Source organism: Paralichthys olivaceus, chromosome 3 (assembly GCF_024713975.1).
Source record: "Paralichthys olivaceus isolate ysfri-2021 chromosome 3, ASM2471397v2, whole genome shotgun sequence".
Classification (NCBI taxonomy): domain Eukaryota; kingdom Metazoa; phylum Chordata; class Actinopteri; order Pleuronectiformes; family Paralichthyidae; genus Paralichthys; species Paralichthys olivaceus.
Window position 1 is genome coordinate 20958461 of NC_091095.1, and position 59811 is coordinate 21018271.

Genomic DNA, 59811 nt, shown 5'->3' on the forward strand with positions numbered 1-59811 from the left:
TGCGACCGCCATCAAGATTACAACCACCTGGCTGTGTGTCCTGCTCAACCCCCACCCAAAACATTTTAATCATGGATGAAATTCATTTATATGTTGCGATAATTGTGCCTAATTGTTTCTTTGAAGGGGAGAGGCCAGCAGCATCTGGCCTCCACATGGCTCGGTCCATGTGAGGCTGACTTTGTGCCCAGCAGGAAACTGAGGGCCAGATCAGCTCTCTATCGCCCATTTAGCTTGTTCCAGAGTGGCTCAGTCCCACTTGTGCTTCTAAGGTAATGAGGCCGAGCCGGTGACTGAGTCGGACAAGGTACCGAAAAACTCATGTGCCCTCTTGCACATGTATTTCATCTGTGTGTCACAGACGGCGTTGGCCGGACATGTTCTTCTCTTTAGGAATTCAGCTGCTGGGCTTCCACTCTCTGGCTGTACAGTAGATTCCATATGGCTCACAGACGCACTGATAGAATGCATAAACGCACATACCGCACTTTAGTGTGTCTGAGCAGACCAAACACACACTCTTATTTCCCTGCATTACCTTTAATATAAAACCATTTTGCTTCTCATGATTACATACAGTGTTGGTAAACTAAGCGGTGAGCCCTTCATGTGGAAAGTGAGGGTGTGGAGGTAAAGATGGTGGATGTGTAAGTACCATGCCCACACTGTAAAACCTAACAGTACATCTTAATAAATGAAGTAAGTTACAGTAACTTAATTTACAAAAAAAGTTGAGGCCACTGTTTATCAATAATTTAACATAACTCAAAAGTAAATAATTGAAGTAATAACTTAGTTACTTTGAGTGCGATTACATTTTTAGATCATTTTAAGTACTGGTGACATAATTCAATTTGTTTCATTGACTAGTCTTCTTTAAGTTGATTTTATACTATTAAAAAAAATGCAATTCCCATGTGCTGCTATTTTCCTATATCTTTGGATTTTAAATTGTATTTTTGTTCTTGTTTATAAATCATCATATTGTGCATAAGTATGCATCCAGATCATCTTTAATAATCCTCCAAAGTGGAACCTTAGTATGGTTGTTTGTTACATTACGTACAAGCAGGTATTTTTGCAACTTGATTGACAGAAAATGAATTGCCAACTAATATGATACATGATTCATTGTGTAGCATATGTACATTTGAAAGTATAAATGACAATTGTTTCATATATTCAGCTTCTATGAGAATATATTGTTTTATTGTTCCTTGTCTTATAAATCTTTTAATATTTTTGAGTGTTGAAGGATGGGGCAACTACATCACTGTGGGCTGAACTTCTGTTCATGATTTCCAAACGATTTTCCAGCCCAAATCATTGTCATATTTTATAGTCCGGACCATATTTCCTGCGTGTCACGGCTGCCTGGTTCCTAGTATTTCCTCGAATAAAAGCAGGGCTCTATACGCAAGTAAACGTCAAGACTCCACGTTATTACTCCGTGCATCTTCCGCTCCTGCAACAATAAAACCTTGTTAATGTAAATTAATCGATTCAGTCAACAGAAACGCGAGGGTGCTTTTACTCTGAAACGGGCACAGGAAGAATTGATTGCTTTAACCGGAAGACACGGCGCTGAGGTGAAGCGGTTCTCCGGCCAATCCACACCAGTAACATAGACAGCGAGGCCCGGGAGTAAACTGTGTCATATATTTAGAAAAGCTATTTCAGCGTTTACAGGCTCATTCAACTTTATACGCCAACGTCACGTAAGTCTGCTCACAACCGGTAACCTGCCGTTCACCTGCTGTCGCACACGGTACCGAGGGAGGCGTAGGGCGGGACCAGCTCAAACCGGTCAGCACCAAGTTTGCACTCGGACCGGAGTGATGAAAAAGATCGGCGCGAAGAGTTTTTTGCTGGACAAACTTCCCTACTGACCGAGAACCCCGCGACGATACGTCTTCCACGCAAGGTAACGTTGTCTTTTATTGCTGCTTTTCATGCTTTGGTTTTTGAAATATACAAGAAAAATGTCTGACCGCTGAAACTTGCTAAGGAGTTCGGTTAAACGGCGCTAGCTTGAAGCGCGCCCAATCCCGCTTCTGAAAAACATTCAAAAGTTAACGGTCCAACGTCGTGTAGTTTAAATTGGCCGGTGTTGGATTAACATTAGTTTGTGAAAGTGTTCGGTCAAGCTCCAGTTATAGTTCGGGTTCGGTAACGTTAAGGTAATAACTGTTCAACTATTTTAAAAGCACAGAATGAAAGAGAGAATGGTGGTGGAAACATGTTAGCTTGGCATGGTGCTTTCAGGCCCCACCCTGTTAACGGTCATTGTGGAAAAGTGGCAGGTGTGTGAAGACTCAAACCAAACTCAAAGTTTCTGCCGAGACTTTGAGTTCTACTTTCTAAAGTCAGTTGTTTTAAGGAGAGCAAACCATGTGGAAATGTAAATTGTGTGATTTTTCTACTGCCCTACAAATACAGTTATTGAGACATTACAGACTGTATCATGGCCAGTATTCCACAATTTCCCCTTTACCATGCCTGTTTAACAACTGTTTGTGTATACAAAGTTAAATGGAAGAGCAGCAGAAAAGTGTGCAGCCAATTTACAGATCATTGTGGTTGCTCTATTCAGCTAGTAAAAAACAAGGAGCCTTCACCTGAATTAACTATTTGTGTTTTGTGTTGCAGGTCTTCCTAATACAGAGTAAATGGATCCGAATGCTGTCCTCAAAGTAAGGGTCATCCTAGATGATGTCAACGCTGAAAGGCTTATTTTGCCCTCTCGTCCTGAGACTGTAAATGCCCTTATATTGGAGGTGAAAAACAAGTTGAACTTGGCCTATGACTTTCGCCTTCAGTTCCAAGACCCAGAGTTTGACAATGCTCTCTGTAATTTAGTTAACGTAGAGGACCTTCCGTCCAAGGCCACCATTAAGATAGTTAGATTTGTTGATTTAGATCTTAGTTCAACCAGCACAGATGACACAGTGCTCCTGTCTGATAACACAGATTCACCAGAGCGTCTTTGTCGATGGCCAGAGATATTTGTTGTTCCAACATTCTCATATGAGGTGGAGTATGCTCTAAGAGAGGGCAACCTTGCATATGTTCAGGAGGAAAAAACTATCAGGTTGATCAGGGATCAAAAACACAACATATTAGATGTAATGGCTGCTGAAATATATAAACATAAAGCATATCCTAGTACCAAAGAGATAGTCAAAGCTGCTGAGGCTCTGGTGAGCAAACACCCCTGTCTGACAGAAAAGGGTTCCAAAACGGGGTACGAGGGTTGGAAGAACAGTTTGCGCTTCAAAATGGGCAACTACAGGACAAAACTGAGCAAGGCTGGCATAAAGGATGTGGCCGTGAATGCAGGAAAGCGCAGCAGGACCAATCCAGAGGGTGCAGCATCCAGGGAAAACATCAAAAGACCCAAAAGAGGGGAAGTCAACTTCCTTCCTAATTATCCACTGGGAGAAACTAAGGACACATTGGAGACCATGAGGCTTGAGATGGTGGAGCAGTTCAAGAGGACATCAATTGAAAGAGACGCGGTTCTAATCCACCAACTCATGCAGCGTACCTTTGCACTAAGGCGCGAAGAAATTGTGAATTCAGGTCCTCCCATTGCTGAACTAAAAGACAGATGGCCTGCACTCTTTTCTGAACCCCAAGTGAGTAAACAATTCATTGACAAAACACTACTTGACCTGGAAAAATTTGCTTGAATTGTTTAATATAATGTCTATTTGTCTGTCCTATGCTGTTGTTTCCCATGCAGCTCTACACTGAATTCCACAGGATCACCAATCAAAATCTGCCACATTCCTTCTATGCTGCCCTTGACAAGTACACACCACTGCTGCTAAAGCTCTACAGAAAGAAGAAGGCTGGAAGTGTTGCCAAGAAGATGGAAGAGGTTATAATGGCATATAATGATCAGGTAAAATATTTTTTGTGTATTACATAATGTTAAATGTGAACAGGATGCCCCAACATCCATCTATGCATAACCTGTGTATGTTGGTTCAACAGGACAAGAACAACATCACTGCAGCTCGAACGGCAGCCCTGGCCGGCCTACCACTCTACTTAAAGGAGGATTCATCAGAGGTCTTCAAAACTTGCAAGGTATGTTTGCATTCTTTTCCATCTCCACAGCTTTTTCACCAAAACCTCATTATCTACTCACCACTATGCCGATGGAGTGATGGGTGAAGTGTTGGAGTCCAGAAAACACTAGGAGTTTCAGGGGCAAACAGCGTTGCAGCTAAATCCAACACAATTGAAGTAAATAGTGATCAATTCTTCAAATGTAAAAAAAAAAAACTGCAAAAAACCTTAACATACCTCCATACTGTGCGTGTGGTGTCATCCAAGTGTCCATAAGCCTGTACATTCAAATTTGATTTGAAATGGCGTCATTTAATCCATGTTGTTATTCTAAATCTCCACGATATCGTCTTCTGGAACCGTGTTCATGTTTGCACGCACACAAGCTAACAGCCAAAGGGTACACGCAGGGTGCGCTTTAGCATCGCTACTTCCGGAAGCAAACATTTAGGCTACAAAACAAGGTATAAGTGACACCGTCTCGACTTCAATTGAAATGTCCGGGCTTCCGAACACTTGGATGACCCCACAGGAGCATTATGGAGGCATTTTCAGTTTTTGTTCTGTTTGAGTTACTTCAATTGTATTGGATTTGGCTGCAACGCTGTTTACCCCTAAAACTCAAGGTTTTTGTTGGACTCAACTCTTCACCCACCCTGCCATCAGCATAGTGGTGAGTAGATAATGAGTGAAGTTTAACTTAACAATATTATAATATCTATTTCCCAATTTTTCTTTTTCTTTGTTAAGTCATGAAATATATTATGCCAGCCAGTGTATGCAGGAGGAAGGGTCCAGGTAACAGAAATCGTTAAAAATTTGCTTAAAAATCTGATGTCATCAAGTACAGACTAATTTAACAGATTATCTGCTCCCAAGTTTGGGATACAAATTTATAAAATAAGATTTGGCTCCTTACTCATCCCTTCTCATCTCTGTGGATGGTGTATTTTTGTGCTTCTCTAATTCACAAATGTCAAAGTGGTTACATCTTGAAAATGTATCTGTAACTAATGACTTAATCAGCTATTTTGAGCAAAATATAAGCGACAAATGTATACCCAATCCAGAACTCTGCCCTCACTATATGAAGAACTCAAAGGTAATGATCCACCTAAAAAATCTTGCACTCATGGAAGGTATTGGTGCACCACATAGAAGAACTAATGAATTAACCTTTTTCACAGCAATCATGTTATGGTTTGTAAAAGTACACCCAACCACAATGTAAATGTATTCCTTTTTCAGGATGAGTTGGAGGCAACCCAGGAGGGAGCAGTGGCTCTGGTGGCAGTGGTGGATGAAGCGGAGGTGCCTGCAGGAGTTCCCTTTGAAACTCACCATGTGTCGATCGTCCTTGAAGATCAGGTTGTAATGTCTCACAGATCTTGGACTGATTCACTCGTCATTTTGTTTGGACTGATCTATGCTCTACATTTGAGCTATCCTGAGAAGCTGAGTGGCTTCTTTGAGTTCATCCAGGTTGTCCTGTTAAATCTTGATGATGGGAGAAAGCAGCTCAAGCCTAAGTTACAGTCCTTGAGAAATGAGCTGGAGTAGGTTGTCAGTAGCTTTTACTGTTGAATGTCAGCATCGTTTTTTGCTTGCATGCCAAATACTGGTAGCTAATGACATGTATATACAGTAAACTACGGCACCTCTGATTTGTGTGTTAAAATAGGTGCTATTCTTGGTTCGCTTCTGTGGTGTTCTCATTTCTCTTCTTTACCACATGGCAATATGTTTAATTTTTATTTATATGCTTTTTGTATGAGCCTGATTTTCATTGTTATGTCCAGCATATGAATGTAAATGTATACGACATTTAATTCAACAGCTTTATTGTAAAACAATATTGGCACCGAAACCAAGGGTATCCAAATGTTTTCTTTTGTCAGCCACTGACACTTTGGGTGAACTATACCTTTAAACTGTTAACTTGAAATATGCCCTGCTTTATGTTATACAGTTGATCGTTAGTGCATAAGAAAGTGCTAAGTCTGCTTTAGCCTTTAAGGTTGCATATGTGAAAAATCTTCGAATTTCAGCAGCTGGTTGCACTGAGATGTGAACAAAAAATAAATTGCTGAAGCTGAGTCATGTGGGTGTTTTCTTTTTGAGTTAATAGAGCTGAACGGTTTAAGGCAATCAGTTTCATCAAATGAACTGAGTAGCCATAATAAAGTTTTAAGTTATCACAACTACAATGTAATAATTGTCTTAAATGGAAGACAACTAAGTAAATTTAACTTAAGTGGTAACATTTGTAAAAAGGAGGTTAATTTAAGTTAGTTTTACTTAATTCGCTAACATTCTGTCAACACATTGTAAATAATTTTGGGTAAATACTGCATATGAGTATCAAATACTGAATAGAATTAAGTTCAGGTAAGTTATAGGGATTGGCAATATTAACTTTATTTACCCAAGTTGCCTCATCAATAACTATTTGAGTTACTTTTGCTTAAATCAAATCATTGGTAAACCTTAAATTGTTTGAGTTAATCAACTTAAATGGTTCAAGGCAATCGGTTTCAGCAAACGGATTGAGTTGACCTAACTTGTCAGGTTTTACAGTGCAGCTTTAAGGCAGGAGACTGGAATTTACCCATCAATTAAAGTTATTATCCTCAAGATTTCAGTCCTGTTTGTCAGAAATAGAACTGAATAATCAAACAAATGTGTTGTTTTGATAAAAAAAGTCAATCAGAAATAACTTCAACTGTGACCTGACTTCATCCTGCACATGGTGAAAATAGTTTTCCGACAACAGCAGGTCACAATAAGAAGTAGGAGGATGAGGGTCACTGCCGCTCCTTCCTTTTCCATTACCTCATGTAACATTCAAAACACCGCTAATGGGAAATGTCAAAATTACTCTTGTCTTGTTTAGTACACAGATATGTGCTATATCATCCAGCCAATCACTGCTTCACAATAAAAGCCTCCTGGTGTTTCACTAGTTGTGTTTAATGTGAGGTAGAAGCAGGAGAACAAACTGGGTTTGCATCAGCAGCAACTTAATCCAGCTCTGACACATCTGGAGAAAAGGGAACAGTGAGATAAGATTACAGACAGAACAGTGGATTACACTCATGAATAGTTTCCTGTGAGTCTGCTGTGCATCTGACGGCCATTACCAAAAGCAGGAAGAGGAGATTCTGTGACAAAGGAGGGAATCACATCATCAATGACACTGACTAATATCAGTGAACTAGATGTAGCTGAATGCTTGATGACAAGGTGAATTGTTGCAGGAAGAGATGGTGAACTATAGGTTAGTACTAGTCAGCTCTCAGAGTCGCTCTCTAATTTCTGTTGACCTGACTCTCCAGCCCCTCGAAGGTCGGTGCTGTCGCCACACTTTGCCATCGGTCAAAAGTATAAATTAGCATGTCAGCGTTCACCAAGGTTGAATTCTCTGATCGTAAACGTGCCCATTAGAATTAAATGATTTCAGCATGAAATGTTGCTGTTTAAGATCCTGGTTTCGATCAGGTCTTTAAAATGAAAACTATTATATATTATAGTAAACTAACTATATTGTTTATGTAGTTTGAGAAAGGAATTTACATGGAATTTCCTTTGCTGATAATTAATAATGTATCAATAATAAGCAGTTAATATTGAGCAAGGTCACCAACTGCAGCAGAGAACTGTATGGTTGTAACAAGTTTATGCTGAGTCCTGCCTGCTGAAGAGTGGTCACCAACCACTGGTGTAGGAAATCCTTCCTGTTGCTGCTGATGGTCAATTTGACTTGACAGTGTGTTTCTGTAGTAGAGAGAGGGAAAGAGTGTTGTCGTCAGGTTCTTTGCTGTGCCATTTGGTTTCAACCTTTAATAATAAGCAGTGGATGATATGATTTAGTTAGCTGCATTAACTACACATACAGCAATTGTCTGATTGCACACGCAGCCCACTTTCATATGGGATGGGCAGGATGGCTGAGCTGAGATGGCAGGTTATGACGGGGATGTTTTTTGGGTAGTTTTGATGTACAGGAAATGGCATTCTGGACTGTTAATGTTTCGATTTTTGATGAACCATAATCACATTATTTCTCTAACATGACTCACTCTTCCTCTACTCTTCCTAATCATGCCATGATGTTATAGCCATATACTGTATATTCCCTGACCTCAACCATACACAGTCCTCATTGGACACTGGCTCCCAGCACAGTCCTGGGTTTTGTGGATGTTCTTCTCCGGCTCTCAACTTGCAGAGACAAGCTCAGAAATGTGCAGCTCTCCTGTGATTAAAGGATGCAGATATATGACCGAGCGTGTGTCTCTCCCTTTCTCATACACACACACCCCAATGTCGGCCACAAAGCATATGTTGTCAGTGAAACATGCACATGAACCTGAGAGCAATCACTCACGTGTAAACACAACCTTCTCTAAAAGAGTCTAAAGATACAAACACAGGTTGCCGTTGAAGAGATGCTTATTTTTCCCTCTCTCACTCTTTGAGTGATATTCTCATTCACGCTGAGAGCCTGTCAGTCAGTCAACCCCACATCCCCACCCCGTCACTGAGTGTCGTTGATGCTGACATGTCACATCTGGAACCTCTTCTCTACATGTGCTGCATAGACATTTCTCTGCTCGCTTTCCTTTTCCCAAGAGGCCTTGCTTGTGAAGCTCCTGTAATGATGTGAAAAGCAAGACTGAGATTTCCACAACAACAGCTCTGGTCTAACGAATGCATTCTGAAAGCTTCCGTCGCTCCTGATGTTACAGGATAAGTGTGGATAATACAGCAAGATCAAGTTGGTCACAATCTTCCGTCATAAAAGTGTTTCATCCAAATCTCCCAGAAAAAGATGCTTTGTGGCATTTTTGATTAGCATGCGCACTTCTTCTGTAAGCAAATCAAAGTTTGTTGGACAACCACAGTTGTTGGGTTAGCACGCGGCAGCAGAGCCACCTCCAGCCGCTGTTTCCTGTGGAAAATCTATGCTAAGTGCTGCTGTGCTCTTTTACAGGCCAGGGTGTTTCCTTGGCAGGAAGAGAGAATGAAATAATCATTAATATGTCTGAAGGGTAAATGATGTCATGCTCGTTGAATATATGTTGCTGTCAGACCATGTGAGACGTTTGCAGAGAAAAGTGACACTTTGTGCTATAGTGTTTCATGAGCAAATATATGTAACGCATAGTGTAACGTACACTGCACAAAGCAGAGGTGTCCATACACACACACACACACACACACACTCTCACACACTCACAAACACACACGTAGCACAGTCCATTGATGAGGGGTAGGATGATCTGCTTCCAGTTAGGTTACGCGCTGTTCCTGTTCGCCGGGTGTACAAAGAGATGGATCCGATTTCAGGACATGCTTTTAATGAAACTCAAACTGAAACACGTTTCTGATTGGAGAACAAAGACAGAGAATCAAAAGCTGTTGCAGAGGTGACCTGAGCTGAAGCGTGCTCGCAGCTCTAAACACCAGCTCTACCAACTCCAAACAAGGCCCCTCCGAAGCATCTTGTTCCCGAAACAGCACCTGACCAACGTGGCCAGACTTTGTTCTTTTGTTATCTAGAGTTACTATTTGTTTTGAAAGCTATGACATACGGGTAAACTACAACTACAGTTAGTTATGACTTCCAGAGCAGTAAAGAGTGAAAGCTGGGTCTACTGAAAGCATGGGAAGCTTTGAAGATGAGAGACTTTTTAAAAATCTCAAACACATCGTGAAACACTGTGTATACAACTGAAATACTTTCATAGGAAATTGCTGAAATTCAAATTTGAGCACTTTTATTGACCATTCCATAAGTTATGAAGAGGATCATTCTTGTTTTAACTGGATACATACTTTAACAGAATGTCAACTGAGTTTGTCTTTCACACATGAACCGTCACCTGAGCGTTCAGGTGAGAGATGGTGCAGCAGGTCATAGTTTTTGTTTCAAATCCGATGCAGGCCCTTGAAATCTTTGCTGGTGTCTTCTACATGTATAGAAGAAACATAATTGTGTGCACACTTGCTGGCTGTGAATTCTGCAAAACGATCTCCTGCTGTTTTTTCACATGGCTCATTCAGACGTTCTCTGGAGTTTTTAACGGGGCTGGCAGGAGAAACTCTGGAGAAAGAGCCTCTCACAGACGCTCTCATTTGCGTTCTCCCATACAACAATTCTGCTGGATAGTTCAATGCAGGTCTGACAGCAGCTTGTACTAAATCTATGGCTTTAGTCAGCAGGCAGTTAGCTGAGCTAAGAATGGCAAAAGGAGTGGAAACAACAGGAAAATTGCTTCATCCTTTGCACATTAACTCGGCACACTAGACTACTTTGAGAGCACAAATCTCACTCTAATGGTCCGCATCCAGCGGGACCAGGTGGAAGGTCCATTACTCTCCCCACAGAGATTGCTGTGTTTGGTGGTCCGCTGCCCAGAGGTCTCTGAGCTCAACCTGCACCTGTGGCCGCTCGTGTCCAGAGCTGAAAGAAAGAAAACAAATACAGTAAATAACGGCCCCTCTGCTTAATGGTGCTTAAGAGCGGCCTCGCTCATTTGCCACAAAGAAAAGAGGGCTTGGAACGACTTCAAGCAACAATGGCTCCCAGATAGCGCTCAGTGGTGGTGAGCCACCTCCAGCTTGGGTGTGCATGAGTAACCTTGTGATGGTATCAGTTTGAATTGTGTGAGGAGTAGATGAGAGAGCACTGTGGTTCGGTGCAGAGGTTAAATATAAGGGTTGCCCACATTTGCCAGGAGAAACGAGCGGAAAGTCCTACACAAACACCATTGTGCGCTACTGAAGCACAAAGACTGAGGTTAGTGCATCAAAGACTCACTCCAGGACATGGAGGCAAACTGTAAGACCCAACGCAAGCTGAAACCTGAGAATACAGATATGTTCTTTTTACATTCATGATATCATTTTTTTTTATTTCGACAAAAGAAAATCATTTATTATCTTTTCAATGCAGACATTTCTGTAGTTAGCACTATTTTTCTGTATCTGCAGATAAAAACAATATTCTCTGTGCTGCTTTTCTGGATTTTCATTGAAGTGAACAGAAGCCAGATTTCACCACCTCTTCTCCCTGTTTGGCTCTGTGGACAAGGTTTTATTTATAACAAGGGTGTAATTTATAAGAATCTGGAGGCCCTGACTACTCCATAACCCGGGTCAGACTCAGTCATTCTTCAGCGTGACAGGGCTGGGCTCCTGGAGTTATGGGATCAAGGCTGATGTCTCACAGAGCACCGCTCGGGGGAACAGGTATCTGCACTTCCTTATTTTATCATCTCTCCAACAAGTGAGCACGGACACGCTGCCCTATAAATCATTTGCTTCTGATGACAGCCCAGAGCTAGGGAGGCAGAGCATTGTCTGATGTTGCACATATGTGTCTTTTCTTTTTTTTTACTTCTAAGAAATGTAGCATTACAGGCTTCACGTCCTCTGTGAGTGAACTATACCTGCAGTGTGATGACTAATTGGATAATCACTTCCTATTTTCTTACAGACCTGAGATCTGCTACACGTGAGGTCCACCATTACTCTGTATTGTACATTGGGCCACATTTCATCTACAACCAGCTCACATATGACATACGATGTTCTGTTTTTCTAATAAACTAGTGCAGTGCCTATTCTAAACCAGTCTGTTTACAATGTTCTGTTCTCTTGTCCTGTGTTGATGCTCCAGAGCTTGTTCAGAATTAGTCCTTGTCATTAGTGAGTCCTCCAACAGTTCTACGATATACTGTCACATTTAATTTGTGTGCTGGATGTTGTGTGCAGAGCTTTTTCTAAACAGTCTATGATGCAGAGTGAATTCGGAAAACTAAGTGTTCATCCTACCTGGTTTATTTCATAGTTTGGATCTGCTTTATTACTGTTCACTTGTGTGGTTTATATGTAAGTTAGAATGATGTACTGAGCTGGTGAGCTTATTTTTTCATCCATTGCATGCCGGCTATTTCAGAGGTCTGTTAAACAATCGATTTACGTTGTTCTTTCATGCTTAAGCCAACTTGCAACTGCACCCGTCACACCTTTGAATGTCTGTGTCAGTCTGATGTGGTGAAATAAAAATAATCAAATCAAAACTGACTGCTACAGAGCACTGGTCACCTGTTTATTAAATTGTCATTAATATTAATATTTAATTTATCACATGATCAGATTGCACAGAACTGGGCATTGCACTTTCTCGGGCCATTTACAATAGATCAGTGTGGAGTCGATTAGATGAATGGTTTGTGAGGTATTCCACACACACAGACAGATGTTTGTGCAAGTACTAGGTAGATGCAATGTGTGCATATTGCATGTGTTTATAAAAGCTACTGAATGCTTTTATTGCACACAGCAGTGAAACCAAATGTGTGTGGGAGTGAACCAGCCTTCCTTTATACAACAGATCCATGACCTTGGGTCTCCATCCTACCTCCGTGAGCGAGAGTGAGTGAACACACAAACACCTATTTTTTTAAGTGTATGTATATATTGTGTGGGCTGTGTGTGTGTGTATGTGTGTGTGTGTGTGTGTGTGTGTGTGAGGGGGAGACAGATATGGTCACGGTCAACAAGACATGAACAACAGATTCATTACATTTGTTTGACCAATAACTTCCTGTGGAAGATAGATGTGTTTTGGTGTGGGCAGCTGTTCACTCTGACAACAGTCACTCCACTCACATGATGCTCCTGTATGGTGGGAGGAAATTATCATTCAGTGCACGAGTGTGTGTGTGTGTGTGTGTGTGTGTTTGTGTGTGTGTGTGTGTGTGTGTGTGAGTGTGTGTGTGTGTGTGTGTGTGTCTGTGTGTGTGGTCTGGGTTAACAAGTTCAGCGTGGCTAATTCACAGGACCCAGACAGGAATCCTGGTCCCACCTCACACTTTTCAGAAGGAACTACAGACACTGGAGGCCTTTCTCTGTGAAGTTAACGTCCTTGTGTGTGTTTGACTCTCCATGTGTGTGTGCGTGCGTGCGTTTGCTGTGAGACTGTTCATTGGACCGAAACCTAAATCAGCACATGAAAGGTGTGTATCTCAGTGTTGCTTCTCCGGCGGCTCTGACAGGAAACAGACCCTCGCTGTGGTATTTGGTTTCTCCAAACTCACCCAGGACTCAATTTCAAACATGGTGCAAAATTCAAAACAGAAATGTAGCATGAGTGGGGACAATGAGACCAATGTTATGTCACTGGTTAGATTTAATTCCACAGATTGCTCACTTCTGTTCCACATATAACAATTTTGTGCAATTAAATATGAAAATATTTCTAATGTGTTGGAATGAGCTTTTTCTCCAAACCAGCTCTGTTTAACAGTTTTGCTTCCCTCTGCTTGAGTCTCTTGAATGTACTTCACCCTGTTTCTCCAGCACGGCAGGAGTGTGTAGTTATTTGTGTTGTGCGTAACACAGGTCTCCCAGAACGAAGTAGATAAGGGGGGGGCTGAGACAATAACAGCACCCGGAGGGGGAGGATGAACAACGGTCTGACTGGAGACAAAAGAGAGGAATTATGGCGCATCTTTCGTCACATTTGTACAAATGTTTTGGCTAGAGCGGTAGAGTCTTCTCTGTCATCACTAATCACCTAACAATAAATCTCTGAGCAGGGGTGAGAGAGAAGCAGACAGTCGAGCGTGGCTGCAGGAGAGGCAGCCTCTTACACACTGTCCTCAAACATTCAATAAAGAGAATGGCATGAATTTGGTTTCTGGCAGCTCATCACAGACATTCTCTCTGTTGCGGGTCACATTGAACCGTGGCAAAGGTTGTAATCTTATTGGATTTTCTGTTGTATGTTTTCTGCCAAGTTGAATTTCTGCTTCCACGGCTGAACCCGAGCACGGCGTCAGCATCGTTTCTTTTGACCCTGCGGTTCATTTTGTTAGATTGCACGTTGTAAAAGGCCGACCTCATCTGACTTGTTATTTGCTCTTCATCTACAATGCAGAGCCACATGAAGACACATCTAAACACTGTATAAGGTGAGGACAGCAATGTAGTTCCTAATGAGACTGAGGAGTGATAGCGCACAGAAACAATGTGCTGACAGAACTGACCAACACCACAGCTCCTGAGGTGGACGACACACTGACTGATGTCTTTAACGCTCTCAGAGTGAGACTCTATGTCCTGTAACTTGCTGCAGGGCTTTTCATCTCCTGTCTTTCTTCACAGTTGGAAAAAACATTCTTGTTTATTGGAATTAGCAGATACACTTGGCGCAGGCTGAGCCACTCTTACAGGATACAACCTCCCAAAGAGGACAAAACTGGGAAAAGGAGACAATTCTCCATCATTCTTCTGTAGCGTTTCCTGGCCTGTTCTTAGCCTCTGTACATTGTCGAGCTTTCATCCTTCTCATGAGTCTGTGTCCGAGGGACCATTGTGCTCTGGTGCCTCAAATGTGGTTCTGTTTCCTGAAGACAGTTTAAATCAATATACACCGATCAGCCACAACAGAAAAACAATGACAGGTAAAGAAAATAACATGGATGATCTCTTTACATCGGCACCTGTCAGCTGGTGGGATATATTAGGCAACAAGTCAGCAGTCGCTTTTTGTAGTTGTGGGTGCCTGAGCGTTGTTTATGTGGAGGAAGACCAAGGTGCATTATGGGAAGAATGCGAGCTGAGGCAGGCAGTGTGATGCTTTTGGCAACGTTCTGCTGGGAAACAATGAGTCCTGGCATGTGGATGTTACTTAAGTTGTTTTCAGTTATTTTCAGGAGAATTCCTGAAATGCAAATTTTCACTCCAATATATAACAGAAAATAATTGAGCTGTAAAGCAACAATGAGCTCAAGCCCCCAGTAACAACCTGCCTCTGTCCAAGTTCCATAAACTATAGCTGCTTTCAAACGTGCTCTGAACTGCGAATAATCTCCCAAAATGATCTAGTGAGGCGCTATGTGAGAATGCATAGACGCTGGTATTATGTGCTATAAACAAAAAGACGAGATCCCCACAACAGAAGTTATTCACTATGTCCTCCCTCCTTCTACTCAGGCACCACCACTACACTCGACACTACAGAGACTTCCCTGTTGTTGTGAACGCATTTGACCCGGACAATCTCCTGCTGTGTTCCTCATGTGAAAAGTAAACATGCAGCCAGACCAAATAGTCCAAACTCTCTCTAGAGTTGATTTCTGAACTTTTGACACACGCCAACATATCTAAACATTGTTGCAGAGCAAGTACCCTTTCATGGCTGTGGTACTGCCTGATAGCACTGGCCTCTTGATGCACCCTGTCTCACAGCAGGCACGGTTCCATGGTTTAAGGAACATGACAAATCAAGGAGTTGACTTGGTCCTTAAATGCCACAGATCTCAGTCTGATCGAGCATCAGTGGGATGTGCTTGAAAAAAAGAAAAACAACTCTTGCAGGACAGGAATGGATCTGATGCTAAAATCTCGGTGCCTGATATCACAGGTCTTCTTCAGATGTCATGTGGAGTCTCAACAGCTGAGAGCTGCTTTGGCGGCAGCAGGGGGAAGATATCAAGTATATGGTTTTAATGTTGTGGTTGATGGTTGATTCTACTGTGATTTTACAGGCTCTCTTCACATGGGAAAGACAATTAAATTTAGAAAGACAAGGGTTCAGAATGCTAAAAGGTGAATTCTAAGTTTGAGTTGTGATGTAATTATTCAAATTAGAATTGACTGAACATCACAAAGACAAATATAATATATATACATATATATATATATGACATATAAAGTTCAATAGTAACTGTGTTAACTCTTTTTGGTCTTCACCAACTCTTGTTGGAATATTCAGGCTTGATGTTCACTCAGTCACTTACTGTTTGTCTGCTGTTTGATGCTGTGGAGGTTTCGCACAGTTACAACACTGATGAGAAAAGTAAGACTGAACCAAAACAGTCAATTTGTTGGATAGTAAAATCGAAACAATGAGCTTAAAGACACTAAACTGCTCCGTACAACTGAAGGAATCTGTGAAGTTGTGTGATCATTGCCCATGGGTTTCCTCATTGTATGAGAAACTGTTTCCACATACCGTACTCAATACACAGATTCTAAGCATCTAAGATTTTTTTTCATCAACATCTATTTATTATTCTCTGGGGAAATTGGTATTTAAACATTCGACATGTCCATTCCTTCCACCAAATTCTGTGGAAATCAGTTCCATAGTTTTTGTGTAATCCTGCTGGCAACCAAACCTACAGGTACAAAAACGTAACTGCCTCGGTGGAGGTAATACATTCTAAAATTGTGCATATCATGATTAAGTCAAAAGAAATTCAATGAAGCCAATACCAGAGTTTTCTTGCTTAAATTTAAAACAAAGCTGTTGATGGTGAGGCAAAAGAGGAAAGTCAAAGGGCAAAAGAATGATTAAACCCAACCAGGCTGAGGAAAACTGAAGAGTTGGGTGATAACTCGGTGTGAATTCATCAATCTGAGCGAACACGTGACACATTTATTAATTCTTTTATCATTAAAATTCAGATAATAGCACAAAGACAAATCCAAATCCGATTTTTTTAATCGTATGACTGATGGAAACTGTATCTGTGTATAAATAAAGGTGCTGTGTGGGGGATGGGATGTGCTGTGTGCAGTATAATGATAGTTCCTCTCCTAATTTCCTCCTAATGAACTAATTCCTGTCCACCTGACCTGATACATCACTCTCTTGCCTGGAGTGATGTCTGATGATTAAATTAGAACCATCTTGTCAGTCAGAAATAGCAGACAGGAATGATGTGAGAATGGTGTGTGTGTGTGTGTGTGTTTCTTGAGACCAGCCAGTTTGTGGTTTAAGCCCTGTGGCTCAAGCATTTGACCTTTCGTTGGTTTTCAGTGTCAAGGATCTTTAGGTACTCAAGTTCCACAGTCTGTTTCCATGGAAATGTGGCTTTGAGGGAATGTCCATCACTGACCCAGAATACCCAAACACACCCTGCCTGCTCGTATTAAATTATTCTGGATGGCACTGCTCCCTGCCTGCACGCATTCCTCATTACTGTGCACAAGGGAAGTGGACGGAAAGGCTACCTGTTGCCACAGCAACGTTCCCCAAACACAGAGGTCAGACAAGTGTGCCTGTGTCATTCCTAACGTGACAGCGGTTTGCCATAAATCCGGGCAGGGGTGGTAATGATACTCCTGTAAAGTGGGCGTGGCTGGCGTTCGGCTCTGTGGACGCTCGCCGGGGCCCAGTTTGGCCACAATCACAATCGGGGAGGCAACACAGGAAACTGGGGCTTCCAGTAAAAACATGTAATTAGAAACACATTGACTGGGAGCTTTGGCATGATACACCCAGTAGGAATTAAGGGAGAGATGCATGCAGGCAGGGATACACATGGGAAAAAATTGATTGAAGTGGAGAATACAAGATCCTTGGGTCACTGGGAAAATCATATGAGAAAATCAAATGTTGTGAGATGAAAACGGAAAAGCAGAGATATGGATGGTGAGAGAAGGGACACTTTGTCACAGACTCATGAGAGTAGAGCGACAATGAAAAGCAGGGACATCTCCGCACCCAGGCTGACCTGTCAGCTGGTTTAGGACAGACAAGACATGTGGTTGACAATTATTTTCCACTGCTGGAAATCCCTACAACTACTACTGTTTACATGATGCAATATAAATGCCCCTGTATCTGAGAGTGCGTCAGTATGGCTCAGAGGCCTCACCACTAAAGAGCAGGCGGCGGGAGGCACAAGCTCAGAGGGCAGTGTGGGCCTCAGCAGGGCCTGGTGGCCGGTGCCACGCCCTGCACGGCCACGCAGTGAACCCGACGCCAGAGGGAGAGCGGGATAACCCGGTCACTGCTAACCATGCATCTTGGGACGCCTGACATCAGCTGACAGGAGCGCGGAGACATCGTGCAGTTGTTGATTTCTACGCCTAGAGCGATGAAGCCAAAACGTAATCCAACATGAATCCCAGAAATTAGTTAATTGTTTAAAAAAACAGCACAAGCTCAAAGACGTGAAGAAAGACATACTGTAGTAGTTATGTGTTTTCAGGAAGCCAAAGCCACACATGGCAAGATTTATCGGGTTCGAAAAGCAGCCTGTTTGACAAACGTCTCAGAACGACGCTGAGAACGACTTGCAGCTCTCCCACTTCTCTCCACCGCTAGTGAAACTCTCACAGAACAGAATCCTGACATGCCAGAGTCTCTGCAGGGGATGGACGTGAGAAAGCGTCGCCGCATCCACAGAGAGAAACCATCAGAGGCGCTCTTTAGTGTGCGGCTTCACAGATCAGAGATCAGGCAAATGGTGGCTGTGGCCTCAAGAAGTAAAAAAAAGGCTTAATTAGCCTTCACTCCCAGAACTCCGCCAACGTCAACAGTTCACAAACACATAATTAGAACAAGAGGAGGAAATGAATGCTTGGTAGGTGATGAGGTTTTATACATTTCAAAATACAAACGTGTGAAGTGACAATTCACAGTCTACAGATGCAGAAGCGGGGATTCATCAAATGGGCAGTGAATGAAGAAGCAAATGAAGGTGGAGGGGACAGAACAGGACAGAAGTAAACCCTCTGTGGAAAGAACTGAAAAATCATTCATAAAAAATAATGTAAACACACACTGTAAGGCCTGATGTCCCCAGAACATTCAAACAGAAACACTCCACAATTCACCACAAACATCAACAAACAGTACTTTGGATTTTCTTTTTGTTCCTGCGATACATCTCTGCACTTCAGGCACCACAGGTCTGGGAGTAGCTGAGCTTAGTCTTCAGATAATGATTTACTGTGTGTTCAACAGTTTTCCACAGAATCATAAGTAAAGCGACTAAGCAGGTCCGATACACAAAACCTTCACCTCCCATCCTCTATCACGTGACAAACATGAAGCCCTCGGTATTTATTTGGAAAGAAGCATGACCAGTATACTCGTACTTTCTAGCTTCCATGTACATAAAAATTTATTTCTGAGCTGTTTCAGATTTTGATGCAACATCAAAACGTTGATATTTGAGATCATAAATGGAGCAACATGTCTTAACAGTACGCTCCGGGGGCTAACAGGATGTCAACAGTAAACATGTTTGAACAAAACAGAACAGTTGTAAAATGTAAGAGATGTAAACGTGTATAAAGTGAACACATGAACTGAAAAAAGTGCACTGAAATACCTATGGTTGATTGTTTTATAGCTCTTAACTTGGCAACTGGCCACAGATTTACAGTAAGGTCTTCAGTAAATGCTACAGTGAGGGAGGTCAGGGTGCAGCCGTACCAACAGTAACACTGGTTAGAAATCGGAAAAAACTGGGAGTGAAATGTCAGACGTTTCATTTCCCCTGTGAGCAGACACAGCGATTTGGAGGCAGATCAAACATATCTGGAATTTTGTTTGTCCAAAAACAGTACGACAAAAGAAAAAAATTACAAATATACAGTCTTTGTTTCAATGTCAGAATACTCCCCCTAATGTTTTCCATATCCTACATGTATGTATGTTTAATAACAGCGTTCCTGCTATCTTTCCATCTGTGTATACAGCATGTAAAGGCCAAACCATGAAGCATGAGACTTTATCTCCGGAATCAAATATCTTTAGCTTTCAGCCAGTGTTTCAATAATTGCCTCTAGCTCTCTGTTTCCCCGTGGACATTCTCCATGTGTACTTTGAGGTAGTCGTTCCTGGTGAACTTCTTATGGCACAGCTGGCACTCTGCCATGGGCCGGTTAGGGTTGTGCGTCAGCTTATGTCTGCTGAGCATCTTCTTCAAGCTGAATGACAGGTCACACACCTACAAAATAAAATAAAAATAAAAAATACAGGATTTTAGTAGATAGAATTAAACTTTATTTATTGAACACCTGAACTTGTTTATTTATTTTTACTGCTCAGTGTAGTGTTTAACACCTCCGGAGAGGAGGAGAATAATTTGTAAATCACTGTGCTCGGCGACAGAAATCCCTTCTTTTTCCACCAGTCGAGGGGGGCGGGGGTGCACGCAACTTAACATCCATCATAAATGAGCCATTTCACACTGTACAAATGACTCCATCGTCCTCTATCAATCATAATAATCCACCACTGGCTGGCGTTCAGCTGCAGTTTAACATACTGCTTCAGGAATCACAGCATGTGTCCTCCTCGCTCCATCTGTGAAGAACTTCAGGGCTATGAATTACATTCAGAAAATCTCACAGACAGTTTACATCTGCGGGCAGAAATGCTGTAGCTATGAATGAAAGCAGCCAAAGCCCCAACATAGCACCGTGTCAAAGGTTTATCAGGTAACATGGACACTCGTATTGATGTGGGATCATGTTCTAGCTTTGCTATTCAAGTGGAATTAAACGTAGCTCAACAATTTACAAATCTGATCAAGTGTCAGTGAAATATTTTGGATTTTATGAAGTGAAACAGTGGGAAGGGGCTGATGAAAGTGGGGCATCCGTGTCTCTTTGTAGCCCAGATGTTCCTGGATGCTTCTACAACATTTTTAATACTGTTATGACAGACGCTGCTTACAGAGCCCCTCTAGCTTGTCTACGAATCCTTCCTGGAACAGTGCGATCCTTTAGTCTGACGTAGAATCCACCCCAAAATACAATCCACATGTTATTTCTATTATCTTTAATAGTTTAGCGTGGAATTATTTACATGAACACGTCTCCTCCAAATCTCGGGGAGAAAAAGAATCCAGATGAATGTTGGATGTCGCTGGGAGACACTTTCTGGGGATGCTTCGCTGACAGTGAATGGGATACTGATCCTGTGGTCTTACACAACAACTACGGATGATTCTCAGCGGATATGGGAGCATGTTCTGGTTAAGAACTGGAGGGGATGCCACAGATTAAGACTAATTGGAGTGTTCTCAAATTAAAATCTGAGAGTTAGGTGAGGGAATAATCAAATTAGGAATATTTGTTTTCTAGGTTTACGTTCATGACCCAACAGATATTTTCAAAATCTTAGACTGCCTCCACTATCACTGGATGACTTTGATAGACGAAACCTAACAAAGAACCTTCATGGTCATTTATTCACAGTGGACAACAAAACTACTGATATCCACTACAGGGCTCAAGTTACGATAAATATAAAATATGTCTATTATGTCTCTTCGTTAAAATTGACTGGGATATGATTCTGAGAAAGAGGAGTACTTTAAGTACCTCTACTGCCCAGAGTCCTTTGCAGTAGCTCGTGGGAACTGATCTTCGGGCTTTAAACGAATCTATAACATCAAAAGTTTTTGAGGGTGGAATAGAATTTCATAGCATTTTAAATTTTAAGATTTTTCTAAGATGTGGCCCATTTTAAGAAGAAAAACACAACAGAAAATATTGAATAAACTGCCCCATGTTTCCAATTTTCACAAATGGCCTCGAAACACAGTAATGAGTTTGTTCAGAACATCTTCTGTCTGTTCCCTCCACTGTCTCTGAGAATAATTATTACTCCTACAGTATTATAAACAGAGGGCAATTTCTCCCTGTGATCCTCTCAATGTGTTTATGTGAGATCAGCCCACTCGGCCCCTCCAGAGAAACAAGATCAGTATCTGCCTCTAACTGAGCAGCTCCCCCAACTCTTTTCCACATCTGGCCTGGTGCCAGGGTGCAATCACACGTGTGTGCGCGCACACACACACACACACACAGATATATAAGCAGGAATCAGGGGACAGCAGATTGGTTCCGAGGTGCAGTGGAGGCAGGTAGATACTTACATCACACTGGAAAGGTTTCTCTCCTGTGTGTGTCCTCATGTGTTCATCAAGTCCTCTTTTCTGGCTGAAAGCTTTGTTACACTCGCTGCATTTATATGGCTTCTCCTGCAGTGATACACAGACATAACACATTTTAAAGAGGGCACCTCATCTATCAATGCAGCGGAACAATACATAACAATACTTTCTCAGTTCAGCCACATATGGACAAAACCTGGAGGAAGAAAGTGTAATGATCTACACACACTATGTGCACACACACCAAAAACCAACAGACACACACAGCACAGTGAAAAACACAAGATGTGGAAATATGCCTGTAACATACACACACAGGTTCATTTTCACACACTGATACCTTCTTGCCTCACACCCTGGTGTTCTCTCCCTGTGAGTTTCTGAAGATGTGAAATGAAAGATTGCACAGCCCCTGCAGTAGAGAGGAAATGACCGGCGTAGGGCCCATCAAAAACACATGGATTCCTCAAAAGAGCAAGGAAAACACGGCACAGAAAATCCCTTTGAACGTGTATCAGAGCGCTGGCACTCTGGGGCTGTAGAATATCACTCCTCTGTCTCCACACCTCATCAGTTTACCAGAGAACATTTCCTCCATGCGTTTCAGAGGCCTGCCTCACTGTCAGTCAAAGTAGATATCTCACTGTGGGTGAGTTTTTTCACAAAAATCTCCAAATATGTGTGTGTACATGAGTGGGGGGTGGGTGTGTCTGAGTCAGAGGGGAAACGGTGGTAACACCTAAAAGACTTGTGGAGAAATAAGAAGCGTGAAGATAGCGGCGAGCTGCTGATTCCCAGTGTTACTCTTTGTGGAGCTGTTTTTGACAAGTCTGGCTGATAGCGAACGCTCTACCCATTTAAAGCTTAGTTGTCATGGGAACGGGGTGAATGCAGGAAGTAAGGGTCCTGGGAAAGGCGCTATCATGTGGGCGGGGCAAGGAGTGCCCAGTGACACAGGATACAAAAGGAGGTAAAGATCAGGTTCACTGCATGTGCGCATGTGAGCGGGTACATGTGTGTGAGCGACTTTAAGTATGCAACTGTTTGTGTGTGTCTAAAAGGGAACAATGGAGCAGAGGCTATGTGTGTGTGTGTGTGTGTGTGTGATGGTCTGTGGAGTACAAATGTCCACTTAAATCTCCTGCTTTGCTGAGGATCACTTCTTCGGTTCTTGTATGACGAAAACAAAACCCAGAAAACTACGAGGGATCAGAGTTTACAGGTCAGGAAACACATGGATGGACTTAGGTGATGTAGTGGGCCCAGAATGCATCACTGTGACCCTGGTAACATTGAACATCTGTACCTGGTGACCTCACTCTTGAGCAGCTGCTAACCCTCTGACCTTTGACCTGAACGTTCCTCTGAATCTGACCACTCTCTGCAAAGAGCACATCTATAAATGCGAAAACTGAATTTGTTTGTTTACTTTGAAGGAGCCTGTCGTTTCATGTGTCATGTAGTCACAGTGACTTATTAGGCTTCAGGATCACTGAGCAACTCATAGTGGGTGAGAGAAGTTTTTAGCCATGCTAACAACCACTTGGATCCAGATTGAAATGATCTCATAAACCATTCTATATATATTGCAATAAAACTTACCTCTGACATTCATGGTCCCCAGAGGATGAATCTTAAAGACTTTGATGACAAAGACACTTTGGTTTTCATTAAGAGGCCGTGGTCTTTTTTCTCTCTTTACTGAAACGTCTCTACTGAACAGGGGTGGGGAAGCTTTTTTTTTTACATCAAAGACCAATTAGATTGTTTAATATCCTTCGAGGGGCCATAGCTAATTAGTGAGAACATATTTCACCTTAATCTCTTTAATCCAATGACAGATTCTGGCAAGGTGTCTGTCAGATGGTAGTGATGACAACTCACAGCTGATTTTCCAGGCTTTGTCAGTCATGAGTCAGTTTTGAAAATAACTGCTCACAGGAGTAGTTTGTTTCAAACAGAGATGCAAACTTCACCATATGTCTCAGGATGAACATTCAGTATACAGAACTCGGGCAGAGGCAGGTGGTTACTGAAGCTTTGCACCCTTTACTATTATAGGTAATAGGGCACATCAGCTGGTTCGGCATTAATGGCTGAACAAATATTTACCTTTCATGTCCTGAAACTTCTCATTAAATGCCTTTAGGAGACTCCCCAGGTGTCATAGCAGGCTTCTGCTCTTGCAAAGTAGGAAAATGTGTTACAAGATTTAACATTCTTAACCAAGCCAAATTGAAATTTCCGTGTGTAGGTGCTGCAGTCTGAGCATTGTACTTGACATGAGGATGTTGATAAACTCAACAACACACTGATCTATTTTAAGTCATGTTGACCTTGTTCTTGTTGCTAACTATAGGCCTTGTTTGATAGTTAGATATGTTTGATGCCAAAAAATGGAAATAATTGTGAACAATAGCAAGGCTGTTGGCTGCCTTTTGAAAATGCAAACATAGTACAGTAGCATTACCTCTAAATGCTACTGTGCTACTCTTGGTTTAGCATTAAATCTTAGTCACCTGTTGGCTTCTTGCCTGATACTTTCAGAGCCAGCGTAATGTTTGCATGGTACAACATCAATTCTACAAAGTGAAGTCATACAGGAGTTGAGTTTGAATTAAGTCCAACAAATTATATTTCATTTCTATTTGACGTTTTAACTTTCAAAGCATCCCAGTCCAAAGGTTGCATCCATTACTTTAGAGATCAAAACAATAATAAAGTATAACTGTGTAATATCCAAAGTATCAACCATTCATATTGCCTTCCAACGAGTTCCATTTTATTTGCCAGTGATGTGGTTTGTGATATAAACATACAAACGCATCCATCTCAAATTGTCTGTACATTAACAGTGAGCTGCAGCCAAAGGACATTTGTTTTTTCAAGAGTGACATCATCTGGCTCTGCTGTTTGTAACTGTTCAGTCCATATTTCAGAGTGTTGTGAGTGAAGGCAGGTCTGGGAACATTAGGAACCAAACATCAGTCAGTTTAATCTGCAGGTCACTAGGAAATTATACCTGTCTGTTTCCACTGAGAGACGTCAACCTGGGCAGGAAACCTTTGTTATCAACACACTGTAACAGCAGAGCGCTGTGCTCTGGACAACATTAAGAGAGGACAAATCTTTGAAATTAACAGTGCTGTCAGACCCGACTGTCAAAGTCAGAGCTGCAGGAATTGATGATGGAAATCTATGATGAAACATATATTAAGTCTCATTTATCAAAAGTGACAGCAACATGCACGTCCAGATGCTCAAAGAGAGCTCATGGAAAGTGTTGCTTTAGTGGAGAACATCAATGGGTCCAGAAGTGACGTAGGAAAATGAGCGGCGTCCCAACACAGGATATGACCTCATTAGAAACGTACTTTTCTTTTCTCCACCCTGAAGGCTGACTCACTCTTCACAGTTCCAGGCCACATTTGCAATACCATACAGTCAGCAGTTGACTATGGAGTCAGCTGCGCTCTGTTTATAAAGAAATCAAACTGGGAAGGTGAGAAGCCAGCGCAGTTTGAGTGAAGTTAATCTAATTTCGCTTCAGTCTGTATCTACACGATGTCTGCGTTTTGTGTCAGTAGGTTTTTACAAGATAGATGAAGAATGAATCTCCACGTGAGGGAATGATGGGCAGGGAGTGTCACAAATGTTAGACCCAGAGGAGACAAGATTATTTTGTGGTGACATGTGAGTATGCTTTATGTGTCCTCTGCAATTCAGACAAACACTGACCTGAAAACCTGAAGCCTTGTGATAAAGTCAGTGGGACACCAGAGACTCTTTCTCTGTCGTATCTGTTACACTGATCTGTCGGTATATAGTGTGAACGTTTAACTTTTGTTTTTTTATTTCTTTATTTGATTGTTTTTATTATTGTATTGCTTTTAACTGGGCCTGTTTGTCCTATTGCTTTATTTTATCAATTGTCTTTCCTTAAGATGTTTAAATTTGTAATTGTATTTTCTGTTTTTATGTCTGTTAGCTATAAAGAATAATCAGGCAGCGCTTATTTAGTATTGTGGAATATGATAAAACAGTAAGAGCAGTGTAATTAGTTGTTATTCACAGCAGACACTCTGACTTGTCACAGGTTTAACTGATCACATTATGGACAATGGAGAGCCTGCATGTTGAACAACAGGACACTGAAACTAAAGCAGCTACATGGAATTCAGCCATGATTAATTTTTATATTTTTAATAGACAAGTGTTTTTCCTTCTGTGACGTGTGGAATACCTGCTGTGATATAAAAATCCCATGGTGCATTTGAAATTATGGCTGTATGCAGTGTGCTGTAAATAAATGGCTGTGATTGGTCCAACAGTTGACCAACGATGATTTGATGCCCTAGATCAAATAGTTGATATGCCCATCAGCCATCAATATGCATTTTATAAGGTTTATCTAATAAACATTAAATTATACATATGACAGAGCAAACTTTAATATGAAAAACAACATTAAGACAAACTAAGACATTATTAACAATTGCATAGAAATGATTAAGACTTACACGAGTGTGTGTGCGGATGTGCATCTTCAGACCATCATTCTTGCTGAATGCTTTGTCACAGTAAGGGCACTGGTACGGACGCTCACCTGGGGATCAATAAACATGAGCACACATGAGACCATGCAACTGACATGTAAATGGGACAATACAGGTTGAAACATAGACTTTTCCTTTCACACATGAACTATGCAGCAAGTAAATATCTGCTCAGATCAAATCCTAAGAGTGTTCAGGTGAGGGGTAGAGCAGCAGGCAGAGGCAGGACGTAATGAACTAATTCCAGTACTAAAAGCATGTCTGGTTTTTTTAGATAAAGATCCAGACATTATTTCCTGAGAAATTGGCAAAACTATGCAATCTTAAAAAAAAGTAATACAAGATGAATTGATCCACACCAAATTTAATGAGTAAAACCATCACCACCCTGATAGTAAGAAGTAAATATGGACAATGTTGCTGAAACGTCTTGCTCTTCCGCACAGATGTATTAGGTGGATGTTCTGGAACCTGTGTCCTGTCCCTTTCTGTCAAATGCTCTTCTATGATGTGGATGTGACCTGACTACTGTTAGACCTGGTATCATTCACTCAGGGCCCGTCATCTCCGATGCACACTGACTTTCCACTTCAGATGCTACAATTCACTGCCCGATATCTGAGCTACAACTGGCCGACAGTTTAGGAGCACATCAGAGGCGAAGCGGCTTATCCAAGTTGGATCAAAAGCAGTCCAGCAAAACTCCTACAGATCCTATCTGAGGACACATCGCTGATGACAAAGAGGAAGTGACAGGCTGTCAGTCAACCAGTCCACTGACACATGGATCTGTTTACCGTGGCCTGATCCACGGGCCAGATAGGAGGACCACAGTTGATTACTTATCTATAGAAGAGATATGAGGTAACCTATATAACGGCACTGAAATCATAGCTTCAGACGGGAAAATAGGGAAAGAAAAAAAAACCTGGCTTCAATGATGACTGCAATTCATTTCAAAGCTGTGCCATTAATCAGGAATCTAATGCAAACTAAGTATGTTTCCTGTGTCTGGATGAGTAAAAATATAGCAGGAAATCAAATGATATTAGGTATTAGTCTCCTATGAATTTATAAATACGGTATGCCTGCAAGTGCACATAGTAAAATTTAATGAAACGCTGCCAAAAATGGATACCTACAGCTAGACATTTGTGTCTATCCCTTCAGTGCAACAATCTACTTTTGCATCTGCGTCTTGGTAACATAATCTCTCTTTAGCGGCTAATTGCTGAACAGGCAAGTGAGTCATTTTATTGATAGGGGAGATGTTTTGCCCCTTTAAGTAATAAGGTTAATTAGCTGTGTTTCCCTGGGATTCAAAATGCAAAGATGCTTATTAAATCAGAAAATCCATCCAGGGAATATGTGAGAAGAGTAATATCATCGCACGGCTATAAACACGACTGTGCTGGAGGAACATTTCTCGAATGATTGAACAGCGAAGATGTGAAGGCGCGATTGAGGTTTTAAGTTAACACTCAGAAGCCATTTTTACATATATGATTAAAAGTTATGTAGTGAAAACTGATGTTCATTGACATTCAGACATTTATCTTGGCTTTTCATGGTAATGTGTGAATATTTTGGGATATTTAAATACTGGTTACTGTTTTTATTCCTGCCTAGAAACTCATGATTGTACCCACTTGTGAGATCATATCTTATTCTAATTTCTTTACACTTGACCCGTACCTCCTTTTTTTGTGATCATATCCCTTAAAGCCTGTGTCTCTAAACAGATAAGCTCTGTGATGTTGCAGACACCAAAATAGCGGTTTACACCCACCATACAACATAGAGAGTAATAAAATGTGAAACCTCACGTTGCCGTAAAAAGGGTTAACGTGACATATGTGCACTGATTACACATACTGAAACATGCATGAGGCCAGCTCTGTCCCAAAATCCCCTTCTGTGCAGCTTCAGCCCCTGGGAGGCCTTTTGTTGACAAACAGTAGAATCTGAATCCCAGATGTGTTTTGAAACGGAGAAGAGCAAGGCCTGTGTCTTATGTAGCATGTGTGGTATCAGGTTAAGGCCCAACGTTAGCCTTGGGGAGTCCTGGAGAAGGCATTAGTGGGCTAATAGCACCAGAGCAAAGTGTGCCAACGTACTTCTGTGGCTTGGATCACATCCCTCCCAGGAGCTGGCTATTGTCAGTGGATACACAGCGCAGACAACCACACCCTGCTAACAAAAGAGGCAGCGTAATAAGTGCAAGATAATTCACCTACTTAACCTATACACTCTCTGGTTCTGGACATGTGTACCTCATCTGGAAAATGCAAACAGAGAAAATGATGGTATTCGATATTTTAAAAGAGGTCATTTTTAAATACGAGGATTAATAGTTCCTACTCCGAACTGCATTTCCACTGTTTCAACCTGCTCGGAAGAAAACAAGAGCAACTCAATCCCTCAGCAAATCAGGAAATAAACAAATGCTACTTAGAAACCTAAGTAGTAACAGTCCTGCAACACTGCTCTGTGTTACTGGCGCTAGAGACTTGGTGTCTGTTCTGCTGAGTGTTACTGTAACTAGAAACCCTCCACTTATTCTCCAGATTGAGCCAGATTGTTTGGGGATTATGAGGGGTGGCTGCAGCACTGAGCCAGGGCTTTATGTGTGTGGAGATGGTAACTGATTTAGCATGTGCTGAAACAGTACACCATCTCTTTGACCCCGGGTTTCTCCCCCGCCCCCCCGCTGTGGCCCTCACACTTCTTGTCTGCTAATCGATCCGTTTGGCACCCCTTGTGTGTTGTATGTGTGCGCACGGCCGTGTGTCTGGTCAGCAGATGGTCGGCTTCGTCGTTTTTCGCCTGCCGCGCGGCATTTGTGTTATGGAGAATGCTTTGTAGCTTTGGGGCTCCGGTCTGAAAGACATTAGTGTGGTCCATCAGAAATTAATTCCTGGCCTCCTCCAGTGCAGCCAGACAGTGGCCCTCCACTCTCTGCCCTGTGCCACATGCCGACAGGGGCCACAGAGGTAATGTGATAGCAGCGTGTTGGAGATGATAGGAGATTGTCTTTGATGAGCTGTAGGAACGCCCAACAACTTTTACACTTGACCTTTCCGTTATGGCCAGGGTCTCACTCGATTTCTCCACTTCCTCAAACAATTCTCCGAAACTCGCCTGCATCAGACAAGTCCGTGCCCGAGCCCTACCACACATACAGCAGATCTGAACCTGACATGTCTCAAAGCACAATCCTCAGTTCAAGTGAAGCATCTGCACCGCACCCAAAAAAAGAGAGTTTAAGCTACGACAGCGAGGCACTATTCATCACAGACAGACAATAATTCAGTACGCAGTGATTCCACTTTACGAGATTGTAACCATGACCACAGTCGAGACAAACAAAATCTTCTGAACCTAAACAGGTTCAGTGATTCCAGAGTTCTGCCAGATGTCCATTTGAGGACAGTTGTTTTGTTGCTAAAGAAGCTTTGTAAAACATCAAAAATAAGACTGTAGAATTATTTTAACAAATGACACCATGATCTTTCAAGTATGTTGTTCTTGAAAAGTAGTGATTATTATGAACCGATTATCAATAATCGTCTCATTGAAAGTCATGTTGTGACAAAGGTCAGTGCCAGAGGGCAAAATGAGGTAAAGCATCTCAGTGTTAAGTACACAACAAAAAATGCACCTTGACTTTAGGTTTGCCAGAATAGTCATTAAACAAAGTGGCTAAGTGATTAATTTAAATGATACTGTAAACTATGTTTCAGCATTTATGTGGCCATGATTTACTGATGTTGAAAAGCTTCACATGTGCTTTGCTTCACCGAGGCCTGCATGTACATTACTTACACAGGCTTATAGTCATTGGTGTCGGGCTCCGTCTGTTGTGTACCAGTGCACTAAAGGAGCACGCCACTAGTTTTAAAGATTAACACCCATAGTATAATTCCCTCTCTGGCTGTGTATGGAGCTTATAGAGAATGAAATAAAACCACCCACGTCAACATTATCTCAGCTTACACAGATTTATTATTAGAGTGGGGGCAATATAGGTTTCAGAGAGATTGACATTCATTTGGCAGGGATGATTTTGCTGAAAGACATAATTGAGTTGCATTATGGAAAATGTAGGATCCAGCTGCTTTCAGATAACTCTGGATAAACTCCGGACAATCACCTGAGGGGCTGTATGTAAGAATGGAAATGTCCGAGTGAGAGGAGTTTCTCCAGCTAGCCCCTGAGTATAAACTCTGGATAATATACAGCATCTGTGCACGTTTGCAACACATGACAGACATGAAAATGAGAATCTAAAAGAATACAAATATCTCAGGATGAAAAGGCAGCGCCATACAAGTCACAGATGTTACCAAGAGCTGGTGATGAGGGCCAACACTGGTATCGATGTGTGTGAATAAATACATGTGATCTCCGCAGCAGAATGTATACGTTACGTCCTGCATGCTGCGGCACTCCTCACCTGAAACCTTCAGAGGTTTCACCTTTTTTCAATTTTACTGTTTTAATTTTATATGTAACACTTGTAAACTCCTGTAATTAGCAGCCAAGTAAAAAGAATTAGCACTAGCAAGCTGTTCATCTCATTTGCCAACCTCCAGTAGTGGCTGGAAATGTGTTTAAATTCAGATGGTAACTTTGCTAAGTATTATATGCACCTGAGACTAGAAGTCAATATACCTCAGACTCTCCAAATTCAGTTTTAAAAATATTTATTCATTGTCTCGTGACCTTATAGAAGTTGCACTAAATTCCTTAAGTGAGCCTTTAAAACAGTTGTATATTTTGAGAGCATCTTTAAATTGTTCAGATTTATTGCTTTCTGTGTTTCTCTCAGCCCGTTTATATCAGTGTCCCTCAGATAATTCAACACATAATGTCTTGAATAAATCCCATCTCAGACAGCTGTTGCTGCTTTTTGTTTTATTCTATCTCTGCCTGCCAAATTTGCAGCTTTTCTTTGCTGCTTATGATGATGATCGTGAAGAACTTTATGACAAATGTTCCATTGTTGACTACTGAACATGTGCAAACACACTGGAGGCTCAGTGCCTTGTCAGCATGTGGAAAAAGTCTAAATGTTGAGGCTAGAATCAGAATCTAACGTAAACACAAAATTAGCATTAAGGGTTAAAATGCCACACCAATTTGTTGTAGCTTAGCTCGTAGGCTTGTGCTTTTCATCATGCCCAAACATGACATGTGCTATGATGTCAGCATGACAGCGACGCACTGGATTCTGTCAACATTTCCCTTGGCACAAATAACTCTCATGACTCGACTATGATTATTTACCACATCATGGCAGGCAGGGTGGGAAAAAGTGCTCTCATTGAGCTCTGATGTGGAGGAGGACCCATTTGCTCCATCACGGGGCCAAAAAGAACAATTTAGAAAATGATAGATACATTCATCATGACGACTGAACTCCTCAACGTTTTCAACATCCTCATCCAAGTTTTTGACAGCTCACATTTTATGGGTCGATGGTGAACTCATACCGGCTGCTCTCAGAGAAGACGCCTGCCTCTCTGCCGCTACAACTATTTGTTTAAGCTCAACATGATGTTGTAATGAAATTAAATTAGAAAAAAATCCTAGCCAAATATACAGTACATGTATTGCCAGCTGCTTAAAGTTGATGCTTTCTCTTTAATCAATTTCACACTTTAGCCTTTTCTCTCATAATGCCCCGCAGCGTTTAATGGTAAGATGATCGGGGAGGAAAATCTCCAAGGAATCCTGACAAAGTCCCCTGTGCTTAGCGGGTAAATAATCAATGCTGACTTGTTCCTGTGAAGCAGGAAGACAAACAAGATCAAGCATCCAGTCTCGAGAAGCTGTCGATTTAAAGCTCCTCACCTCAGCTGGTGGCCTTTGGTCCTCAAACCTGCTCCTCGTATTATTTTATGATTCACACACTCCACATTGATCAGACACTTCGACACATCCACAGATGAGTCACATGACTCTTCACTGTTTGAGTACAAGATGAGTCTTGTCAGGATTGTCGCTGAGAGAAAGACTCACACTGCTCAGCAAAGATTATTTTTTCCTCTCACACAAAAACACAACAAACAAAAAAAGCCCAGTCTATAGAACCAGGGGACAGATTTACAGCCAGTCAGGGTCAAGGGTCATCCGGCTGGATGCTTTCTTGGAGTGGTCTTTTCTCTCTTTGCTCCTTTCTTTCTTTGAGGTGTCCCCTCGGCTCCCACCCCTCCCCCAGCATTCCTCTCTTTTGTTTATTCTATATAAATACAATCAGACTGGGCCGCGGTTCACACTGCTATACGTCCTCCCTTTCTGTCGGTTTGTCCTTCACACACACACACGTACGAAAACACACATATACACATCTCGTGTACACATGGACACACAGGATGCTGTTGACAAAGTGTGGTGGGCTCGTCAATGGACCATTGTTCCACCATCGCTCAAAAGCACAGACACATTCCGACACACTAATTTACACCTGCAATTGAGAGGCTAAAAATATGATTTAAGCTGAAAATGATTTTGATTTGATGAATTAAAGTGTGGGGCACTAATGAAGCTGACTGAGGCATGATTGGGTCAATGATTTGTTCATCAAGTCAGCCATTTTGATACCATGGCTCCAACTGGATTACATTGATGGATCAGAAAACATGAGACGGACATCACACCGTGTATCTGTTGCCAGAAAACCACCAGAGGAAACTGATGTATTGAATCTAAAAAAAAACACCAGGGCAAAGAGAGAAGACAACGCAAATGAGAAAAAAGCAAGAAAAGAGAGATGAAGTGGGACTGAGGGAGACAAGGAGACAACCAAGAGCAGGCAGAGAGACAGAGAAAGAAAAGAGTGATGGAACACGTTTAGAGGCCAAGAAGTGTGTGTGTGGCCGTGCCAGGACTCTGCACCAGTCTGTTGGTAAGGAAACACACAGGAATGTGTAGCTTTCTAGTTTAAGGCAGTTTAATGAACATTCAGAGCTCTATTTTTGTGGCTGTGCAAAGAGTGGTTCAAGTAGAGCTGCAACATGTTGGGATTAAACGTTAGAATGTTCAGAAGACAGTGTGAAGGTGGGAGAGGAGGAGGAGGTCTAGGTTTGTTTCAGCATCACTCTACTGATAAAGCTTTCAAGGAATAGTTAGTCATTTTTCTGTATAGGTTTATTCAGTTGTTAAATAACTGGACCAATATCTGACATTTTGAAATAATGGCTGATGCCTGCGCTTATGAGGCTGATCAGCAGACATTTCTTTTTTTTTTTAACATATTTTAACTTGTGGACACTTTTTAATTTCAAAATAATGAGAGGAGAGTGCAGATTTGCTTAAGCAAATAATGTACATTTCATATTTTCAAATATGTTTCTATGTTCAAGTAAGTGATGCACGTTAAATAAATGTTCTGATCTTTTGTGTCTCATTTGTGATTACTACACTGCCTGTTCTAATCCTGCCTGTGGTGATGATGGTTGCAGCTTTCTTAGTGAAACTGTAAGAGTGATCTGTCCACAGAACCCTGAAGCTGCACGACCGCTGCTGCACAAAGAGATTTTCACCTGTTTATTCAAAGTTTGGTGAAGCTCAACTTCAGTACCCTGAACTGGAGAATGAGTTGTCATTGCCTTTGTTGTGAAGGCTATGTTGTTGTGATTGACAACATCACTGTCGATGAGTCCCAGCTGCTGCTGCTACAGAGCGCTGGTCGCCTGTTTATAAAAAGTTTATTAGCATCAAACATTTTTTGTGCCCAAATCTTACCAAATTCAACACTGCTCTCCCATAACAATACACATAACAAGTGTGAAGCAAAGATTAGATAAACTATTATCGAGATATGCAAGTCACATAAAGACAGGCAGATTTGTGGAATTAGTAGATTTATTAAATAACTGTATCTGTTGTTTTGCACTGCACCTCATCTTTGTTCATTTTTCTAAGGTGTATGACACTGTAATTTTGGACGGCTGCATGTCTTCTGTATGTAACTTTGCATGTCTTGCGTTTGTGCAGTAACATCTAATGCATAACATTTTTGATTCAAATAATAGAATTACAGAATACAACATGCAGCGGCAGTTCCTCTTCTTTTAGAAAAAACCCTCACGTCCCCTTCGATTAACACTGTGGCCATGGGTGACTCGACAGACCTCCAGTTATCCACTTTGGTTGTTAATAAAAATGCTTCATAGCTGCTCCGCTGCCATCGTTATCAAACCCGCCCCCATTTTAGATAAATGGTTGGACCGACTAGTTTCAGGACAGATGGAAATCAGTCTGAATGGGAGGAGGGGCCAGACCCATAAATATAAGCCCTCTGATTGGTCTGGATTCCAGGCTAAGACCTCTTTATATACAGTCTATGGCTAAGACACACATTCTTCTTCTTTTGTTTTAAAGGTGCAATTGCTGTCAACTACTGGCAACAGTAATGTCATACTAACTACCAACACAAGTAAAACAAACAAAACATACTTTTTAAGATAATAATTGAATTTACTATTTGATTTTTTATAATTTAACCACAATTTGATCACAACCACTAACCTGTATGGCTACGGATGTGGACCCTTAACGTGCCATTGCTGGCAAACTTTTGTCCGCAGTACGGGCAGATCTTCTCCTTCTCCCCCGTGTGTGTCTGGGTAAGAAAAAACGGACATATGGTTGATGTTAGGAAAAACATTTGTAACATTCATCCTCACTTCCTACATTATAAAGTAAAACTTGATCGACAGTGATAGCTGGAATTCCATGTCAGGACATGTGCTCATCAGAAAATTGATCAGAAATGGAAAATGATGCTTCATCATTCTGTCTACTCAAAGAACCATTCATACAAACTTAATCTGATTTTGGTTCTTTTTTTGTTCCAGCTCCAGAATCTACATTCCACTTTAAATGCCCTATTTAGTACATTCTCTCAACAGCACTCTCTGGTTGGGTAAAGAATAAACAACATTTCATCCTCCCCATAATGCACCACAAACTAGTGGTAAAAGGAGATGCACATGTTGACATGATAGTGGATCCGCTGAGCCGCCCTGGAGGCACGATCAAAGAACACAGATGATGCAGGTTTGCCAGGGTCCAAAGCCCCGGGGAGTAAAGGCCAGGGTGCACACATGCACACATCCCCTCATGTGCAGAGCTCTGGGCTGCATATGCAAACAGAGGAGAGGAGCATGTGGAGAAAGTGTACTAACTCCTCTACCTTCCCCCCCCCCCCCCACCTCTCTCTTCTATTTCTCTCTCTCTCTCCTTGTTGAAAAGTTCGGTCTGAATTCCACCTCCTGGCCCGTTGTAAATTCCCGAAAATAATCGTGAGTATGAAAGGCTCAAACTCAGAGCGACAGTTTCAACAGCAGTACAACAATACAGGAACACCTCCTCGCTGGGCCCCCATCCTTCCCTCCATCACCCCACTGTGTCCCTCTGACACCTCGGGTGTTTCGTTACAAAGGCTCCATCCACACTCACACACCACCCCTCTCTCTCTCTCACACACAACACACACAAACACACACAAACACACACACACACACACACACACACACACAGAGTAGGCAATCATGCACAAACAAAATCCACTTATGTGAGCACATGTGTCTCAGACGGAGCAGAGTTTTGTTAGTTATCTGTACAAAAGAGACTGCTTGTACCCTATGGATTTTATATGGTAACATCACGTTTCAAATCATCAACAGTGGAATTTATTAGCACTTGTATGTAATTATAAAAACGGTTTTATGCTTAAACACAGTGTGTGACTGTAACTAGTTAAATCCTACCCTGTAATTTTCTAAACACTGACAGAGGTGAGACTGAATCTCATACAATGCGCAAAACATACAATGCATGCACATACATGCTAACACACGCCCTCTCATATAACACAAATCCAGACTCATGTGGGAGAAAGCATTTGCTGTAACACAAGAGTGCTCCATGAATAACTCAGGCCTGTTCTGGTCATCGTATGTGCAACATTAACTGTCGTGATGCAGATGTAACGAAAAACAGAGATAAAAGATCGATTCTGTTTTGGCTTGAAAAGGAAAGAAGATGATTCCAAAGAAGAAAAGTGTCAATTTAGCAGGACGTTCAGTGTCGTCATCATCAACAATGAAATCTTCTTTTTCGTTTTTCTTATAAAACATCCTGGTTCTGGGGAACAATTTCTGCACTCTGTTGAACTCCCGTAAAAATCCAGAGTTCTTTCCATTTGCTCGTGCAGACTCAGTGGCTACATCTGCATGTGCCAGAGGAAGAGCCATGGTTATTTAAAAGAGGATCTGAAACGATTAGGCAATTAAACAATTAATCAGCAAAAAGTATTCTGTTTATCAATCCATTGTTTAAGTGATTTTTAAAGCAAAGCATCTGGTTCCAGCTTTTCAAATGTGAGAGTTTGGGGCTTTTGTCAATATTCACCATAAGATAATGTCTTGTTTTGAACTTTTGGTTTGATTAATTTGAAAATGTCACCTCAGAATTTTTAACATAACATAGCATAACAAGGCTGAAAAAATAATTGGCGGTTTGCTTATAATGAAAATATTATAAGCCCTATGCTAAAGAGTCATTATATACTTCTAATAGTAATGAATGAATTGAATCAGTCTGGTTTTCATGATATTGTATTAATAAATTTTAGATTTTATTAAAGATTTATGAATACAAACAGAAATGGCTTTGATAATTGTCTTTTTCTGATTGATTTGAGGTGAAGTTAGCAGAGACAGTCGCACAGTATCAGTGTGTCCGTTAAATAAGACTTCAACAACAGTATGGCCAAAAGCAGGGTTACTCTGCACATGTTAACAAAGCCAGCAAGTTGTCGTCTCCTCTGCAACCTGACTTTGATCAAGACCAGATCTCCCAGCAGCCTCCAGACCCCATAAGCAGAGAGACGGTTAAACATGCCTGTCTTCAGCCCTACTTTTCTGAAACATTTTCTTTTGGCTTGTGCCAAGAAGCTGTTTGGTTTCAATCTTGATCCATAACCACACCGGACGTTGTCAGATTTAAGGCTCATAATCTGCAGTGAGATCTGTTTGGGGCTTTGAAATCCTGCGGAGCTAATGGACTAACTGCCATTTCTAATCAACATACGAATTGATTTCCAAACCTTCAAGTGCAGCAACGGTCAAGGTGGATGTCTCCACCAGGTTTGACAATCCAAGATATTAGCTACATCACTTTGATGAGACGAGGAATACAACTGAATATGAAATAATGAAAATAAGTCAGAAAAATAGATATTCAGGCTGTCATTTCTCCTCTTTTAGAGCAGAACATTGATGATGGAAAATACTGCAGTTTAGTGGAATGTACACATTACATGTCCCTTCACTAATAATGTAAAGGAAGTACTCTTAATACTCTTGAGAAGTATCTGAAGTCACATGCAGAACTTCAACATAACTTTGTGAATCAAGATATTTCATAGGTTACTTTGTAACCGTTCTGTCTACTTTCCAAAAGACTACAACAACAATTTAGCTTGAACTCATTTTCAGGACAAAAATGACAGCCTGAGCAGACGCGCAATCTCTGTCTATGATTGAGGTCGTCTGGCCCAAGTTCTTTTCCTTCACCTTCTTGTGGCTCTTGAGGACCGACGGGGTGACAAAGGCCTTCTCGCACAGGTCGCACTTATACTTCTTGTGGCCGTCGTGTACCACCTGGATGTGCACGTTGAGCGTGTCCTTCCTCTTGAAGGTTGCATCACACTGGTCACACTTGAAAGTCCTCTCACCTGCAGCAAGAGCAAGAGCCATTTCCAGTTATCCATTGTTGTGCCTCTAAACACAGTCATCACGCACAGCAAGAGGGGAACCCATTTTCAACTGGGCAATTGTGTGGGCAGGAAAACTAAAAAGAGGGATGAATCATTGCACCAGGGGACTCCGAACAATGGTCTTTAGAAAGGTCTGGTCAACAAAAGTCGTCTTTATTGTGTATCTGTAGCTGCACACTCATCGCCAATCTCATCGCCCTGTTTCTCCTCTACAATAAACTGTGTGTAAGGTTTAACGTGCACAGACAAAAATATGTCCTATTTTATTGATAATTGCCCTGAAAGGAACTGAAACAGCAGACAGACAGTACTCAGACAGTAAGTTAGGACGGAGTGAAGCCTGATGTTCCTTCACGCCTCTGCTCTCTGCCTCCATACAACAGCCTCTATTGTTGAAGAGTGTTGCTTCCATTATAGGGAGATTATTCCATTTCCACAGAGTAGTTGGGACAGACTGTGTGAGCGCTTGGTGGGAGCGAGTGGCAACGAAGCTTGTGCTCGCTCTCATGTTACCAAGGCCGATGATGGTCAGTTCAATAAAATTTAACAGCAGTGAAAGCTGTGTTTTGTTTGTTTAATCAAATCGAAACATTCACTTGATGATAATTTAATGTCAACGACGCCCTCACATAAAGATTTCATTGTCACTTGGAACAGGCCTTTAGTCTGGTTTTCAAAAAACACACACACAGGATTTTTCTGAAGGTCTTATAAAGCTAGACGTCCCCAGCTGACATTTAATCTTACATAAATGTGCTGTGCATTTACTGAGCTCCATGCAAGAGCCTTTCACATCAACAGATTTATTTATACTTGGAGTGTATGTACAATGTAGGAGTGATTTAAGGCAATTTTGCAATTTGATGTATTTTCTAGTATTTGGAATTTTCTTGAACAAAGTTCAAAATCAGTCTTGTCCCACCGTACGAGTCATGTACAGAAAGAAGAAGAGATGAAGAAATAATTATGATGTCTAAATATGAACATTTTAATACAATACTTTTGACTGTTGACTTAAGTAAAAATTTAAAACAAAAAACTTTACACAATTCAAATTGCCAGATTGAGAATTTGCCTTTTAATGGCTATTCAGAGGCTGATGATCAAATCTCACATTCGATGGTTAAAATTATTTTGACACATTTTTGAGAGTTTGGGGAACCTGACTTGAAACGTGCACAAACAATCGTCAAATAAAAAGGGATCGGGGATAAGAATTCCAAAATGGTCTTTCATGAGGCCGTCTGATTTCTGATTTGCTTTCACCTGAACATTCCTTGACAGCTGTGATTGATTTTCTCACGGCGGTCGGATCACTAGAGAGTTAACATGCTGCACTAACATTAACTCACAAAGACAGACACACTTATTCAATGGCATGTCTATTTTCTCACCTGCAGAACAGTGAAATCACACACTTGATCCTCCCGCCCCACATACTGTCTAGAACTTGATACATAATACAAGTCCTGGTATTATATGGCTGTCTCAGGAGACAGTGGCAGGAAATGCCTTGAGCGGTACAATCTCTTTGTTATCTAGCTCAATTTGAGGACCAGTGCTGCAGAGACTTGGCTGCGACTCAACTGTCCAAGGAGACACTCTCTGTCAGACTAGAGCACCTGGGACAACCTGTACACTCTGTACCGTCTCCTTGGTGAGATGGTTGATAGATTTATGGTGTTTCTTGTTGATGGAAATATCCAAGGGGTAAGGATGAATTGAAGGCCAATAAACACATAGTACATTATTATCCCCTAAAAAAGACGTCATGGTCACAGATACGTCTTATAGATATATAGAAGTATGAAGGACAACAAATTACTTCTTGTGTGCAAGCCAACTCAAGACAGAAGTAGGTGTGATGGTTCCACCACTAGAACCAATCCGGATTTAGACTTAATTTATCCCGCCTATCTAATTAACATATGGATAAAAACCTTTGGAAAATAAATGCAGAAATACAGAGATGAATAGATGTACAAAGGAATTGATAAATTAATGAATGAACAAATAAATAAAATTAGAAACATATAAATAAATGAATGAATACATTTAGAAAAATAAGTGTATAGATACAGGGATTTATGTACTTAATTATTATTTCATAATCAAGGTGTTATAATTCTAGATAAGCAAAGTTCAGGGAGAAAATATCTTAAATGTAATTAATTTCATGTCATCTCAGCTGTTTTACTGTGTTCTTACGCCATGTTGAGTCTTGTTGTGAGTCCAGTTAAACCTCATGTTTCGAACCAAGCGCTTCTGACCTCACAGCACGTTATTAGTACCAAACTGTTTAACAGCCAATCATTTGTTGTTAAACCATAGCCGTGCCCAAGTGCTTTAAAGCAGAATGACAGAAACATATTGTTAGCAAATATGTCTATTAAACATATACATTTATTATCTTGTGAACTTGAAAATACATTTAGAACATGAACTACAACCTCTGGCCAAATACAGATTTAACACTGGATTGGCTCTTACACTGGCTAAGGGAAACATATCAGATTTGTTTTTATCTGGCAGAGAAAATATCATCTTGTGTGGGACTGTAACTAAAACTTATTTTCTTTGTCAGCCAATCTGAAGACTGACGGACCCATACATTATTAAAGTCCACCACAGTTTACCAGGGCTCAATGTTAACCAGAACAATAATCTAAAACCTAAAGATATTCAGTTGAAATTGTTTAAAATAACAAATTATGGGAAGATTTAGCTGTTTATGCTTCAAACATGACTTAAAACGTGAGAGCAACTTTTGGATGAGGACAAATTCTTCCTCTTATAGAAGAAAAGCTACATTCACTCAGTGGTACTTGGTCTGGTATAATCACTAACTTACGGGGGTAAATGTTAAAAGACGTTTGCTAAATATTTCTGTATAATGCACATTACTAAGTCACTTTGCTGACTGTATGACTCTTCCACTTGAGCTACTGTAACATTAGTTCAGCATTACAGTCACGGAAGTTACTGGTAATTGGTAAATTATCAAAAGATATGCTAATTCATTTCCTGTGAGCTAATAAAGCAAATGATTTACCAATGCTGCTTCATGGTTTGCAGCTTTGCTTTACTGTTTTTGTGTGTATATGCTCAGACTGCTTCCATACTACTATATATTGTTTTGAAAACGCATCAACTCTGAAATAGATACTTCTGGCATCCACACTACTCTGGAGTTTTAGAGCTGCTAAGTTTGGAAACGTTTTAGTTTGACAACGCCTTTTAGTCTGGATGAGCAGCATTGGTTGTCTTCAGTCATGACCAAATGCCTCTCATGTACTCTTGCAACCACATGCCCAGTGTATGTGAGTGGTCATATGGTATTTACAGGCATGTTAGTATGGATGGGGTTTAAAACTGATTCAGAGCCAAAACTAAAGTATAGATGTAGCCTCATAGTCATACTTACTATTGTGGATGAGTAGATGGCGCTGCAGAGAGAAGGGGGTGCGGAACAAAGCTTTGCACTCCTCACACTGAAAGGGCCTCTCCTCAGAGTGGGTCTGCAGAGAGAGCAGAGCAGCATCAGTGTGTCTGTGTGTGTGTGTGTGTGTGTGTGTGTGTGTGTGTGTGTGTGTGTGTAATGTGTACGTACTTCCTGCCTCACTGTGGACATTGATGAGGTTTCTTGAATTGATGTGAGGGGATCATGAATAACGCTCCGTAGCCAATTTAGTTTGTTGACTTGATGAGGACAAAGCAGCTCAAGGGGCTTTAAGTTCAAAGTGCTTCTGTTTTTCTGCTCCCCCGCCCTCCGTTTCCCAATCTATCTATCTGAGTGACACCTCAATCCCAAAAGTAAACATGGAGAACCTCCGGGGAGGAGAGGGCCAAAGACCCCACAGATAACCGCCACCAACGAGACCCTGATTGATTACGGCCTCACTAATAATTCTAGCTTTGAAGTGTCTTTCGATACATGTCTCTTCGCAGCAAATGACAATCAAGTGGATGTAATGGTATAAAGAAAATACATTGGTTAAAAGCTATTTACAGTACCAGTTAGCTCACTAGTGGGTTATTATGTGATCACCTTCTTATGATTCTTGTAGACGTTGCGGTGAGCAAACTCCTTCCCACACAGCTTACATTTGTACGGTTTGTCCTCGCTGTGGATGATCTTATGAGCCGTCACCTGATCCAGACGCTTGAACGAGCGACTGCAGATCTCACAGGTATACGGCCGCTTCTCTAACCAGCCAAACAATGAAAAGAGATGCGTTCTGGTGAACAGACAGTGCATAGCGTCCATGAGTGTGACGTTTTCAAAGCGGCATTTCCTACCTGAGTGTGTGATCATGTGGCGCTTCAGCTGATTTGTAGAAATGAACTTTTTATCACACGCATGGCAGTCAAATATTTCATGTACCTGCAAGAAAAGAGCAAACAGGAGTTAGCAGTTTCTGTCTTGATGACAATTTCAAAACTTGCCTGTTAGAGGATCAGAGTCTACACTGGTCAACTGACACTGAATCTTGTCTCTTTTCATTAGACCGATGTCGACAGACACAAAAGTGTTGAGAAGTTTGAATTCTTTTTCTGCTGTAGAGTGTAACTCCCATCATTTCACATTCAATCACTCCCGGCTCCCAGCTACAATAGCATATGCTAATGCAAAGCAGCTCCTCTTGTCACGGCTGCTACTGCAAAAGCTTGTTCAGCTAAAATATGATAATGGCAGTTTTAAGCTGCTTTGGAACTAATGTGTCATTATGGAAAGTTCGACAACTCTTTGGCCAGAATAATACTTAATGCCCCAGCGTTTTTGATTGAAGCTATAGAGCACACCAGATTGTTTTAGACTAAAATGTGTCACGTTTATAATAACACTTTGTTTGAGTTGGACTCAATTCCTCAAAATGTCATGAAACACTGGCCTACATTAATGGAAACATGTTTTGACTCACTGATCTCTTTCTATAAAAGACAACGGTTCAGACAATAGAATGAGATTTCTGCTATCATGAGCCACATAATAGAGAAACTGGCACATACACACATGAGGAGGCCACACAGGAACTCTACACACTATTCCTTTTTTAAAACACCCTGGAGAAATGCAGAACTATGTCAACTTCCAGGTGACTTTACGTGCTGAACAGTTTGATGATAAATAAGAGGATGGGGATTAAGGCCTGTTGATTAATCTGGGTGATAGATGTTGGCAGGGGGAAATTAAAAGTCACAATTAGGATAATAAATGAAGAATTTAAGTTAATGACAACCAATGAGACAAAGTGTTTGAGACAACCTGTTAATTAATTAAATGTATTAAAGTGTTGTCCTGACCTAGAGTAAAGAACTTCTGAAAGTAAACTTGAGAGAGGTAAATGTTTAACACTGCAAATGATCAGCGCACAATCGTCTATCAAATGTAGAAATAGCCTCTTGGGGCAACGGAATATATTATTATATTTTGGGGTTTCCAGTTTAGACAACAGAGACGCCAATTTCCACTCACTCATTTTATTATACGAATAGAAACATTCCCTATGCAAAACAAAAACAGTGATACTTTTTTTAGGTGTTTTAGGTCCACGCGACATTTTGGTTCATCTCTATTAACAGCTATTAAAAAAACAAAAGCAGATGCATTTTGATCAATGAGTTCTGCTTCTTTTGTTCTCCACATGGACTGTTTACCTGCAGGCAACCAAGGCCTGCTCAAGTGTGAGTGGTCAAACTAGAAAAAGAAACCAGGCGACCTCCGACTGCCTAAAGATTCAGAATATTCACAGGAATATACACTTTTTCTGCAACGCACCATTAAATCATCCAGAAAGGCACTGCACATGGTGTGATGTCACACATAAGTAGACATTAATCATGATCATCGTGATCACAGAAAGCAGAGTATGAGAGTGATGTGACAGTTCATAGTCTGTTAGTGATAATATGATAAATACAGGGATAAAACACACTAAAATAACAACATGCATAGTGCATGTACTCCTACTAAAAGTCGAACGAGTGAATCAACTCAGACAAAGCTGAACATCTCTGACCTGAGAATCCACTATAGCCATCTGTGGACTGCAACGAAACAGGAAACGCATGTTTGAATTTGTCAGCCTTCTGGGCTTCAACAGAAGTGAGTGGGAGATCTGATCATTTTCCAGAGTTGTAAAACTGAGTCTGCGAGTGCTACAAACTGTGCAGCAGTGTTTTGGCATCTGATAAGCATTTAAACACAATCTGTTACAGCAGGACGTCCTGATTGTATTTCATTATCTCTCTGGTACCTTAAAACAACGCACCCCCACCAACACAACCTTTTTTCAATCTGAGTCTCCACTTATACACGCTAGCTTTTTTTATTTTTATAACATACACCATAATTTAAATGAAATTGAATCTTTAAATCAAATAAACTTGGCCTACTTTGTGTGCAACAAAGGAGTGTAACCTGGAACAGGAACTAGCCCCTGAGAATTGTCTACGACAGCAAATGTCAAAGCTTTCCTGAACTGAACAGAGGCTGTTACTGTTAATACACAATACTAACAAGTATTTGTATTAAAACGTTTTAAAATACTTTTTAAGGAGCTGCATTCAAATCTGTAATCCATCAGAGAGAGAGAGAATCCTGATGCCAGGGCTTAAATCTTATTATCTGCCAATAGAGCCTCTTAAATTTCACAGGACCTGCAGGATGAGCTCGTGAAAAAAGAAACCAACCCTCTGCTCTGTGTCACCCAGAATGAATTTGTAACAACTTGATCATTCACACAGGAATAGCTGCACAGAGTGAGCTCAGAGCGATTAAAAGGTTAGTCTAGGTTATAGAAACAGTGGAGAGTGATGGGTTCCACTTTAACAGCAATAAAGACGCTTCTCTGTAAAAATAGATCATGCTAAACTGCCTAAGCTAAGAAAAGTCTCTCCGATCCAATGCAAAGTATTAAGGAGTGATAATTGGAGCTGACTCTCACCTTTCTATGTTCCTGTAGATTCAGAGAGGACGAGCATTTCCTGTTGCATATGGTGCATGTGAGTTTCCGTCGTGCACTGCCTGCAAAAGACAAAGAAAATTACTAAGACTTTACTTTGGGACATCAAATGGACATTGATGACAACATGACAATCATCACAGAGCAACTAAAACATTTTACAAAGTCTCACCACTATTTGGGACCCTTCCATTAGGCCCGTCTGAATCACATGAACCACATCTGTCACGCCTGCGCCACTTCCACCCACACACACTCACTCACTGCTTGTTCTAACCACACTGGTAAAACATAAAGGCCCAGATCTTGACTTCGTCAGCCTCTGAGATAAAAGTCTTAATCTCGGGTTGATACTTCATTCCCCCGCTGCCCTACATCCCATCATAAATAGCTATGGAAGTCCAATTATCTGAAAGAGTGAGCAGCCCCAGAACACACAGGTCAGCAATTATGGAGCACGAGTAATTAGAAATGTGTCTCAATATTGCAGAAATTTTACTGATCAAGGTCAAGTGCTGTTACTGCCGCTCCTTGAGTGCTGAGGCTGCTAATGGACAATTAACATCATTAGACGATGTGTTGCAAAAAAAGGAAAGGGCAACACATTTGAATATGTGGGTAGAAAGAGGAAAGGAAAATCATAGAGAGACAAACAGAGAGAGAATCAGATGCCAACCTGTGTGAACATTTCCTTTATGCTTCTTCAGGGCGTCCTTGCTCTTGAATCTTTTACCGCAGCTCTCGGCTTTACAGATGAATCTGGCATCTCCTTTACAGGCTTCCTTATGCTGTTCATAACTGTACACAGGAAACAGAGGAAGTAGAGGAGAGCTTCATAAGTAGCAGAATAATATGAAGAGTTTGTACATGTTAAAATGTGTGTTTTATGTGTATATACATGTTATAAATCCCCATTTGATAATATATTTTACCTTGATTCTGAGCTGAACGTGTTGTGACACAAGGAGCACTGATGAGCTTTAGAGTCGCCTGATGGATCCAAAGACTCTGAACAATGCAACACACTGAGGAAAGATTTCAAATAAAAACCTATTAGATAACAAGTCAAGAGCAGGCACGGTTTTCAAGATCAATTCATTTGCATGAGCTGAAAAGATCTATACAGTTTTGTTTTATAAAAATAAAGCTACAGCCAGCAGCAGCTTTCCACCATGAAAAAGGTGATAGAAAATTAAGCATGAGTTAAAATTATTATTATTATTATAAGACGGTGTAACAATAGCAAACGTATATATGTATATATATATATATATATATATATATATATATATATATATATGACACCTTTAATCCATGCAAGAACTGTGACATCATTGAGTCTCCACTAGTTGTGGTCATGACAAGACACCAGTAAAAGGTAAACAAACAAGATATTAAGTGTTTTTTGGTTGGAGATGCAACTAACCACCAAGCTACTCTAGCTGTCCCCCTATCGTTATGCTAAGCTAAGCTAACTGCCTCCAACCTCATAATCAACAGACCAATATGAGTGGGGTATCAATCTTTTCATCTAATTATCAACAACAAAGGGAATACGTGTATTTCCCAATATTGTTTATTCGGAACAAATAAATGCATTTGTGAATGAATGAATGGGACTAATTTGGATTATTAATGTTTTCTAAATCTGAACCCTTCAAAACTACTTTATTAACTTAACTCATACTCTAAGATCTACATTTGCACTAAATTGACCCAAGTCATTAAGAAACCTGAAAAAGGTTTCTTAATGACTTGAGATAACGTGCTTTCACAGCAAAAGTAAGATAAAACAGCTCTACAGCCAGTTAATTATTGGAACAGTGGACCCACTGGCGCTGCAGAGCTTGCTTGACGGGGAACTTCTTGCCACAGTTTCTGCATTTGAACTCCTTCTCCTCCATGCTGGGCCTCTGGTGCAGACTCTGGAGGTGGGCGGCCAGGATCTCCTCACTGGGAAAACTGCTCTCACACAGCAAGCAGGGGTGGTCCTCCTTCTTTATGACTAGTTCTGTAGAAATGTGGTACACACACAAGCATGTAAAGATCCACAAGATGAATCTATACATTTCTGTTGGATAGTTTTATGTATCAATCATACATTTTACTATTATGATTACATAACATAGAAATGAGGATATACAAGTTCACTCTACCCATTTCAACAAGATGCTTGGCATCTTTACTGTTCTCATCATCATCTTTGATTATCTCCTCCTCTTCCTCCTCCTCCTCTTCCTCCATATCACTGTCCAGGTAGCCTATAAGGAGCTCAGTGTCTGTCTCAATGTCATCCACAGCCAAGTAGAAGATGTTTTCTCCATCCTAAAAGATAACATCATAGCAATCATTGAGCAATCACACAACACTAATGATGCAATGGAGCATTGGCAAGACTGCACCTTACAAATTTTAGAAGAATGCAGATAATGAGAAAAGCACTCTTGCTAAAATGCAGCTATATCCATTTATGGAAATGCACAGTGAGGAACTATTAAGACTGACTGAAGGCTGAACTCATTATACCCAGAAAAGATTCTGTTATGTCCTCATTGAGGCCACAGGTCAAAACCTCAAACCCTTAAAAATGTTGTCATTAACTTCCCTGTCCTTACAGGTCATGCTAATAAAATCAAAGCGTCATTTAGTTTTAAGTATGGGATTCTAAATATACATAAATAATGATTACAAAGAGGAAAGCTACACAATAAATGTCAGTGTTGATGGAACACAGAGCTTTAACACACATGGATGACCTTTAAACGACCAATCACTTTGGGCATTCGGATATTAATGGAAGGAAGTTGGCCCTAAGACCTGCAATTCTCATCTCTTCATTCCACCTCTATTTTTCTTCCGCCAAGAAAGAACAATCTTTTTTCATCTTTTGCACGTGAGTGCAAGAGGTGAAATTACCCAGATCCAATGCAGAAGGGTTAGAGTTAGGTTGTTTATGCTTTCAATTCTTTGAGATTTTCTGGTCTTCATAGGCCTGGCTACTGTTGTTGAGACACTACTTGCCAGTAAAATAACTATTTTACTATTTTAAGGAGCCTGCATTCCCTTGAGGATTAACAATAACAATCTTTCAGCAAAATCTCAATAATTGTTTGTGTCCTAAAAGCTAAATACAAATGATGATTACACAGTCTCTTGTCCAATTTTACATGCAATATATACTAATTTACAAAATAGCTCACATATCTGGATACAAGAAATGCTAAATGAACAACATGCATACTCTAACATGCAAATTCATCAAATTAATTGTTTCCTTTTGTTTTTTAACCTGTTGTGAATGTATTTAATTCCTAATGTTCAGTTTTTATTTTTACACATTTGTCTTATTTATATATTTCTGTAATCTGTAAAACTGAACTCAGGTGGTTATCTGGGATGTCTTACAGAACAAACAAACAAGGTGATAAAACAATATCAATAATTATCATTATAGCAATATAATTTTGAACAATAGCAACACAACAAAAGTCGTATTTATATAATAAAGATTTCAAAATCTGTTCAGTTTTGACGTTGAAAAAAGTAACTAACAGCTTATTTTATCTGGTTGAAGCCTCTTTTCCACTGACACTAATGCTCACTGACATCTTACGTTTGTCTGAAATGCTCAGATTGAACTTCAGGGCATTGGTGCGTAAATAGTCACATACATTTGTGTATCTATTGTTTATTACACCATGGGAACCCCACGCAACGGCATTTTTTAATTTGTGTTGTGCAAGATGCAACACTGGCACGAAGGGGAAAGAGGTTCTCAGTTTCTGGCGCATTTGTGACATTGAATATCAAACTCCTCTACTGGCAATGGGAAAGGAGATATTTGTGGGTTTAGTCGCATTTAGGGAAACCTGTGTTTACTTGCTAATTTTGGTCAAAATTTTGTCCAAAATATTTCTCTTGGGGGTCTTTTTACAGCCACATTTGAAAAAACAGCATAACTTTGTCCACAAATGTTTATTTCCTGTTCAATATGTCAGCAAAGGATTAGTTGAGAGAAACAAACCTGTATAGCTGCCAAGTTCTTCTGCTCTTGCGAAGGTGCCTGATGGACAAACCGCAGCCAGTTGGCATGCCGTGGATTACTGGCATCCAGGATATACAGAACATCTCCTTTGCTGCCACGGACCTGAGGGAAAAAAAACAATGACCGTGTGAGTTGTTGGAAGTAATCAATTGATTCTTCTTCTCTTGTTGCTTTCATGCTTTGTCTTCTGACAATCAAAGAGTGTTTGGCCTTACATATGAACACCTTATCATGTCTGCACCTCACAATGTGGCAGCTACAGATAACTACATCACAGCATTCGTTTGAGTCGTTAGTGGCTTCCCCTGAGACAACTCAGTTTAAATCTGTATGCCAGTTTGATGTGAACATACTTATTTGTTGTCTTTATGGAGAAAGATGGAGAACGCAGACTGTTTGTACACACATGCAAGCAGTCTGTTTATCACAGCTGTCCTATGCTCAAGGACGTGCTTTGCAAAATACATGCTACAAGGAGGCACTGACTCTGTTAATGGACATCATAGAGAATTCATACAGCTTTTATGTGTATGAGGTTAGTGTCTAAAGAGAATAATGTATGCTGTTTCTAATCAAAAGACAAATTAAGTCATAGCATGACAAAAAAAAAAAGGATATAGATTTGTTTTAACCACTGATACTTTTGCACCTGAAACCTTCATGTGTGTGCAGTGGTGTAGGAAGAAGGCAGGATGAGTGTTCGTTCACCTCCCACATCAGCCTGGTGTCCGAGCTTTCATCCAGCTCACTGGGCAACTTCTTCTCACCAGCAAACGGTCCAAACTTTTCCCCCTGAAAGACAAACAGGGAACAGAGTAACACAATCTGGCAACCAGAATTAATGACATTAAAGCATTATTAGTGGACAGGCCAAACCATGATTATCATATCCACCTACTAATTCCACAAACATCTGTCTCTGGGTCTGTCTGTCTCCCTGTCTGTATGTGGAACACATAACTCGTGAACCATTCATCTTATTGACCTAACACCTGGAATTTATATTGAAAATTGCCCAGAGAAGTGCAAGGCCAAGTTTGGTGCAATTTGGACACTTGGTACCTTTTCATTCATAATATTTGGATGCAGATCTTCCATCAAAGCAACAACATTCACATACTCACTTCCTGTTTGTCAATTTGTCTTCAAACTAAAAGCACAGTTGGCATCTTTGGCTGATTTGTACTGGGCTGTATTTACAGAGCTTTTACTTTGAAAAATTGTGAACTTGGGTCTGAACATTTTGATTGTTTAACAGACCTCTGAAATAGCTGACATGCAATGTATGAATAAATAACACAAGCTCTGTAAATCATTCAAACTTATATATAAACTACACACATGAACAGTAAATAGTCTGTTAAGTGGTCTGTATTTATATAGCACTGTTCTAGTCTTGATAATCACCCAAAGCACCTACAGTGTATTGCCATTCACACACACATTCATACAGTGTACCTATGGGAAGCACTTTTTCTATGAGGGCAATTCAGGGATCAGTATCTTCCCCCAAGGACACTTCGGCATGCAGATGTGGCAGATGGGGCAGACTGGGATTAAACCGCTGACCTTCTGGTCAGAGGACGACCACTCTTCCCCCTCAGACGTAGCCACCCAATGCAACTTCAGTTTCATTTTATGAAAAAAATTGACTATAAATTCTTCGCTGCAGATAAACCAGGTAGGATGAACACACTGTCCTAGTATTATAAATGTTGGATGGCTTGGGGACACAAAGGACATTCTTCCTTTTGACTGTCCAATGAGTGGCAAACATGCAGGGGGGGGGGGGGGGGGGGGGGGGGGGCGGGGTCAAAATGTTGCATTCAAGTTCCTCATGTTGTGGTCCAGTGGATTAAAATGACAGCATCCTCCTGAATGTGACCCCCCCTCCTCACACTGACACATGAACCCACTCATCTCCCGCTACACGTCCTCTGCCTCACAGGACCCCTCCATGTCTCTGACAGGACACAGGCACAACGTCTTCCCTTTGAAAATGTTGGGAAAAAGTTGAAAAGCTTATTTTGAAGCAAAACCGCCATGCAGTGCACGAGACGGGCGCGCGACCCTCCCCTTGAACACATAGTTGCGCAGAGACCGAGAGAAACCACTGGAGTTGTGTAGCTACGTGGCACTTCACGTCAGAGCAGCCTCTGTGTGAGGCTCACACTGACAGAGACTACACAGCAGTGAAAGCCACACAAAGAACACAACTTCGGCGCTTCTGAAACGTCTACAAACTCCCACACATCGCTCACAGTCGGTTAGAAAGTTGTTCAGCCGCACACAACAAACCTTTTTCACTCGCCTCGCCGTGTACAGACCGATTCCATCCTGGACCTTTGACGACTTCAGAGAAAACCTGTCTGGCACATACATGCCCAACATTGTCATTACTCGGGAAACGCGTCCTCCGCACACAGTCGGCTGGATGGGGTCAGATATGTCGGCGGAAGTGGACGAGCATCGTCACTTTGAATTAGCAGCGGATCGTTTCCTCACGGAGCAGAAGGTCCAGGTTGAACTTCTGTGGCTGCTGCTGCAGGAAGACGACGCTGCGTCCTGATTGGTCCAAAGTTTGTAACCAGAGGCTACAGAGTAACCTTTTCTCAGGCTGCTCTCACCGCACAACGCAGCAGCCAGCATCACCGTTCACTCGGGTTTGCGTGCACGTACTTCACTTATTACCACCAAGAACAATATGAAACTCACTCTGAGAGTCAACAAACTTAATAAAAACAATGCAACAGGCTGCTCTCAGTGCACAACGCAGCAGCAGAGACACCCTGTAGTCATCAGAACTTGTATGAACTGGCATGATGATATGATGGTGATGACAATATCTGTTTAACTTCTTACCATGAAGGACAAGGTATAACCACCCCTGAGAGTCAACGAACTAATGATGACATATTATGTACAGTGAAAACAATGTAACTGGCTGCTCTCACATCACAATCAAACAGCAAAGTGATCCCAGCTACTCTGCTGTCATAACTGTATACAAACACTGCATCTATCATATGTACTTAATGATATGACAATAATGTAAAACCTCTCTACAAACTATATACACAGTGGATCTTATATTAAATAACATGATGCTATGATGATGTTGATAACCAATTACCATACAGAACAATTAACTCTTTAAGTGTGCATTGTTTGGTCTGTCTGTGAAATTCAATGACTTATGTGCAATCCATTTCACTGAATATGTTCTTACACTGTAAATATTCTGTTAAGACTGTATATATTATATATGGCAGTCATTATAACTGTACTTTTAATTCCGTCTCTATTTTTATGTATATTTATATTTCCTTTATTAAAAAATATGTAATGTCTATTTTTAACTGTGCTCTTTATTACTACATGGCAAATTTCCCTGTTGTGTAGCTAATAAAAGATTTTCCTCTCTTATCAGACAATAACATTACTACCTATGAGATAAAAAAAACAATAATAATACAATATTCATCTTAAATACAATGCACCATTCACAGTAGACTGGCCCAATTCAAAGCACCAAAGATACACTGAGATCACAGCTGCATGTACTCAAAATAGCAGTAAAAACTGTACACACACACACTGGATCTTGATAATAACGTAAGACTATTCTCTAACTGACAGTATAAGTGCACACACATACACACACACTGAATCATATATTAACATGATGGTATGACAATAATGATTACAATACTTATTTCCATTGTTTTAAAAAAGAAAACATAGAAAATGACAATAAAAAATGTACAGGCCTCTATCTAAAAAATCAAAAAAATAGAATCATACAAGAGTAACATGCAGTAAATAGTATGACTACCTATGGGAGTCAACAATCCAGTAATAACACACTATGTATGATAACAATGCTACAGGAAAGCTACGCAGCATCCTGCAAACTGATTGGTCCAAAGTTTGTTAACAGAAACTGCCTTGTCCCAAGCTGGTCTCACAGTACAACTCAGCAGTAAAGATACACTGTGATCCTATCTGCACAGATGTGATAATAGTAAAACCTGTATACACAAATACTGATCAAATGATAATTATGTTAATGATATTAATTTAAATTTTAAAGTGGAGGAAGCCATTGGTGGACACAGGAAGTCAAGTGGAATTATTTTTAAGCTTTCTAAGTTTAGAAAGTTAACGTGCAGAAAATGATATGACTAGATTCAACAAACTAGTAATAACATTATATGTTTGATAATAATAGCTGCGTCCTGATTGATGACAAGATAAGTAATACACAGTGCAGGTTTAGGCATAAGCCAATGTGCTCATTTTAAAGCCGCTTTGAATTTCACAAAATTAAAAAATACGAAATAAACAGGCAAGAACGACCTCTGAGAGTGAACACGTACTACTATATTATATGCATAATAATATAAATGCTGCAGGAAAAAGCAACGCTGTGCCTTAGTTGTAAAGCTTGCACTTGTACTAGTTTCTCTACAGAGTTTCGCTTTATTTCAGACTCATAGGTCCATTAGTATAAAAAAGAGAAAATAAAAAATGACACAATACAGAACAAAAATTTATAGAAAGACAATCATCACATTTTCCAGGTCAACAGGGATTCAAAATACATGCAGACTTTTGCTCCAATGATATGAGTTAGTGTTTTATCAGAGTCAGTTAATCATAACATATACATACAATTCCTAAACATAATCAATAGTGGGGACATGTTAAAGCCAAAAACATGACTTTTTATATTCTATCATATTAAATTTATATTTATCACATTTTTATATATTTCTATTTTTGGGGAAAGTTACTCCCTTTGGGATATGAGGAACAAAATTATAAATCTGGCAGCTCTATTCCACTAATGGATGAAAAGGGATGTACCAGTTTACAACTAATACTTCCTCCCTTTTCCACAGTAAAATCTTGCAGAGGCAACATTATCCTACACTGATAACACACGCAGTCCCCATTGATCTGAAAAACACTCACCGTCATTTTCCTCCTTCACCATTAACCTCAAAAAACCTCAGAATGCTGTGTATTTTGGCTGGAATTTATCTTCAGAAACCTCACTGTACCAACAAGCAGCAGAGCAGAGGTCTGACTGACCCTTTTAGCTTGAAACTGTCAGCTCAGCAGGCCAGAAACCACAATTTACCACAATCAAGGGCTGTTGGAACAGATGGTCCTTCTGATGTGAAGGCGGCTGCTCCACATCCATCTGAGCCAAACCACCAAGGCAGACCTATGAGCAAGTAAAAACAAACCAGGTAGATGATCACATACCCCGCCCACGAATAATGCTAGGTACCATGTTTGTTACATAATTCAATATATTTCACAAAGAGCTGTGTTATGTCTGTAGACATATTGTTTATTTTACAGTTGAGATAAGATTATTTTGTGGGTGTAATATGTGGTGCAAGTGGACCAAGTAAACAGACCAATACTAATATTTAAACCAACACTAATGCAAAAATGAATACTTACCAACACTAATACTAATACCAATAACAACATCAATACAAATATGAATACTAATACCAATAACAACATCAATACAAATATGAATACTAATACAAACAACAATACTACTTCTAATACTACAAAATAAAGACTGATCAATAAAGTTTGATCTTATCTCTTGCCTTATAATGTATAATATAAAAGCTAAAACCTCCTGGATAGTTCTGAGAGGAAATCATAAAATTTCAGAATAAAAGTATCTAAAGTGGAACCAGATGACCTTTTTCGCTGACTAACTGTTTATACTACATGCTTAAGCAGTGGATGTGGTTTCAACTGCACTAAAGAAAATATTTTCTGTTTATATTTTTCTGAAACTATCAGGCCACAAGCAGACATCTAACCCATTATCTACAATATATTCTTTTTTATCTTCACTCACCTTGATTTACTGACCTCCTTCACCAGACAGATGAGCCCATCTCTAATCACTGACTGTTTGTGTATATTCTGCTTTTAAACATCTCTTCAGCAAACGTGTACGCTCTTTCATCAGCAGCATGTCAGTTTTATTTTGGCTTTGTTTACGGTGTTTATAGCTTGTGTTTATGCCATTGGCTTCCTGTTGTGCTGTGGCTCTTCGCCGAACTGCTGCGTGATTGGTCCAGATGGCCGGCGCTGGTTGACAATTACGGCACAGGCTGAATCATGATGTGTATGTTTACTCCACAGTCAATGAGCTGGTACGTTGGAGTGTTTTTGTCAGACTTTCCCAACTGCTGTTTGTAAAGGGTTTACACTTCAGACCTGGAGCAGACGTGTTCTTCAATAGGGATTCCCATTGTTGTAGTTTCATCTCTGGCCTGGAGTCATGTTCCAGGTGTATTTGAGTTAAGCCACGAGGGAGGGTTACAGGGAGACTTACTGGGTGACAAGCCTGATCACTGCACTGAGAAGGCCTTTGTGTGTGTCCGCCCCACCCATGTCCTCCTTGGTCCATTTCTGTCTTCCCTGACCTCTCTGTCAGTGCCTTGGCCTGTCGGGGCAGGACGATTAAATGTCATGACCCCTTTCTTCCCTCTGTGCCATCTGACGACCCTGCTGTCCATTAACTTTCACTCAGCTTTCACTAAGATCCCTGGGTTATCCAGACCAGCTCTGATCTCCAACACCTGCACAAAAGACACACAGAAAACACTCAGAGCACTCATCTTCTAAACCAGTGAATCCAATACAAAGCAAGATGATAATCCAGATTTGGCCATTGTGAGATCATGGAGTCAGTGCTGGTCGAGATATACCTCTGGCTGTTGGTGGTTTGTTGGGTCCAGGTCTTTTCACTCAGATTGAGGGAAATTTGGACATCCCATTTTTGACGTGAGACAATCAGAACAAAGTTGTGAAGTTCGAGCTGGTGACTCTGTGAGGCTGAACTTATTGAATTCAAAGTGATACTTTGAATCAAATGTCAGCATGGGCCCAATGACAATGCTGCATGCTGATGTAAAGCAGGTACAATACATATCTAATTTTAGGAAAGGAACAAATGGCTTCAACACAAACAATACTGATGTGTTGATGAATAAAATAGAAATGCTGACCTCAAATGGGATCATATTTATCGTCCAAATGAGCGCTGATGTGTTGATGTTCTCATCAGCCTCAGCTCCCCGGACAGTAATGTTAATATAAGTGCCTGTGTTGCTGTTAGTTAGCAGCAGTGTGATCACGAGTTAACCACTTAAACATCAAGCATACGTGTACACAACGTCCTAATGTCATAAAAATGTGTTTGATTCTGTATTTTTCAATAGAGACAATATGGTTCCAGCCCCCTGCGACTCCAGAGGATAAACAGCAGCATTAAAGTCTATCACCCTTTATTAAACACAAAGCTGTGGTTGAGGGTAATGTAGTTTTGCAGTAATTCAAATAAGTAAACCACGATTTAAAAAATGATAATTTGACATTTTCACCCGACAACGGCACTAAATGATCACACCAATTCATCATGGGGGCTAGATAAGTTCATGCTAATGAATGGAGTTCATGTCGTCCGTACAGATAGTGTGGTTAGAGATCCTTTACTCTTTCTCAGACACAATACCTGCTCTATAATAGTGAAGTCTGGCTCTGCTTCTTACCAAATGTCTTTCAATATTTCTTACTAATACACTCACTTATGATGACAGAAGCTTTCCATGACTGGCCTTGTAAAGTGATGACAAAGCATCCACATGCACAAACCAGCACTACCAGACAATGATGCATTGAGGACTTAAGAGTCTACCATGATAAAGATTTTTGTTTCAACTAAACAAAGACATTTGGATCATCATCCCCATGGGACCAAGACTTTGAACCTGAAAGTACCCAGTCATGGAACTGAGCCACTCAGTGGCTGGACTGCCAGTTGAGTCTCAGAGGTCCAAAAACTACAGAAACCACATTTAGGACATGGTGAGGGAATGGATTGCATTGAAATAAATACTTTCAGAGTTTCTTTTTTTTCTAAGTAAATATTTTCACTGGAGGAAAACCTCAGTTTGGCAAACATACAACTGGTTCCATACAAGATTTTCCAAATGGATGTGTGCATTTTTCTGAAATCTCTCAAACCCGATACTGTAGATTGAGGGGCCAGACCACCTTTTGTTTCATGTTTCACAAACCCCCGCTGTCCCTCACCACAGCTCCCTATTTCAAGGCTGTCGCTGAATAGCCAGCAAACCATTTCCTGAAGCTCCGAGGTCACTGGATAAATGATGTTTTCATTTGACAACCCCGGGTCGCCACTAAAGGAGGGTCTTCAGAGAGAGCCTTTTGAAATTACAGTACTGATGAAGCGTGAGAAATTACAGGCACTTAGAAGTGATTTCATGAGCACAAGAGAGCAGGGGGACCACCCCTATGCAGCTTGGGTGAGAGGGACGGATGGCAGTTAGTACACAAGTACACAAGTACCCAAACACACAAGCCTTGTGGGCACACAGCTAATACATATACACAAAGGCATCAGCACTATGAGAGCAGCTTCACTCAGGGATCCTCATCCTGTGAACTGGATTGTTTATATCTATGATCATAAAACTGACCATGGCGTTTTAAATTTACAACAAGATTAAATGGAGGCCATATTCAGGAGCCAGAAAATGTTTTTTTCACTGCTTGAGTTATCCTAATGGAGATCGACTGAGACGGGCGATGCCCGAGGGCCAATGGTCCCTCTCCACCCTTCCTGGGAATGGGTTTTTGGTCAGGATGGGTTTTGAAGGAAGCCTCCGATTTCTGCTTGGCCCTCTGCTAAATCAGAGTTATGTAGAGCTGGTTTGGAGCTGAGCCTCAACAATGATCTATCCCTGGAGCCGTTGAAGTGGAATCATTTTCATCATGGTCTACTCCTCTTTACTTCCCATGCAGGACTCCCACTCCTTGTGCGTGTGTGAGATTTCAAAGCCTCATAATTTAATTTCACACTGTTTACTTTTAAAATTTCTGAGACAGTGCCACTAGTGTAAGACTGAATCATATAACCACACTCAAGTATGGTACCAACCCCGTTGATGGCAGCAGCCCTTCAGTCACTGCACTGAGCTTTTTCACACACCAGTGTTTCACTGCTTTTCTTTGCCACAGGAGTTACACTCAAAGCCCTCCCAGCATGTCAGTCTGTCTGCTGTCTATCTTTGTTTGGATTCTGCTCCCTTTTCACGATCTCTGTCCAAAAGTGTCACTCAGCGCTAAGTTGAGCAACAAGTGCATTCACACACACATGAACAAAGCATGCTCACAAATGTCAAGTCCTAGGGCCCTTTGTAGAGAGGGTGGTGGGAGTCTGCAAGAAATTACAACTGTTCAGTCTCACCGAAAGCTTTTTTCATCTATTTCAGTGAACTGGCTGTGTGAAGGTCATGAAATTCAAGGGATTAACTGATGTTTTGGGGAATACAGAGTTTGCTCTCTTGCTAAGAATTATAAGAGAAGACTGATGTCACTGTCATATCTTTCATAAAATATAAGCCTATAGCTACAGCGAGGTGAGCTTAGCATAACATCAGGACTGGAAGGTGCGAAACAGCTCTCTTAAAAATCTCAGTCAAACTACTTATTTAAAGTATATAATAAGATCTCTGGTATCCTGAGACCAGTAAAATTTAAATTTCTGCAATACGTGAGCAAAACAAGGAATTAGCACAGAATGCATTTAGATATATGACACTGTAACTACAGACTTGGTTTAAAGGTACAGTGTGTAGAATTTAGTGATATCTAGCATTGAAATTGCATGTTGCAGCTGAATACCCCTCACCTCACCCTCCCCTTCCAAACATGAAAAAGAAACTGTGGTAGCCTTCAGTTGTCATAAAAACTCAAAAGGTGTTTAGTTTGTCCAGTCTGGACTAATGTAAAAAACATGGCGGCCTCCATAGAGAGGACCCCCTCGATGTAAATATAAAGTATATAAATATAAAGGGCCTTTTCTGGGGTAAAGAAAACTACAATTCATACAATTTAGATGAAACAAACTAGCGACAACATCATGAGGATTATTCTACATTAAATTTCTGCCAATAGATCCCTTTCACCTAAATCTTACACACTGGACCTTTAATTTAGCTATTATCAGCAGAATACTTTGTTTCATTTGCTTAGTCTTAAGTAATGGCTGCCATCAGCCTGAATCAAATCTTGAGTGAAACTGACCAAACCATGACTGAGTACTAGGTCTTGATTACTCCACCACTTACCCTCACACGTTATGTCTGTCTTCACCCCTCACACTCCCTTATGTACACACATATGTACAAATCTCATACATCAAAGCCTTGCACTCATTTCCACGTGAAAGATAAACATGAACAGCCCTGCAGATGGTGAGCTTTCAGATAGACGTTTCTCTGTATGTGCATGTTTGCCTCAGTGTTTGTGCGGCAATCTCCCGAAGCACGCTGGCAAAATAGACGTGTCTGTGCATTTCTTTCCATCCCAGACCTCTTGAGTTGAGCAGGAGACTCTTGAAAGAGGTAAGGTCTTCATGGCAGGTCTTTTTCACACACGTGCATGTGCAGGATGTCATTTCAGGCAGAGCTGGCCAGCTTTATTAGCAACAGTTTACATGGATATCCATGACACTCCCACAACTCTGTGGAAGCTCCTCCACATTATTCCAGGGCAATGGCAGGTTAATGGGAGCCAGGTGGAG

At 40.9% G+C, this 59811-nt stretch overlaps 2 protein-coding genes across 3 annotated transcripts; one reads left to right on the forward strand and one right to left on the reverse strand.

The window, feature by feature from the left end:
* The first annotated feature begins 1626 nt into the window (after nt 1-1626).
* LOC138407245 (uncharacterized) lies at nt 1627-6173 on the forward strand. The gene is made up of 5 exons (XM_069522466.1): nt 1627-1924; nt 2650-3638; nt 3746-3907; nt 4000-4095; nt 5326-6173. The coding sequence occupies exons 2-5, from the start codon at nt 2670-2672 to the stop codon at nt 5635-5637; spliced, it is 1539 nt and encodes a 512-aa protein (XP_069378567.1). The 5' UTR covers nt 1627-1924; nt 2650-2669; the 3' UTR covers nt 5638-6173.
* A 12295-nt stretch (nt 6174-18468) lies between these two features.
* Nucleotides 18469-52460, reverse strand: prdm5 (PR domain containing 5). 2 transcript variants are annotated; one of them, XM_020080719.2, is made up of 16 exons: nt 51453-51990; nt 49863-49946; nt 49134-49256; nt 47266-47434; nt 46943-47120; nt 46042-46134; nt 45786-45907; nt 45092-45171; nt 42444-42528; nt 42193-42350; nt 41569-41662; nt 37942-38102; nt 34889-34982; nt 26318-26403; nt 21780-21884; nt 18469-19841 (listed from the first exon to the last, which is right to left on the reverse strand). In XM_020080719.2, exons 1-16 carry the CDS (start codon nt 51549-51551, stop codon nt 19677-19679), a joined length of 1896 nt encoding a protein of 631 aa, XP_019936278.1. In that variant the 5' UTR covers nt 51552-51990; the 3' UTR covers nt 18469-19676. The 2 variants fall into 2 exon arrangements, with proteins under 2 accessions (XP_019936278.1, XP_069378568.1); XM_069522467.1 differs by having other exon boundaries at nt 42193-42528; nt 51453-52460.
* Between the last annotated feature and the right edge of the window lie 7351 nt (nt 52461-59811).

Excerpts from the sequence above, each read along its gene's own strand:
- LOC138407245 (XM_069522466.1), top strand. The coding sequence starts at position 2,670 with ATGGATCCGAATGCTGTCCTCAAAGTAAGGGTCATCCTAGATGATGTC. Across the intron at positions 3,908-3,999 it reads TAATGGCATATAATGATCAG|GACAAGAACAACATCACTGC; the intron begins GTAAAATATTTT and ends TTGGTTCAACAG. Across the intron at positions 4,096-5,325 it reads AGGTCTTCAAAACTTGCAAG|GATGAGTTGGAGGCAACCCA; the intron begins GTATGTTTGCAT and ends TTCCTTTTTCAG.
- prdm5 (XM_069522467.1), bottom strand. The coding sequence starts at position 51,551 with ATGACAATGTTGGGCATGTATGTGCCAGACAGGTTTTCTCTGAAGTCG. Across the intron at positions 46,135-46,942 it reads AAGCAAGCTCTGCAGCGCCA|TGTGTTGCATTGTTCAGAGT; the intron begins GTGGGTCCACTG and ends ATCTTTCCTCAG. Across the intron at positions 34,983-37,941 it reads TCCTCAAGAGCCACAAGAAG|ACACACACGGGGGAGAAGGA; the intron begins GTGAAGGAAAAG and ends TTTCTTACCCAG.